This window comes from Pinus tabuliformis, chromosome 5_1 (assembly GCF_031772625.1).
Source record: "Pinus tabuliformis cultivar Carrire ecotype Pingquan chromosome 5_1, CPIR1, whole genome shotgun sequence".
NCBI classification, from domain to species: domain Eukaryota; kingdom Viridiplantae; phylum Streptophyta; class Pinopsida; order Pinales; family Pinaceae; genus Pinus; species Pinus tabuliformis.
In genome coordinates this window covers 640,561,132-640,633,220 of record NC_142305.1, presented here as the reverse complement: position 1 = coordinate 640,633,220, position 72,089 = coordinate 640,561,132, and the positions used below count along the sequence as shown (strand labels likewise).

Here is a 72,089-nt window from a genome sequence, read left to right as displayed (position 1 = left end):
TACTAGGGCATTGCGAGTTCCACTTCTATTGTAGTAATTGTCTCTTTGTGTCTATAAATATGTCATTTGTTGATGCGCCCATTCCGTCTCATCTTCCAATTGGTGGATTATATCCTTTTATATCTATTATCACTGGGATTGAAAGGGTTGGCGTGTGTCAACCTTCAATTGAGTGTAACTATTTCAAACTAGCTTTTGACAGGAATTTAGCCCTTCCAATCTGAGAGGGCTCTCTCAATATACTTAAAAATTTGACTATGATAAGCTCAAAAATACAGATGGCTAACTCTGTGTTTCGTGTGATTTTGTAGGTGAAAGAGTGTGAGGACAACCACCATTAGGCATGGAGTCAATTAAATAAAATCAATTACAAACAACATTGTTTTGTGGAAGCTGGGGAATTTTTTGGTTTACTAATGTGAATATGGATATTTATAGTAATCACAACAAATTGAAGGAAGTTGGAGCAATATAAAATTGAATTCCAAGTAATCAAATAAGCTATGAAAATTGATAACAACATAGAAGAATGATAGGATGGAACTGAAACCAAAAATGAATCTCAGGTTAAAACAGAGTATTACAATGAACTTTATTTTTATTAACTAAAAAGTATAAAAATGTGGTCTTCTCACATCATCGATCCCCCTTTCAAAGTCAAGAAACCACCCATATATAAAGTGAGATATTCTTTACAAAGTCTCCCAACTCGGCTAGATTCTATCAACAACTAACATATCTAATCCTATTTGACTAATAAAACATTGAGCCTTTATAGGGATATTTTTGTTTTATCATAGTTTGAATACTAATAGGAGTCACTTACACAAAACCTATCTAACTGTTACAATAAGTTAAGAAAACTGCTTAATGTGTTGGCACTGTATTTGTGGAAACTTAGAACATCTGGTCCTTTTGAATCCTGTTGTATTGTTTCTCAGTAAAACATGTTGAAAGTGTCTCACTACCCTCTTTTCTCTGCATTTTGTTTGATGACCATGTTGCTGGATATACATCGAAAAACACCCTCACTGTCCCACTGAGCAAAAGTGAAATGGATATTTTAATGTTCGTTGATCTGGGCTAATTCAATTTGGGCCATTGATCTGGGAATGTTGGTATCGCAATCGCAATTCAGGAGGGGACTTTTTTACTGTGTTTCATAGTGTTCACCGATTGTCCGAACGCGAAACTTTAATACAACATGTCACATAAATTATCACATCCGGAATGGTGGTTCACCGTATCGCTATTGCAAAGCAGAGGAGGGGCCTTTAACACTGATTTATGATGATTCCCCAATATGCTAGACTTGAAATTTCTAAAAACCATATTACATAACCTTTCTGGTCCATCGTAATCTAAATTCAAAAGGGAGTTCAACGGAGGAGGGAGTTATGTTTTATGCAATCCCTGATTGCGATATCATAATCGGTGGGAAGGAAATATTACGATCTACGGGGAGGAGGAAATATCGCAATCGGCACGAAGGTCTTTATCGCAATTGGTGGGCGGAGTGGTAATGGGACTTGGATATGACAATCGATGGAGAATTTTTCAATATGCGATATAGGCGGAGAACTTGCGATATGCGATATTGTTGGAGAACTTGCGATATCGCAATTGGCGAGGGAAGAACTTTATTGCAGTAGGCGAGAAACTTTTCGATACGCAATATTGCAATTGCAAAAGGAAAAGGGAGATGGGTAGATATGTATTGGAAAAGGGAAGGGCCGATAGCGATATGTTTTGCGGGTCCTGGGCCTTTAAAAGGAATGCGACATGATTTTATTAATTTTTTAAAGTATTTCATAAGAGAATGGGGAAACACGGCTAGAGTTGAAATCTTAATGCGGCTAGAGTTGGAAATGGGTAACTGAGGCTAGAGCTAAAACAAAAAGGAAGAGTGAAAGAAATGGGGTTTAGAGAATTTTTCCAAAACAATTTAAACTAGACTTGTTATTCCTCCTTAGATCTTCAAATGAAAAGCATAGTAACCTCTTTCAGAAAAACAACAGATAGATGCAAAGAGAAGTAGTGGAAAACCTTATCTAAAATGACTAATCAAACTAAAAATTATTTCTAGTAATTATCATGGATAACAATTGCTCAACAGGGATGTTGTGCTCCTGTGGTGCAACAGAGAACCAACAGACCAATTGCCTGACCATTGGGATGATCCCAATTTGAAGACTACATTCAAACCCACTCACCAAACTGAAAAGCAAACTGTAAACCAGTTGGAAATCAACTACTACTGCTGCAATATGATATCAAACTATTGTACAAACTGAAACTGACAACTAAAAATGTTTCCTAAAGATGAAGAAAAGGCTTGCCCAACAAGCTTATTTATGTACCAATAATCCTATTCTAATATTTGAAAATCCACCTACTTAATTTAAGCAATATGAAACCTCTAGTATAACTAGTCAAAGAGTTGATCGAACAACTATGATTCTTAGCTGTGCTTGAACAAAATCAATAGTGGATCATCTATTGGCAACTTATAATAAAAACTAAATCCATCAACTGAGCTTGTAAATGAAAGAAACTCCTCCTTCACTGATCCTTGGAATAGGCTTAACAAATGATCTTGATAATCATGAAAAATAACCTTTTCTTTATCAGTAACAACATGAGGACTAAATTCATTCATAACTAATGACCTTTGTTGTCCTAAGTCTTTAATTACAAGAATATCATTAAATAAAAACGAAACTATAGATTTGTCTTACCTTCTATGTAAATCAACAAAACCATCCATACATCCTTGAACATCTTCAAACATGAGATCCATATTGTGTGTATCAAAACTACTCTTTTTCTTATCAAACAAATTAGATATAACCTTTGGTAGTTTTTCTTGAGGAATGTCATCGATTCTGAACACTAAAAACTCTTATACAAACAACTTTATGCATATCATCCATGTCATTTTTATGATCCTCAAACAAAATAAGTAAAACCTATATATTCATCTCTTCATGTAACCTAGGTTTACCTAAAAGTTAACTTTCATGCACTTCAACCGAGACAACATCATTAATGGAAAATAGTTATTGTCTAGGTAGACAAATTTCATGACATGTTACCTCACTGTCTAGAATTTTCATGCATGTATTTTCAACAACTTGATTGTTAGGGGTTTCTTCTTGACATAAAATCTCATAAATGGAATGGGCTGAAAAAAAATTTGAATTATTTGGCTCATACCTTTGACTGCATATAGATTGACAGGACTACAAAACTTGATGGATTTCATGTAATATGAATTGACTATCAAATTGTTGATCCATTCCATCTTCAACTAAAGAAGAGATATCTGCTTGTTGGAAAACTTCTTGATCATCATGACAACTAGCTTGAGAAGAAAATTCATAAAGTGCCTCTAACATCTCCTCATCATCCATACATTCTACATCATCATCAATACTTTTCAGATATTGAATGAAACCTTTCAAAAAATTACAACAGTCTTGAGACAATGGTGATGAAGGATGAGACTTCCCATAATGTCCAAAAAACTATTCTATGGAAATATTTAAGATAACACAAGCTTCTTGATGGCAACCCTTCATACCATACTCTAGCTTTGTCTACTAGAGTAGCCATAAGCATCTTCATGAGACAATCCTCAAGAGACTCAACCCTCAATCTACATACATGTATATGGTATTTAACCAAATGTAGACCAGCATCATTTTCATTTTCATCTTTAAATATGGGAAGATGGGTTGACCAATCAACGTAAGGCATAGTATATATAAAACCATAGATATGAGACCTATCCATTGGAGCATACCTGACATTTATTCTTACAGTAGGACTCATATTGGAACTTCTTCAAGCTAGTGACCTTTAAGAAGTGTAGTCACCATGAAACTTCGATCTCCTAGATCTTTTGAAATTAGAGTTGCCAAGGTAATATCACAACCTTCAGAAAACTCTAATTTCCTATTACCCTTAGGAATCCAAATGAAGAGACTCAAATAAAAACTAGGAAAAGGACCTTTTCGGCTCCCGAAAAACGCACCAAAATTTTATCACTAGGTTGGAAAGGATTGGATTGTGTCAACCTTCAACCCAATGTAACTACTTCAAACCAAATTTTCGCTAGAAGTTAGCCCTCCCAATCTCAGAGGGCTTTCTCAATATACTTAAAAATTTGACTATGATAACGTCAAAAATAGAGATGGCTAACCTTGTGTTTCATGTTATTTCGTAGGTGAAAGAGTGTGTGGATAGCCACCATTGGGTATGGAGTCAATTAAAGAAAATCAATTACAAACAACATTGTTTTGTGGAATCTTAGGAGTTTTTTGGTTTACTAATGTGAATATAGACATTTAGAGTAATCACAAAAAATTGAAGGATGTTGGGGCAATATAACATTGAATTCCATGTAATGAAATAAGATATCGAAACTGATAACAACATAGAAGAATCATAGGATGGAACTGAAGCCAAAAATGAATCTCAGGTTAAAACATAGTATTGCATCAAACTGTATTTTTATTAACTGAAAAGTATAGAAAAGTGGCGTTCTCACATCATCGATGCCCATTTAAAAGTCAAGAAACCACCCATATATAGAGCAAGATCTTCTTTACAAAATCTGCCACATGGGCTAGATTCGATCGACAACTAAGACATCTAATCCTATTTGAATATTAAAACATTGAGCCTTTATAGGGATATTTATGTTTTACTCGAGTTTGAATATGAATAGGAGTCACTTACACATAACCTATCTAACTGTTACAATAAGTTAAGAAAATTTCTTGAAGTGTTGGCACTGTATTTGTGGAAACTTAGAACATCGGGCCCTTTCGAATCCTGCTGTGTTGTTTCTAGGTAAAACATGTTGAAAGTATCTCAATGTCCCCTGTGTCTCACTATCCTATTTTCTCTGCATTTTTTTTGATAACCATGCTAGTGGATATATGCCAAAAAACACCCTCACTGTCCCACTGAGTGGAAGTGAAATGGATATTTTAATGTTCGTTGATCTGGTCCGTTGATATGGGCTAATTCAATCTGGGTCGTTGATCTGGTCATGTTGGTATCACAATCGCATTTCAGGAGGGAGCCATTTCACCATGTTTTATGGTGTTCACCGACTGTCCGGATGTGAAACTTTAATACAACATGTCACATAAATTATCACATTCGGAAGGGTGGTTCACTGTATCGCTATTGCAAAGAAGAGGAGGGGCCTTTAACATTGATTTATGGTGATTTCCCAATATGCCGGACCTGAAATTTCTCAAAACCATACTACATAACCTTTCAGGTCGATTGCAATTGCAAGTCGAAAAGGAGTTCAAGGGAGGAGTGAGTTATCTTTTGTGCGATCCCCAATTGCGCTGTTGCAATCAGCGGGAAGTAATTATTGCGATCGGTGGGGAGGAGGAAATATCATGATCAGTGGGAAGGTCTTTATTGAAATCGGTGAGCGAAGTGGTAATGCGACTTGGATATGAAAATTGGCGGGGAATTTTGCGATATGCGATATTGGCAGAGAACTTGTGATATCATAATCAATGAGGGAATAACATTATTGCGTTATATGGAACACTTTTTGATATGTGATATTGCAATCAAAAAAGAAAAAGGGAGATGGGAAGATATGTATTGGAATAAGGAAGGGATGATAGAAAAAAAATTTGTGGGTCCCAGGCCTTTAAAATGATTGCGACATATTTTTATTAATGTTTTAAAGTATTTCAAAGGGGAATGGGGAAACATGGCTAGAGTTTAAATATTAATGCATCTAGAGTTGGAAATGGGTAACTATAGTTAGGGTTGAAAGACAAAAGATGAGTGAAAGAATTGGGTTTTAGAGAATTTCTCCAAAACAATTTAAACTAGACCTGTTCTTCCTCCTTAAATATTCAAATGCAAAGCACAGTAACCTCTTTTAGAAAAGCAATAGATAGATGCAAAGAGCAGTGGTTAAAAACCTTATCTAAAATGACTGATCAAAGTAAAAAATATTTCTAGGAGTTATCATAGATAACATTATCTACACTTACTCTATCGGGGAGATGATCTGCTAATGAAGGTCGATGAATTTTGCATACTAATCCAGTGGAGGGTAAAAACACCATTGACATTCATGAGCCATATTTGACTATCAGCCTAGGCGTTGAATTTTCACTATAAATGGTTGAAATAATGCCTCTCTGAGTATCTATTATCTGATCTTCACTTAGAGTGACAAACATTCTTGAAGACCAGTTAGCTCACCACTGGGGAGCGAGACCAAGAGTAGAGAATGTCGAATTAGACAATCTGCCTTGCATCACTCTTGAATTTTATGGAATTTCCTTAAACCCATTGCAGCACTGAGAGATGAATTTGAAAATTGTTGAGGATGAGACTATCAATTTTTGGTTTGTAGAAGTAAGAGAAATTGAGAAATCTTCTTCTTTCCTAATCCACATAGACCCATACATTTTCCAATTTCACAACGGCCTTGATCTAATTAAGCTCCAAGTATTTTCATTCATGCTCTACTGTGGGTGCGACCCAAGAGGAAACCAATTGTTAGTTGGTTAAATTTCTAATCTGAACTCAGAAAACATCTTGAAATTGCACCACCTGCTAGAAAAATCGATTAAATAATTGGAGAAAATCTCCTTATTAATCCTGATCTCAACATGCATAAATTTTGGTTGTAATTCAGTATATTCCAATGCTTTGAGAGATGATATAGACTTCAGTTCCACTAGTTTGCGCTTGAAGAAACTCATTCAAACTGGTACGAAGCTTGAGAGGAAATACGAAAATGGTTTGGACATCATTTGTGACACAGGATTTGAGATAATAAGTGTTGAACCTCTATTCATTAAGCCTTCCACTTCTAGTTATGGGACTTAGGAAGTAAGCCACCTAGACTATGTTAAAATTTTAAGCCAACATGATTGCTTCAGTGTCATGCGAGGAGAGTTATCACAATGGGGCTCCTTATTTGGTCTTCCCCTTATGCCAAGAATGCTTACAACTTGTTTCTTATGGTTAGAATCTTATATTATCCCAGAAATGTTTGGGCTCGCTTCTATGAACTCATGAGAAGAGGGGGAAGTAAATATTTGAATTAAGCTGATCATGGACTAACCATCCACTTAAGGGAGCTTTTGACCACATATTTCCCTTCTTCCAAATGGCATGCAATGTTGGATTGAAGATTTTCTACCTTATTTTGATTTCAAAGAATATGGTAGTAAGATTTGTTCAGGAATGTCTCGATGGTACCATATACTCTTCGGAGGAGGAGATAGATTTGATTGTTCTTAGGGAGGGAGCTTGTTTGGTGGAGTTTGATTATGGTTAGTGATTTCCCCATAATGGAAATGGAAGGAATGTCTTTCTCTTTGGCTAGATGAAGATCGATAAAAAAGGGCATGCATCTCGATAGGTTGTTTGATATTTGGTCTAGTTCCCCTATGAACTTTAATTCCATTTCTCCTCCGGGATTAACGAGAATCTCTCCCCCTCCTACCATCCCTCTTGTTATATTTACTAATTAATAAGGGGAAAAATACTATTTTGAAGATAAATATCAACTTTTAATTTGAGAACATTAATAAGAATATCTTCAAATATTCCTTGGAGGCTAAATCCCTGCAATCTACTTAATAACCTATTCCAAAATAAATACACTTGTACATAAATAATTTTGTATTTTGTTCCTTTATAATCAATTTAATTTTTTTAGTAGTTTATATACATCCAATAAAAAGGATTGTCACTAAGAGGTTGGAAACACTTATGGTTGGTGCATAAAAGGAATGACCACATACATGATTTTTGGGGTCAATACCTTGTATTGTGTCATGAAAGAGATTAAAGACAAAAGTTTATAATGAAAACCAAAATCTTAGGAAGATTGTCATGCTCGTTTTCATTTTTTAATTAAATATGTATTTGTCTAGGTATGATTGAATATAATTGTATTCATGCTAGCCTATCTCTATCTTAACTCATAATATACCAAGCGCCCATAGGAATGAAATCTCTTTTAACTATGTTTGCACCTTAAGACATTTTATACTTCTCGATGTTTAATAGAGACATATTTAAGGTGGATCTATGTTGGTTTAATTATTAACTATAAATATAATTATTTTATTTATTTTATTTTATTTTATGTTATTTTCTATGGTTTGACTGAGTCAAAATATTTTAATTAATAATTATAATCTATTTATTTTCATTTTTTTTGTCTAATTTGATCAAGTCAAAATGTTTATATTACATAACATAACATGAGAGGACATCATCTCTTCCATACTGGACTGGAGAGCCCCTCTTGAGGCAATCAATGAACATATGAATAACTTTTAACTGAATCAATACCTTTGTTATCTTAATTTAATGTATATTTATCTTCATATAATTTATTATAGGTGTATTGTTTTAATTGAGTTTTAATTAGGATGATAAAACACATATTTTTAAGTGGCATAGTCTAATTAATAGACGAGGTGTTTTTTCTCTGAATTTAGTAATGCAATTTTTAGCAAGATTCTGATTTTTATTGTTTAAATTATACTCTTTAATAGATAAGTGGATTCACCATCTTAAGAAACTCGGTCTATGCAAAGTAAACAACTCAAACTTATGATTTTAAAAATCTATACTAAATTTTGAACAAAATTGCTTTAAAAAAGCTCAAAAAAGTTCACGTATTAATTAGACTACACAATTTTTAGTTTTGCGGAATGGTGTACTCATATTATTTCAGAATGGATTTCAGATTTACAGAGAGATTCTTTATCAGAGATTGACTATCTTCGCATTTGAATACCTTGCGCATTTACATTGTCTACTGTGGTAGTAGTTATCTTTGAGCTTTCATCCGAAGTTCACAGGAAGTTCATGAGAGGTTCGCCAAAGGAACGAAGGGATGCCAAGGCCATTGTTAGGTGAGGAAGCCGTTGTTGAGGCTGTGAGAGCGTGAAAGTTTTGAGTAGGTTCGCACTGAGTTCACCACTGGTTCACCAGGAGTTGGCTATCAAAGATAATTGAAGAGACGCAGCAAGTAGCAAGCTTGTGATGGAAGCCCCTGCTTAAAATTGGTATCGGAGCCAACAACTTCTGGTTCTTAAGGTCAGTATTCTATACTTAAACTCATATAGAATGGATTCATTCCAGAAATCTATTTCATTCTGCGAATTAGAAGAGAGAGAATCCTTGGCTAAAGAGAATCCACTAAGAGATATGTTTTCTTCAAGTTCAAGTCGTGTCCTAAACCAAGCTGAACTTGAGTATGAAGAAATTCAGTCATCTGCCTGTTGGTAATTACCTGCCATAGCTCCCTCAGAATTCTATAATGATATATCTATGTTCCGTTTAAAGGCTATTACAAGAATTAGAATAAAAGCATCTGTCAGCCAAATCTAAGAAAACTCAGATGTGATCTAGACTATTCCCTTATTGAATCCTAAAGCTTTACAGGCAGAGGCCAAAAGATTAAACACAAAATATTTGCATTTAGGATGCATAAGAATAGGAATCAACCCTCTAATACATCAAGGGTTAAATAATTTTGTGTTAGCTATTTTTTGTGATCTTACACACAACAAGTATACAGATTCCTTGATTGGCAGAATTGTTGCTCCACTTTCACATGGACCAGTCTATTTTTACTGTTTTCCAAATTTCTCTATCTATGTTTTTGATGAAACCATTGACCAAATCCTTCAACTTCAATTTCAGACCACTGGCTTCAAGAATCAATATGCATCAGAAGAGAAATAATATCGCCATACAGACAAAATGTTGTTTCCGTCATACCAATACTCTTTGGCCAGCCATCGGCCATACTCCCAGTCGTGACTCCAAGTCAAGTGTTGTTATTATCACTAATGCTAAAAATCAGAAAATTGAGCATCAAACAATTTGATGGGAAGACTTGAATTTTCCTGAACACTGGATGGCACAAAATCCAAAGCCTTTGATTCTAAAAAGGATTACCTCAGCCGATATTAAAGAGAACCAATCTTCTGCAGTCTTATCCTTTCCCAGAAGATCCACTATTGATCGTCGAGGTATTGAAAAAGCCTGTAAAACTTCTAAATATTATAGAGATCCTTCTACTGTAGATACTGCATGTTCCAGTTCTCCCTCTTGTAAACACATTTCCCTTTTTGAATTTGCACAAATTGTAAATTTAGCCTCTTTAGAAGCCAAATGTCCAGAATTCCAAAACAATGTAAATTTGCTAATGCTTGCTGAAACTGCAATCCGTGCAAACCATAATCCCAGATCTGGCATAGCTCCTCCATCAACCTCTATAAATCCATGCCCAAATCCTAAATGTTCAGACATCCCTTTCCCTCATGAACAGGAGTCTGATCATGTCCTCATGATGCATGAGATAATTACTTTGGAAGGAGAAGACCCAAGATTGACTAAGATGATTAGTCTCATGAGACTAGCCAAGCCTAGATATGGTCTAGGTTATTTGGAGCAAGAAAATGGCCTTATACCAACATGTAGATTCAATCTAGTCCCAGAAGATTGTAAAAAGCCTACTGTAATGGAAATGCACAAATTCTTTTCTCTGATGGACAGATGTTTAAAGTCTGAAATAAATGCTAAATGGATGAAAGAAATGCTTAATTTGGATTTGTTCACTAATCCCCAAGCAGAAGAATTTGACAAGAATTATACACGCCAAGAGAAAAAAACAGTTAGCTAAAGATTGGAAGCATTTTATGGAAGTTAATAATTCATGGATATCCTTTTATTCTTGGAAGGATAATATTTCTCCAATAAATGTCTTAATTGGTTCATCATCAACCACTTCAGTCAACAAACATGCTTTGGACTACATTAGATGGAAGTAAAGTAGAAACTCCATCAACATTTCCCCCATTTAAAGGGATTATTATTGGAGAAAATCAGAATGCAGCTAAAGCCATCCCATTGGTACAAAAATATGAAAATGCTTTAGGCATTGATGGCAGAATACAAAAGGAAAGTGAGCAGTTAAATTGGACAAACACAACAATTAAAGGCCTAGAGATCAATATAGCAAAAGCAGCAGAAGTTAAAGAACAAATTGATACTGTTCAAGTATCAATAAATGAAGTAAATAAATGTTTAAATAATGTACAATATGATTATGTTGTTATTCACTCATACGCTAAAGAATCTTTGTCAAAAATAGAAGGAGTAGAAGATAAAATAGTCGACCACCTGGATTCAACTAAAAATCTTATAACTAGTTTGACAAATAAAGTAGAAAAGATGAATTTGTCAAAGACAGAAAAACTAGTTCTGAACTCCTTTCTTTTCAAAAGAAACATAAAGATGCAGGATCTTGTCAAGCCTGTCAATAGGTTCCCAACACTTTTTCCGAAAGAAGTAGCCACGTCTTCAGAATATGAGGCTACTGAGAAAATAACCATTGCATCCTTATTCAAGGATGAAGAAGAAGAGAAAAAAGAACAGAAAGATTCTGACACCTAGATCTTTCCTATTTACGAACCTCTCGAGCATAGGTTCAGTACATATCCAGTACCTGACCTTGAAGGAAAAGGTAAGCTCCCTGAAGCACATACCTTTTTTCCAGAATCTCAAAGAGAATGTAACATTGACAGCATGAGCATTGGTCAAATCAGACAGCTCATAGGCATGATGTACACTGAATACAAACTTATGTGTTTAAGCGGAAAAAGTGAGATTGATGCCTGCAGGACAATCGTACAGTGCTTTAAAGGCACACTTCTCAGGTGGTGGGAAACAGAGTCATCTCCAAAACTCATAGAAAAAATGGAAGAAGAAGTACTAAAAGATGAAAATGGAGATGTCATACAAAATCCAGATGAGACCACTATCAGTAATATGATAGGAGAATTGACATCAATGATCCTTGAGCACTGGTGCGGTAGTGAGACAAAAATTGCAAATAAGAATGAAGTCATTCTTATGAATTTAAAATTCCATAAGATGTCTCAATTTGAAGACTTCCACAGAGACTGGATGTAGCGAATTTATAAAGTTAAAGACTCAAAGCACTTGTTGTGGAAACAAGTTTATCTTGCATCACTTCCATTCAGGTTTGTAGACTATATCAGATTGCAAGAAGTATTTCAATTGCCATTTGAATCTTATACATGGGGAGAAATATATGCTCACATTACAAAGACCTCGGTAAGTCTTTGTACCAGCTCTAAAGTCAATAAATATTTGGAGAAACTCTCCAGACTCCTAGATAAGAAGTCCATTTTCAGTAAATATGGACATAGAGTAGATGATCCTTTGGTAAAAAGAAGAAATCAAAGAGGGAATACAAATAAAAATTCTACAAAGATCGCAGAAGATATCCAAAGGATAGAAGAAAATATTCCAAACAAGTTCGAGGTCAAACCTCCAGAGGTAAGAAAGGATATTATAAATATGTTCCTCGAACACATTATTATAATCCTTCTGATATTCATCTTCATACATCAAAACAAGAAAAATGGAATAGCCTTACATGTTGGCTATGCGGACAGACTGGACATAACTCCTCTAGATGTCCAGAAGGTGAAGATTCAAAGAAAAACAGAGGCAAGAAATCACAAGCCTTTGTTCAAAGAGGCAAACAAGTTAAGCAAGAAAGTAAGGGGCCAATGCAATGCATGAAGTGTGGCTCCCATACTCATAAAACAGAATGTTGTCCCAATGTTTTAATTAGAGAAATAGCTCAGCAACACCAGATGAAGAATCATCCTATGATTCTTTAAGTTCTTCTTCTGCAAAAGAAATGCAGGATCACATACAACCATGTTCAGATTCTGATACTTCATAATTCTTTTGTTCTGAATCTGAAGAATGTGCTTTCCATGTTCACTACGATTCTGATTCAGAATTCTCTTGTGAATTCAGCGAAGCAGAAGAAACTTCCCTGCTACCAAAAGAAAAAGTCTTAATGGCTGCAACTGAAGAAGATGAGATAAAGATTTTATCTCAGATTCGTGCCATGGAGGAAGGAGAGATGAAGAACCGCCTGACTGAAGCATTCATGGACCAACTCAAATCTAGAGCTTCAAGAGATTCAGGTAAGAAATCTTTGTTTATTGATGCCTCATTTGAAAGAAATACTAAATCATTTCAAAAGCACCAAGAGAAACCTGGCAGGGTGAGATCTCTCAATTTGGGAGAAGTGAGTTGTGAGATTCACAACATCAAGTTAGAAATTTCTACTATAAAGTCCGAGATTGCAGCATTGAAAAAAGGAAAACAGGTGACTGGTGAAGAAAAAGAAAGCAAGGAATATCAGCCCTGGGATACTACTTAACATAGCAGTAATAAACAAATTGAAGGTGCTGAAGGACTCAAAGATCCAAATTTTGGATTTAAAGAGATGAGGCTTATGACCATTTCTTATCAACAACATCATATCAAAGTAAGTGTTTGTATTCAAGGAGAAATGTTTGAATTGATTGCACTTCTTGATTAAGGAGCAGACATAAATATTCTCAACATCAAGATCATTCCAGTAAAATACTAGGTTGCTGCAGAAAGAAAGTTGGTAGGCTTAGGCAATAAAATGCTTAAATATGAAGTACCCAAAGCATCTTATGCTTTGAACACCACTGTATTAATTTAAAATTTGTAGTTGCAGATATTCTTGTTGATTACATTCTTGGAAATGTTTTCTTAGCAGCAATTGAACCTCATGGCTCCATAAGGCTAAAAAATGGAAAGGTTGGATATTTTATATCGATTCCTACATCGAAAGGAAAAAAAAAATCGAATTGCCATATATTTCAAATCATAGAATCTCCACAATGGTACAAACTGTGCAGAATCTAAATAAAGCTTAAGAAAGACTATCAAATCTAAAGGATCTGGAATCCACTCTCAAGATTGAAGAGCAACTCAAACATCCTCAGGTGAAAAGCAAGATTGAGGATTTGAGAAGGCAAATTGAAGAAGAATGTTGCTCAGAAGAGCCTAATGCATTTTGGCATAGGAAGCAACATACAGTTGAGCTCCCTTACAAAGAAGGTTATGCTGGTAAACCTTGTAAGAGCAGAGCAATTCCCATGAGTAAAGAATACAGAGATCTTTGCGAAAAAGAGATCAAGCATCTCCTTGACATAAAGCTTATCAGGGAATCAGACAGTCCCTGGAATTGTTATGGCTTCTATGTCAATAAGAGAGTTGAACAGATTAGAGGAATTCCAAGACTAGTAATAAATTTCAAACCTCTGAATTCAGTTCTCGCAGATGACACATATCCTATACCACACAAAGGTGATTTAATCAGAAGGATAGCAGGAGCCAAGATTTTCTCCAAATTTGACTTGAAGGCAGGATTTTGGCAAGTTGCCATTTCAGAAAAGGACAAATTCAAAACTGCTTTCAGCATACCAGCAGGCCACTATGAGTGGAACATGATGCCTTTTGGATTGAAGAATGCGCCATCCAAGTTCCAAAAGGTAATGGATAAGATTTTTAAGCCTTACTTTGATTGGCTTATTGTGTATATAGATGATGTGTTGATCTTTTCAAAAAGTATTCAAGATCATTTCAAACATGTAAATACATTCAAAAATTTGGTCAAGCACAATGGCCTAGTATTAAGCAAGAAAAATATAGAGGTTTTCCAGACTACTGTCAAATTTTTGGGACATGTAATCTCCAACGGACAGATCTCATTACAGAAGCATGCACTGGAGTTTGCAGATAAATTCCCTAATTTCATAACAGATAAAAATCAGTTGCAGAAATTTTTGGGATGTCTCAACTATGTCATTAACTTCTATCAAGATTGTGCAAGTGATAGAAGAATACTAAATAAAAGATTGAAGAAAAATGCTCCAGATTGGACAGAAGTCCATACTAAGGTAGTACAAAATATCAAGGCTAAGGTAAAAACACTACCAATTTTACATGTTGCTGATGATCTTGCATTTAAGATTGTGGAAACAGATGCGAGCAACATTGGATGGGGAGGCATCTTAAAGCAGAAGAATGGAGATACTGAGCAAATTGTCCAGTTTGCTTCAGGAGTGTGGAATCTAGCTAAGAAAAATTATTCCACAATAGAAAAAGAAGTGAAGGCAGCCTGGAATTGCATCAGTAAGTTTGAAGTATACCTCATTAATAAACCATTTTTGTTGAGGACTGCCGCATCAGCTTTACAAAAAGTCTTGACAAAAGATATCAAGAAGGCGGGAAAAGCAAAGTTTCCCAAATGGCAAGCATTCTTTGCCAACTTTGATTCCAAAGTTGAGCACATCAAGGGAAAAGAAAATGATATTAATATGCATTGATTACATCTATCAATATTAAAAAATAATCCGTTTAAATAATAAAATTATATGTATTATAAATATTTTGTAACATTAAATTCCTACCCTCCCATTGTTAATTATTAATTTTTAAATAATTATAATAACTATATTATATTATTACATTATTAATATCTCGAAATGCGGAGTTCTTTGATTCATGATTTTACACAAAATACAGTAAAATACAATAGAGATGCACTGACCAAATTCTAGTTTATAAAAATAAATGATAAAATATTTAAAATGAAGTTAGAGAGTAAAAACAAAAAAAACACCAACAAACCGAAAAGGAAGGAAAATATTCAATATAAAAAAATGAGAAGAATAGAAATAGTTAATAAAATTAATTATTTTATTTTTAATAAATAAATGAATAATTCAAAATAATTTAAATAAATGAATAAATAAAAATAAAAATAGGAAAAATAAAGGAAAGGGGTAAAAATTGTATGAAAAGGTCAAAGAATATTTCTAGGTTATAAAAGTATGGTTAAAGAATAATAAATAAGAATGGATCAAAACCACCCAGACATATAAATATATAAAATATCTAACAAAATTATAACTCTAGAAAGATGAGAAGGGAGGAAACCAAACTATAAATTTAATAATAATATCGAGGATATTATTAAAATAATATTTTTTATTATTAAAAATAATTAATATTATAAAAAAAAATATTTTATTATTATTAATAAATGGAAATAAGAGAAATAGTCATGAAGGAAAGAGGGAATAAATAATGTTAATTGAAACAAAAATATCTACAAAGAAAGGGATCAACCCAATCTCTTATCACCCTAGAAATAATAGGGTTACAAAATAAAGGGAAACAAAAATCAACAAAATGAAAGGGAATTAGAGAAGAAAGAAGCAAAGATAAAAGAGAAAACCTAGGAATAAAGGAAAGGGACCCAACAACTTCTTATCTTCCAACTATCATCCCTATTAAGGGTCATAAACTTTTTTTCAATCTTAATGACCTCCCTAAACTTACGGTGATAGAAAATATCAATCTTTGCAATCATCTCGGAATCCTCTATACAAATATGGTGCTTTGTTTTTTCAACATGTTCAACCAAAGTTGAGGAGTGATTCCTACCATGTTTTAAGTCAACGACATGTTCCTAAATCATTTGATTGATGCAACAATCTTCCCTTCCCTTTATTTTTTCCCATGCCCTTTATTTTTTCTTCTTTGGATTTTTATTTATTCATTTATTTATTATATATATATGAAACTATTTGTATTCTCCTTTTTTTCTATTCTATATTTTCCTTGCTTTTTTGTTTATTTGTTTTTTTTTTCAACTTTAATCATTTTTATGTTCTCTCTAATGTTCATTGAGAATACTTTTTTATTTACTTTTAGCAACTAGAATTTGGTCATTGCATCTCTACTGTATTTATATGGTATTTGGTTTGAGCTATCTACTTATGTCATATGATGAACCATCGTCAGTAGTTTGGAATGTGTCAACATAAAAACATTTATTTGATTTGTCCAGAAGATATTATAGATATATATATATATATATATATATATATATATATATATATAATTGTGTTGGTTATAGATAAATTGATATTATGTTGGAACATTAATGTACTATATTAATACATCACAAATTGATGTACTAAGTTTATTTATAAATGCATCCATTCATCAATATAATAATAATTATTAATATTTAAATTAATATTATTTGAATGAGAGATGATGATTATTATTCACTAAAACTTATATGTACTTGACTAAGAATAAGGTAAGAGATTAATGGGAATTATTTAACATTTTTTTTTTATGTTTGAAAAGAAGTGAGAGAGGCATTCCTATATCACAATAAAGGTTGGTAGTGTAACAATTATTTTGGAAATTACTTGGAATGTGAGTTGACACACAAAATCAAAGAGTAATTTTCAACCTCAGCCCTATGACACAAGTGACACACTTTTTCTTTCCATTGTAGAAATATAAATTTGGTTTTCTATATTAGGATTGATCACCTCTTTATAATATCTTAGTTCTCCTTTTCCCACTTACTCTTTATTGCTCGACAAATTCTCCTAAATTTGGGAGTAATAATATATTTAATATTATTATTATTTTGTATAATGATATCCTCCTTTATCCTCCAATGGGGTAGTCAAACCTACAAATCCTTATGCCATCACCACTTAAGCCAAAAGTGGGAGGTTTGGCTAGAGTTAGAGGCAGTTTTAAGGAACTTCTTGGTTTCTATCTTGTGTAACTTATTCCTATACATAAGATACCTAGTCATACCATGCTTTAAATAGTGGAAAGACTTCTTTTAATCAAGGAGATAAAGTTGGGAGTATCTCCCTTGGAATGTATACTCATAATTGTAGTGTATAATTTGATAATAAAGGAGAAATATCCATACCTTCTTTCATCATAATTTCAAAGTTGAGTTAGCAAAAAACCAATATTTTTGGAATTATTTATTCATATTATTCTTAATTTTTCGAAGTATTGGACATTGATTGTAATAGAAGATTCCAAACCTTGCCTATTATAAAATATCGGTATACTTTTATTATCACTTATAAGTCAATTTAAAGGTTATACAATAAAATTGTGGAATATTAAAGATAACGCAATAATGAAAAAAATCAAAGCAAAAGAGAATCTAGTATTTACAAATAGTAAAATGCACATGAAAAATCACCCAAATAAACTTGTGGTGAGTCACTCTAGTTGACCAAATTTGATGTTACCTTAACCTTGATATGGTCTTATGGCACATACCTTATTCGTTGAAGACCTTAGTTTTAGGATCTAGTTATTTTACTCTTATTACTAATGGATGTGATAGTAATTGTGATGTATTATTTTGATGTTATTCATGTTATGATGATATATTGATGGAATTGTTTGATTACAATGTGCAATTATACCAATGAACAACATTATGAGCATATATTACTAATGATTATTGAGTGTGGTAGGAGATCACCTAGATGCACATGCATGTGATGAGTCAATGACATTTGGTTTGATTGATTATATACTATTGACACTAGAATCAAAGTTATAATTAATATTTTCTTATGATTAGTAATGGAATGATAGTGGTTAGAGGAATAGGTCAGTTGCTTGACCAAACGACTCATAGATGGGTGATGGGGTTGTAAAGAAAAATAATTTTTTTTGGGAGAGGTGGGACCATCTCCCTGATTCCTCCTGCTAGTACTCCTACCATCACATGGGATGGAAGGTATTAAGATACCTTCACCTTGTGTTGATGGGAAAATTTTCCCTACCCGAACATTTAGGAGACCACCTAGTCAAAGCCCCAAAATATGGCTCTTTTCCATTTGGGATAGTGGTTCCAACTGGTTTTAATATGGTTTAATTACCTAAACAAAAATTGCTCCAACAGATGTAGACTTGGAAGATGTGAAAGGTATAAGGAATGAAAGGGAAAGGATTGATAATACTTGATGGAAAAAATAAATATAAATGCTAAACTTCAAAATATCATATATGATTAGCCCATGCACTAATTCTTATATGTGAAAAAGAGAAATGTAACTTATTACTGAAAATATCAATTTTCAACCTATTTCGTTAATTAAAGCGACATGAAGATAAATTAATTCAATTAAATAGTTAATTGAATTAATTCCATAAATCATTCACTTATAATTTCAATTATCTTATATTTATAATCAATAGACAACAATATATCAAAAGTGACAATACTACAATCAATTAAGCACAAGCATAAGTAATACAATATGATATTCTAATTATAAATTAAAAGAAAACAAAGTCGATAGAAGTATTAATTCTGCTTTACCCCTCTTATATGTGGAATCAAAAGGTGGTTTAGATCCTACATTAAAGAAATGGCATATCACAAAGGTGTAACAAATTTATCTTGCAAAATTTCAGAACTACTTAGCATGAGCTTGACCATCCTTTAAATAGTTTTTTAAAACAATGAGAGAACAACTACAAGGACAATATTCTTTCAACTAAAAAAAAAAAAAAACTAGGAGAAAATAGTTGCTAGTTACAATTTAAGATTGAAATGATAAATTTGGGGTAACCACTGTAGACGAGAAGCCAGTGGGTATTTTCCAACGCTAATGAACTTCTAGAAGAGGTGCCAGCTTAGGAAGAGAATAAAGCCTTATTTTCATTCAATAGTGGAATACTTGAGCTTGCTAATATGGTAGAAGTTCAGTTTCTTGTTCGATAAAAACCATGGTTACTTGGAGGTAAACATGATTATAAATTCTTAGGTTAATTCAAAATCAACCTTTGATAATTTCTCAACTCTTTTACCAAACACTATCCCATTTCTTTGCTAATTATATTTTAACATACCTGCCTCTAGAAGAATCTCCTCTTCATCACTACGTAACATCTTTGCTTCCTTAAGTGACTAGGTGATAGACTCGACAAATGGGTTAGAAATCATTTCAACATCATTCAACAGTATTTTAACCAAGCGTATCTTAAAATTTAAACTATGAACAACTATTGAATTTTTTATTTCATTAATACTAGGCAAGTTTAGATTGAATCTTTTAGGATCTTCTTTCCATTGCAAAATATCATTTAATTTAAGCTTAGATTCATCATATTGGATTTAAATATCAATAACTTCATCAAATAAAGAGTTAACTAACTTTTCTTGAGCATGTCTCATGTTTAACTCATTGCAGAGGAGATGATTTTAGTATTGAAGTTGTTCATCTAATTGATGAACTTCTTGCTTGAACTTGACAAGACCTAAATAACTTGCTTTAGTTTGGATAAATTTTTTCTGTAACTAGTTTATATTGTCATCTCTTTGCCTCATTGAAAGCTCATATTGACCTCTAACCAAGGTTACCTATGCTTGCAATTGTGTTTGAAACTGTGAAGACTCCTCTCTAGTTGTTTAATTATTTCATCCTTTTCTTTAATAAAATACCCGAATCATAATTATTTATCTACACTCGAAGATGCATAGAATCTTGTACATTGAGTTAATTCTTAAAGATATTCATTAGGAGCTATTGGTGTTCCTTTCCACACTACTTCCAACGAGGATGATTGTGAAGCAATTCCTATTGCCAGGGCATGTGTATCAACAACATTTATCTTCTTCCTACAGTTTCAAAATAGCCTTATGTTGAGGGCTATAAAATACTTCTATTGGTGCAATTTCCTCAATATTCAACTGAATTGCAATAGTAGGAAACACTATAATTGTCTACACACTAGGATGATAGCTAATAGGTGTTTTAGCAATACGCTTGGCTATGTAAGAGAAAAATTTGAGGAATTAGGACATACAACAACTGTCCAACAATAGTATAGTCATTTGTTTCAGGAATCGTTAGTTCTTTCGTTGGTTGATCTGGAACTAAAATAACTTCCACAAATGTATGCCAATCTTTAACAATATCATTAACCAATGGATTCTCTCAAGTAGTCTTCTCTTGAGAATCTAGTGAAGAAATTTGGATAGGGCTGGAAACATGTGGTGTAACTTGTTGTGTAGAAGAATTGACATATTTTTCTAATATAACGTCCCCTTACAGAAACCTAAGGAAATGTAAAGGAAGATTGGACCTTTTTCTATCCCTAAAAACTATGAAATATTAATAGTTTTCCAGATACAACTGATTAAATTTATTACAAACAAACAAATAAGAAGGAGCCCCACAAAATATTTCATCATAAGGATTAACTTCATGAACATACCTTTTGATCTTTGCATCATTACCTAAATTCTCAACCACCATGGAAGGATTGTGTGGCTTTGTAGGAATAGTAGCTAGCTTCAACATAGATGTAGCCTAGAGTTCCTTTTCATTATGAGTATAATTATGAAGGGTGAAGAAACCAATCTACAAGGGGAATTGGGGTGAGGGTTTCTTGGAGGATTTCTTCAACTTAATGGTTATCCCTATTCCAGTTGTTAGATGAGTTAATTCTCTACATAAAATCTTGTCTCGAGTTTACCATTATGTCCCAAAACCCTAATATAGGTAAAAACTTCCTCTATGAACAATCCTCGATTCTTAACAGATGATCCATAGCAGTTGAAGACATTATAGGAAGCCTAGAACTAAAAATGACTTGGTAAATGGAAATCATGACAAGGTGGAAAATGTGGTAAAATTGATTAAAATAATTCTCTTCCCACAAATTCTATGGTAAATTTGGATGGGAAGAGGGTTAGAAAGTGTCTATTTCCAACACATAGATTGATAGTCTAAATAAAAATAGATGGCATCCATGACATAAGAAGACATGTAGAAAGGTAGGTTGTGAGTGACTGTTTGTTTGCAGTGGAAATGAAGAATGTGCTTCACTAAATAGTCAGAAATATTTTGGGCCCGATTGAAAATAAAGTCTTTAGCGGTCTTGTGGATGAGAGGGACACAATCCTTAGGGAACTATGATATGTTTTTGTAAGCAAACAACTTACGTAACATGGTTGAAACCTAAAAAAAAAAGGAGGATATAAGTATTGAATAGACTAAAGACCAAATGAATCTTCCTTGTGTTTGTCTGGGTCGCTTCTCCAATATTTAATTAAGCTAGGAAGCTCTTTATCTTTTCCATTACACTCTTCTTTCATAAAAATTTCAACAAATTGAGAATTATATAGCAAGTCTGCCTTAGGAAAATTATGCATACCCTGTATATGTTGCAACTTGAAAGAACTAATGATTCTTCCCCATGAGGTGAGAAACAATCTTTCTAAAATATCTACATTCTCCACCACCTAGAAAATCATATATGTATATGGGAAAAGTATTTGACGAGAAAATTTTTTGTGTAAGTGGGATTTAGGAGTATCCCCATTCATTGCTTCAGACGTCTTATTACCAGTTGGTCTATAGTATCCACTGTCATTCTTTCAAAGTGTTTTGTAGGTTTCTCTTCCTCAAGAAGTTCATATATGGCATTCTAGGAAAAAAATTCAGAATCCCTTGTACATATCATATTGGAGAAAAGAAAGGTATCCGATAACTTCTCATCAATCATTTCTTTGAATGACTTAGTTGGTTGTTGTGGAGGTATTTTCATCTTTGTCTTCACCATTTTAAAATTGGTATAGATCTTTCTGCAATGATAAGTTGTAATAGAGAAAACCAGGATTAGAGGGTGTTTTACTGAGTAGATACGATAAAACCTGCAAACTTAATATAACTTAAATCAATCAAAAAAAGGATTAAAATCTCACATGTAGCAGTCAAAAGAGTGAAGATGTGGTAAGTACAAAAAATTAGTATAGGCACACATTCTAACTTTTCCACATTGCAATGCTAGATGCCCAATGTCACCACTTACATCATCATGCGAGATCAAGCCTAGAAGAAACAAATGTAGCATGCTTAGATAATTATTATGATGAATGGGTTTTGGGGTGTGGTGGAGAGGGAATATTCTTGTGCCAATGGGAGATTAAAATGATGCCTCGTGGATATGGTGAGCCATATTGGAAGAGGAGGCCCAGAAGGAGAAAAATATAAGCGCATGGTAAAGGAGGGGGGAATCATGGAGCAAGAGGATGTGGAAAGTAGAGGACTCAAGGTTCAATTGTAAAGAACAAGTGGGGCCTAAATCTAAGTGTGAGTATTACCTTTCATGACATTCATGTTTCCTGACTCTACCAAATAAATGATGTTCTATAACTTCCAAGGGAGGAGGGACCTGGAGGATGTGTAAAGAACGAGATGCATGGATAAATGAAAAGACTATGATCTATGTGCTAGAAAGGACCCACCTAATATATATTTATTAATGATGAGGTGTCCCGAAAGCTGATCTGAAGGGGGGAGAGAATGAAGAGTTCAGTAAGGATCTGGGAAAAGAGGATCAGGAAACGTGTCAAGCATTGAAGCAAAGTGTGTAAGGGTTTTATCATTAAGGCTTTAATAATGTGAATAAGCTCCAACACTTTGATTTATAGAAATTGAATTCGGTTGTGGTGGTTCTGGCCAAAGGCCTTATTATATATATTTTTAAATAATACATAGAATTAAACACTAGGATTAATATATTAATAAACATATAAAATTAAAGGTTTTTTATAAATAAATATTAAAGAAAATTCAATTCTAAGAAATTTAAAGGGTCCCCATTTTTAGATTATGATAATAATATAAAATGTGGTTTGTTGTTTTCCAAAACACCTTGAACCTCACAATGGCATGAGCGTGGACCCTGTATTGGGTCACTCATGAGGATTTACTAGGGAGAATGCATCAAGGTAGATTTTCCTTTATCCCCAACACCATTACTCTCACCATGGATGGCAGCATAGGAGATAACAGTGGTCTCCATTGTCATGCCCAATTTTCCCCTCATAGTCACATATGTGCGAAGGGAAAGCAATATGGCCCATTTGGAACTTCAAGAGGAAGTTCTTGAAGGGGACGAGTAATTTGTCACCCTTAGGATCAAGAAGAAAAAACTGAAAGAAAATTAAGGGTTGATGATCATGGAATAACGAGCACTAATTCACCTAACATAGTAAGTGAATTTCTAGAGTCAAATTAATTAAATCAGAAGCAAACCTTGGGAATAGGGAGAATATGAATAATTATAAAAAAATACCAAATGAGTAACTCTTCTCTCCTCATGTTTTACAGGCATTAAGTATATAATGTGTATTTAAAATAGCTCCAATAGTTGTAAGTTTTTCTAAGGGAAAGGGGACATAGATCTAAATTAGAAACATTAATCCAATGATAGTTTATCATCATTAAATAAAGAGAATTATCTATAAAGTTAGTTTCATGAAAAAACTCCATGTGGCAAGAGAGCAACACAAAGATCTCTTTCTAATATTTCAACTTGAGATAAACTAGGGAGTAGTTGAGGAACAAAATTTGATCATTACTAGTTGACTTTAGTAATGAACACAAATACGAATTATAAAAGGGAATCAAGGGACAACTAGGAGAGGAAATAGGGAATCATGTGTCACTGATTGACAATATAATTTTTAATAAGAAATTAAGTAAATATCTGTAAAAGGGACTTGGTGAGAGGATGCCACATGGGTAGGTTAATAGTCGAATTATTGGATTACCTGAAATATTTTTTTTTCATGAAGTGGCAGATATCATCTATGAAACCTTATATAAAAGTATCAAGTTATGAGATGGGGGACTCTCTCTTGGCCCTAATGTGAGAGGAATATCTACTAGAGAAATTTTGAGGTCGAAAATGGGCCTCCTAAAGAATATTATAAGAAAATAGTGGAAATAATAAAATAACATTATATTACATCATCATATTTTAGAGGGAAAAAATAAAAACTTATTTTTCAACTCATATTTTCAATTGTTAGAAATGTGTTTTCATTGACGGGAAAGGTGATCATGGTGGACACAACAATAGAAATGATGCAAGAAGAATGACTAACAATGAAAATAATAGCTAAATAAAGATAATAATGGCAAAGATACTTTCGAGCCATTTTTGGTACAAAATATCACCTCAAATGCATTTGGAACCCACTCAAATCGATGGAGATATAAAAAATCCTTCCAATGGTATGTGGTTGTTTGCAAATGGTCTCCTGGATTGAAATTTATTTCCAATCATTATTGAGGACCCCAAAGTCAAAGATGTAGAACTCATTTTCGTGGAGGACCTTTGAAGTATGTTCATTTTACGATATAACCAAACATGGAATAGTTATCGAAGGAAGAAACTCAACTAGAAGAAGCTTTCCTAGAAGAAAATTGCTAGCAAGAAAAACCTCAAAAGAAATGAAGGATTGCGTAAGTGATTGAAGCTAGGATTACATAAGCCTGACCTAGAAGAAAAACCCTAGAAGAAATGAAGGATCGTGTAGCTGATTTAAGTTGAGATGATGCAATCCTAACCCAAAGTAAAAAACATAGAAGAAACGAAGGATCGTGTAGGTGATGGAAGCTGGGGATCACGTCAGCATGACGTGGGAGTATTAAGAACATGTGGCATTCATTTTCGACGCTTTCAAGTATGCTAGTGGGAAAAATATGGGTGACAAATGTCACACTCTAAGGGAACCACATTGCATTGGTGACATCAACATGTCGACAACCCACAAGGACTCGCCCGAAAGGTTTCAAGTGGGAACAGGTAAAGATTTGTTTGAGCTGACTAGACATCAAACTATAAAAGTACCAGGAACATGTGGATTGACAACTCAGACCAGATGGCATTTAATTAGTCCACAAGTACATCGGGTTGACCCACCAAGACAAATCATCCTAGTCCCCAAACCCTAAACAAATTCAATGGAGGTCGGCGGAAGAAGCTCTGTGATGAAGAACTTTAGGGTAGAATGGTACACAACTAGTAGCAACCATTAATGGGAGAAAAAAAAGCTGAGATGAGGAGCACAAGAAACTTAACCATAGAAGAAAATGACAAGTCAAGACTAGGATCCTTGAAGGTTTGACCCCAGAAGGAAAAAAAAAGGCACAAACGAGTTATAGCCCGGATGACGAGTCCAGGAGACATAAAAGTTGTCGTTGTGTGAAATTCTCGTAGCACTCCAAAACATGGTTTTGGTACGTACTATGTGCTTTTGAAACCAACGGAATAGAGTTTGTAGTGTAAATAAGCCATCAAGGCTTATGGTGCAAAGGATTCGTATAGTTATTTGGCAACATTTTAGTGAAAGCCTTCAGGGTTTGGTGTGAATGATTCGACAACCATGGAGTTTGGCAGTTATGCCAAACTTAACAAGAGAGAACTAAAGCTCAAAACTAGGAATGGAAGATTTGGAAGTGGAAATGGCAAGCTAGTCAGTTGAAGAGACAAATTTTGGCTGTTCAGCTAAATATGGAGCTTGCCAGATTTAGAAAAGCTCCACTAAAACTTGTAAAAATTCCATAATGGAAAATTTAAGTAGTTAAGTTCAGTTTCTCGAGTAGATACAAGTGAAGAGCGGTATAAGACTTGGAGAACAGATTCAAAAGAATAAATTGAATATGACAAAGGAAAAAAATAAGAGATTCATGCAATGATCAAAGTGTAAGAGAAATAAATTTCATTAACCAAAATTACTGGTCAAAATTCATCAAAAACAAAATTGAGTTTTCAAGAGTATGTGTGTGCGTGTGTGAGAAATTTTGTTGTTGATATTGATAGATGTTTCTAGTGTGTGAGATGGACTATTTAGTGATGAGATATTGTTGAAGGTCTTTAATGAAAATATTGATTTATTTTGTAAAAAGAATGGCTTCAGGTTTTGAGTTCAAAAATAGATGAAATATGAACCATTGAGGAAGAGAATAACAGATTACAAATCAGTTATAGTACGTATTTTGTGTCTAAATATGGTTGTCAAGAACATTTAGTGAAAGCCTTCAGGCTTTGATGTGAATGATTCGACATCCTTCGAATTTGGCAGTTATGTCAAACTTAAGAGGAGAGCACTAAAGCACTAAACTAGGCATGAATGAGTTGGCAGTGGAAATGGAAAGATAATTACTTGAAGAGACAAATTTGGTAGTTAAACTAAATATGGAGCTCGTCAAATTTTGAAAAACTCAGCATAAACTTGTAAAATTCCAAAATGAAAAATTTAAGTAGTTAAGTTCAATTTCTCAAGCAGAAACAAGTGAAGAGCGGTAGAAGACTTGGGGAACAGATTCAGAAGACTCAATTGAATAGGATAAAGACAAAAAAAAATAAGAGATTCATGCAATGATGATCAAAGTGTAAGAGAACTAAATTTCATTAACCAAAATTATTATTCAACGTTCTTCAAAAACAAAATTGAGTTTTAATAACTATGTGTGTGCATGTGAGAAAGTTTGTTGGTGAGATTGATTAATGTTGCTGGTGTCTGAGATGGAATACCTAGCGATAAGAGATTTTTGAAGGTGAAGGAAAAGATTGATTTATTTTGTAAAAGGAATCACTTCGGGATTTGAGTCTTAAAATAGATGAAAGATGAATCATTGAGGAAAAGAATAACAAATCAGTTGCAACATGTATTGTGTGTCTAAATGTAGTTATCAAGAACATTGATTACTCCTAATGTAATAGATGGTCAATAATATATGTCAATGTAGTAAGTTATTAAATTTAATTGAATAATAAAAGTTTAGGTGAAAATTTTAATGTCATTAAATAAATTTAGACTTTGAGATGCAAAATTATATAGTTAATTTAATATAAAAAAAATTTATTGTTAAAGGTTGTGTTGAAATTTGATGGGCTTTTTTATGCCTCAATGGACTATCTGTATCTATTTTTTGCAAAGGTTGCTGGGCATTTTTATGCCTCAATCCAAACTTGATATGTATTGAAGATCTTTATATTTTCTTAATATAAATATATGATGGTTTTTTCTCTGAAAAAAAGGTTGTGTTGAAATTTAATTATAAATCAAATTTATTAAATAAATTAAAAATTTCATATTTACACTTATTTTATTTAATTTTTAAAAATAATTTTTATTTGATACATTTTAATTTATAAACTAATGTAAATATTTGAATCATATTTACCTCTTTTACTTTATGTTGTAAATGGATTCAACCCCAGAGTTAGAAGTGTTGCAATATATTTTAGTGGGTGCTACACAATATAAAATATGTTTTCAAAAAAATTGCAAATTGATATATGGTACGATATGAGGAGAATAACTTGGTTAAAATGAAAATTATTGTTTGCATTTTATAAATAAAAATGTGTGATTATTTAGGTTATTAAAAAAATTTAATTATATATCTAACTTCCAAGTCTAAAACTTGAATCCTTGTGAACTATCTTGCCACAATTGTTTTTCTTTCTCACATCAATGTTCACAAGCCATTTAATTTATATACCTGGGCTAGTTTTACATTTAAAGAATAAATTTATAAGAACTCTTTCTATACTTTTTCTATTAGGGGTAGAAGGGGATCTTATTGAATGTGAAGAAGGAGATTTTATTCTTTGCAAATAATCATATCATTAAGTTTAAAACAAAACTAGAGGATGAATCAAATAATACGATAAAGTCATGGTGCTATAACTAATATAGTTAATAACACATGAAAAAAAGAATTAACAATTCAAAATTCTTATATTGGCTTCTTATATTGGCATCAAATGAATAAAAGATGAACAATGATGTTATAATGTATTTTTTTATATTAGAAAAGGTCAAAGGCTTGAGAGTGTTTTTTAACCATCTTTCTTTTCATCATGAATACAAAGAAATAAATATGGAAGCTAATTGTTTATCCAAAATTGTAATTTTGAAGCAAGATGTTATTTGGGAGATAACATAAAATATTCATTCAGACATTTAAGAATATTATCACTCTATTAGTTATGAATCAATAATAAAAACAACATAATTGTAACAAAATTTTATTTTTAACAATTTTGATCATTTTATTTATTTATTTTTAAATAAAGTCATATCTCTTCGAAAAAAAATGTACAACCTTTAAATAGATAAATAAAATTTTTATTTTTAAATACTAAAAATCTAATGAAAATAAGAAAATATAGTTTTATTTTTTTTGGGCTTGATATCTAGAATATTTAAGGTGAAATGAGATGTAAAAAAATATAACTTTCTTTTTTTTTACGAACCTTTTTTATTTTAAATAATTATTTATTTTATTTCTTAAAACACGTTCATTTTATTTCAAAAAAACAGATCAAAATCTCCACTAAGAAAACTTACACATCCTATTTTTTTAAGTTAATACCTTAAATCTAGATATCATTTTTGGGATTCAACTGCGTTAAGTAAGTCATTCAAACATATGACCATTTCCATGAGAGGTAGTCGTAACTGACTAATTTCTCATGATTTTTGAATAGTTCACTTAGCACTCATTGCATCGGGTGATGCTCACAGGGGTGAAGAAGTGGGATTGAAACTAGTGAAATGTGGAGAACGAATCACATAGCATCAATCATCACTTCCGGGGCTTGCACCCGGTAACCAGGACTTCCCAGGAGGTCACCCATCCCAGAACTCCTCTGGGTCAAGCGCACTTAACTGTGGAGTTTTCCCCACAATCAAGCCCACTTAGCTTGCTACCCCATTTGCAAAACCTTAGCTTGCTCTTCCCTCTGTTCTTTGAGTCTTGGCAAATGGTTCCTTCACAATGCATGCTTTACATTTTTACAAACGATGTTCATACAATAGGGTTTTATCTATCTCTTGCCAAACTTTTAGTCATCTTTTCTGATTTCATACATTGTGCAATGTTTAATCACATTTCTCTGCTTCTCTTCCCTCCGTGCATGTTTTGAGGAGATAAAGTTTATGATGAGGATTGCTTATAGACTTTTAAGTCTAAATTTTAAGTTCATTTTTCAGACAGACTATATATAATGTGTAACTCATCCGATATTAAATACAAAATCTTGCCTTTTTTGGGTACTGAAAAAAGAAAAGAATAAAATTCTAACCTCTGGTAGAGGAAAAGAATATGTAAATAAAGTGCCGAATTACCTGTCTATCTGCTCAGGGACGAGAATCTACGTTGACCCCTGGTAGAGGAAAAAAATTAAGTAAATAAGGTGCCGAATGATCTGGTCAACTTCCTTTGACAGTGATACTGTACGAACCAATAAAAATTACAAAAGAACGAGATATGGTCAGGGATACCTCGCAATATTTCGAAGAAGGGAGAACATTTTTGCATGTTCTCCCATACATAAATGAGAAGGGAGTTTAGTGAATTGACAGCTCACGTGAATCAACCGAAGGAAACATTTCAATTCTCTAACACTTCATATGATGGCCTCTGCGAAGACAACAAAAGAGACGAGTTTAGTGAATTGACAGTTCAATCGAAGGAAACATTTCAATCCTCTAACACTTGATTTGATAAACTACGCTAAGACAAGAAAGGCAAAAGGAGAGTTTAATCGAGAACAACCCTTTAATATAAAAAATAAAATCCTAAAAATGGTTTTTTTTTTTTTGAGATTCTTAAAATAAACCTAACAAATATTTCAATCCTCTAACGCTTAATCTGATGGCCTATGCCAAAATAACAAAAACAAAAAGAGAATTTATTCCAGAAAAACACTTTAATATTTAAATATAAAAAAATTACTTTAAAACGTCTTTTATTTGTTTTTTTGAGATTTTTATAATAAACATAAAGATACAAATTTAAATATTTTTATAAATATTCATATCATAAATATCTTCATTAACTAACCAACTATATCAAAATTTTATTACATATAAAAATATTAACTATTTTGTAATTATTAAAATTTAATATGTAAAATAAAATGAAAAATATAAATATAAATGAATAAAAAAAATCTAAAGTATATATTACATATAAAAATATTAACTATTTCGTAATTATTAAAATTTAATATGTAAAATAAAATGAAAAATATAAATATAAATGAATAAAAAAAATCTAAAGTATATATTAAAAGTAAAAAAATAAATTTATATATAATAACAAAATCAAGTAAATAATATAATTTGTAATTTTTTTTTGTATATTAGTGTTATAAATATTTGAGAATAAGTATGAATATGTGGAAAATTATTAGCCTTATTCCATTGGATTTATATTGTGTGGACTGGAGAAATGATTAAGACCTTCAAGTTCAAGTTCAATTTCCATTAATGATATAATTAAGACCCTCCCAACCAAAGTTCAATTTTCATTAGGGATATGATGAGATTTGATGTGATGATTTTGACCCTATGATGTAATGGATTGAAATATGTATATTCCACACGGAAAAATTTAAATTTATGTGAGTAAATGACATATAACATATACAAGAAATTTTAAATTGAGATAATGTAAATAGATATATATATAAACATTACTTAGTGATGTCTCAAAGTTATATACATAGTACTAATTTTTTTTTTAACTAAAAAAAAGATTATTAGGCTAGATATAACTATTATTGTAAATACAACTATTTCATAAATATAACAAACTAGTAAATTAAATAAATAAATTTTTCACTAAACCACCCTAACTAAAATCCTCAACTCATAATACTAATTTTAATGAAAATCATTATTTAAAAATATTCCATTTTAATATATTATATTAATTTATTTTTATACGCATGTCATGATATATATCAGAATATATTAAATAAAAAACTAATTAAACTAAAAGTATTCATAAATTAATGAAAATTTCTATATATCCTAATATTAAATAAAAAACCTAATTAAACTACAAATATTCATGAACTAAGGAATGAGTTTATATTATTGCTAGATTATTTATACATCAGAGTATTAATTTATTATATTACAAATTCATAAAATAATTCATGATTTTATATTATTGCTAGATTACTTATACATGAGAGTATTAATTTATTGTATTACAAATTCATAAAATCTACATTAAAAAATAACGGTTGTAATTTTAAAATATTTATAAAAATAATATAAAATAGAATTATTATTAAAATAAATATAAAACATAAAACTACCCGTTATAATTAAAATAATATAAATTTATGGTGATCTTTATAATCTAGTTATCTTGAAAGAGTACATAAGAACATAAATGTAAAAAATATTTTCTGTATTCAAGCTTATGTGATCCATAATGAATTAAGCAAAGTTTTTTTTAGAAATTACATAAAGAGAAATTTTTGGCGGACGCATTTGAACCAAGAAGTGTTTGAACCAACAAGTATGGTTCATCATCAGACCAAATGAAGACGCAAACCATGGCAAATGTTTAAATAGAGAGCAATGTAAAGACATAATTTCAAGTAACGGCTATGTTTGAACAGTAATATTTAAATTATGATATTAATTTATTAATATATTAAGAACAAATATTATTCAGTAACCGCAATATTAAACAGCTAGTTTTTGAAAAATAATAGTTAAATTAATTTATTAAAACCAAATATTACGAGTTTTTAGAAAATAATATTTAAAATGTGATATTAATTTATTACTTTATTAAAATCAAATAATAATAAATAACCACTATATTAAACAACTAGTTTATTTCTCAAAAACTAGCCATTAATGAATATATGGGAAACAAAATATTAGATGTGATGGCACATTTTTGTTATGATCCCCTTATTAGGTTAATCAGTTATCTAAATAAAGTTTTAAGGTTAATCAGTTATCTAAATAAGGTTTTAAGGTTAGTTGATGGTTGAGATGAATTATGTAGAAGGAACCATTGAGAGTAATGATAGTCAAGAAAGTTGCACAAATCTTGAGAATTGTATAGAATTAACTAAAAAAACAACTATTTTTCATTATTCTCCAATATACTTATCATGAAAACGGAAATAAAATCTTTAAAATATGAACCAATAAAACTATGAAAAATTGATTTTTAGTTATATATATATATATATATATATATATATATATATATATATATATATATATATATATATATATATACTCAAATCTCATCTACTCAGTAGTGAAAAGCAAATTGATTTAGAGACTAATAACAAATTGATAAGAACTATTTATACAAGTTCAGGGTGACTATTGCAAATATTCATTTTGGGATCTTATTCTTTCCAAATATTCATTCCATTAATTTTAAAACACGATTGAGGAAGAGATCAAAGAATTATGTGGAATTGATGGCATAATAACCTATATTGTTGTTAGAAAATGAAAAATGAATTAATAATCTATAATTGCCAGATTGTTACGAAATGAATAACATATTAACAAATATGTCACAATTTATTTTCTTATTTTAGAAGAGACGGCTTTTCAGCCATCTCCATGTTCATCGTTAAGTATATAGAGAAAAAACACAGAAACAAATAATTTATATAAAATTGGAATTATGATGTAGAAATTGGAAAAACACAGAAACAAATAATTTATATAAAATTGGAATTATGATGTAGAAATTGGAATTATGATGTAGTGTGGTACTTCGATGATGCATGTTCATCATTAAGTATATAGAGAAAAAACACAGAAACAAATAATTTATATAAAATTGGAATTATGATGTAGAAATTGGAATTATGATGTAGTGTGGTACTTCGATGATGAAATAAAATAGAAATAAAGACATTTAAAAATATTATAAATCAATGTAAGGATTAAGAAATATTCTAATATCGAATTGCTTTTATTTTCCAATCAAAACTTATTCTCTCAAAATTTTGATTATATAGAAAAAAATTATATCTTATAAAAAAAATTATACATTTTTTATATGAATAATTTTAATTCATATTAAATTCATTTTTAATAATGAATAATTATGTAGTAAGATGTTCCTCTTTGAAATGAAATTCCTATATGCCACGTGTACAGTAGTGCAATGTTGATTTTGATGTGATGATTGAAATAACCTCTATCATCAGATTAAAATCAGGTATTTCCAGTTATAATTTGGTACCGTGACGAGATTAAAATTCAGTATTGTTAGTTATAATTGGGTACACTGATAAGCCATAGGAAAAAAGATGATACGGAGGTTCTTGCCCAGAGCATGGTAGCCTCTTCCTTGCCCAGGGCGTGGTAGCCTCTTCCTTGCATTTTTTCAACGGGCTACAGGAACACAACAAGAGTCCCCAGATCACAGGAAAACAACAAGAGCTCTCTTTAGCAAAACCCTCCTCCTCAAAAGAGTCTTCAACAATGCAAAGGTGAGAAATCTCTTCAGAGATGACTTATTGCTTTGGCTCACTATTTCCAATAATCCATCTTTTACAAAACTTAGAAATGAATTGTGTATGCAAATAGCCACACTTACAAAGATAAAATTAGATAGAATTGAGGGTCATGAATATTTATTTTTGGATGATGTTTGGAGAGATGGTTCCCAGTTGATGGGGGAATTGGTTTTGCTGCTGTTAACCCACCATGACAACTACAGACTTGTTGTAAGTTCAAGAAATCGCAGAGTCCTGTCAGAAATTAGAGTTGCAGAGACATCTGTAATAAGAATGGGGGATTTGGTAGGAGAAGACAACTAGCAGCTATTTTCTATTCATCCTTTTCCATATAACAATGGAAACCATTCAGCAAATATAGATGAGAAAACGACAAAGGTTGTGTGCGCCAACTGTGGAGGGCTTCCACTCGCTATTAAAGCTGTGGGGAGGGCAATGGCAGCCACAACTCATCCACAAGAGTGGGAATTTGCAGCCCACAGGTTTCCAATATCTGATAGCCACGAGCAGGTAGGCTCATCTCATCAATTGTATGATTGCCTACGGTTGAGTTACGATGCATTTGGCAATCACAACGTTAACTTGCAATTGTGCTTTCTCTATGCAGTTGCCACCTTTGCAGAAGACCAAATTATTCAGGTGGAATATCATGTGATCTCGTTGCAGCAATTAACTGCACAATTGCATTTTTTGGATTTGTTTACTAAACTAGATGAACTCCTGTCAAAAGTTTCAACTGTCATGACGTTTATGTTTAGATGAATGTTCTCAAGATTTGGCTCAAGGAAATTGATTTAAGTGATTTAACTCATTCTAGTCTTCTACTATTGCTGTAGATATATTATTATCCATTATTCAATACTCTCATTTTCTTACAATTATGGGTTGGGTTGTGAGGGTAGGATTTCTGTATTTATTAATTTCTCCGCATATCTGATGTTTTCTATGAGTTGGTTATTGTCATCAAGTTATTTTTTAGGCTGAATCTCAATTATAGTGTTCTAGATTTTCGGTGTTAAATTCCATCAACAATAATATAAAAAGCTATATGCCTTGTGCCAAATTTTGTTGTATTCCATGATAGCTATTTTGTATGGATAGGAGGATTGATATATGCCCAAATGTATAGCGCCCAAAATAAAGTTAGGTGGTGGGTTTATCATAAACACATTGCGGTGTAGGATGAAACATCATCCTCATGTCGTATTACAACTTTCTCGGTTCATAACAACAGACATTGATACAAAGACAAAGAAAAAATGCATAGGCACATATAGGTGCTAAATAAACAATATAAATGGTGTGGGATGTTTTAATTAACAAGACAGAAAAGATGCATGGTAAATAAACAATATAGATGGTGTGGTCTATTTTGATTAACAAAGACAGAAAAATGCATGGGCACATACAGGTGCTAAATAAACACTATAGATGGTGTGGTATGTTTTAATTAACAAGGAAATCAAATTATATGCATGCAGCATCCAAGCCTTTCTTTCTTACAACAAATACAGGAATGGTAATCTCAACTTTCAATTTTTCAACACAATCCACAAATTTTACTTTTATTTTTAAATATTTTTTTCCATACAGTTGCCTCTGTTTCCTTTAATTCGTTGGCTTGGTCATCCGTTGCACAATAGTTTCAAGCTTGTTTTCCATTCTGCATTTTTCCAAGAGTTATGGGCTCTTCTGCTCCCTCTTGCAATGTTGCCAAAGGATAGTGAAATTGTACCCAACTCTTTGGTCTTTTGGAGGGTTCAGCCCTATTTAACACTGGAAATTTCTAATAGGAAATTTCTCCTCTCTGGTGGAAATTTCTCCTCTCTGGCTTCTTCTCGATTCGTGAGGGGATGATGGGATAGCTCTTTTTTTTATTTTTTAATAGTCCTTATGCCACCTGCCTTGTGCATTATATAATACAACCCTCGATTCGTGAGGGGATGATGGGATAGCTCTATTTTTTATTTTTTAATATGTCTTATGCCAACTGCCTTGTGCATTATATAATACAACCCCATATATCAGTGGTTTACCCTTTTTTTCCACACGCAAAAAAAATAGTATCATTGCTATTCCATTAAAAAATAAAATGAGACAAACAACAGTTGTTAAAAAAACTTAACACATAAATCTTAATAGAAAGTAAGACATAAATTGCTAAAAAAAAAAACTTAACACATAAATTGTATTAACCGCCAAAACCCTCTGGAACTAACAATAGTATTTCCTTCTGTAAAAACTTACTGTGACTGCCCAAAGATACTATCCGTTGTTTATCTGCTTTGTAGAAACATGATGATTATATGCAAATTTCTTTTCCATTTTAGTTTTACATCAGCATAGATACTAATTGAAATCCACTGAAGATTGCATTTGCCCAGCTTGCAATCCAAATAACTTTGTAATGCCATATTTTTATGTGTACCTGTGTTGTCCATCTGGAATGAAGTTTCATTCGCTTGAATTGCATTTTCTCTAAATTCTTAAGTTGTGTTGGTATTTTCCAATAAAACATTATCCACTTAATTTACATTTGCTTGGATTGTATGGTTTTTTTTTCTTTATTTTTTTATAAAATTTTAATTATACTAAATTAAATCCACCATTATTTTCAGAATAGCATTGAATTATATCCACCGTTATTCTCATAAAAGCACTTGCAAGGAACCAGATGACGGCTGCATTTTTTTTTAATTTTCAGTATCAGTGTGAAGAAGAAGTATGCCAATCTCTCATTACGCTGACACCTGTAATTATTTATCTTTCTTAGTGGACTTCATTGTATAACTGAACTATTTAGATAAAGTTGTTATTAGTTTCATATAATTGTTCTTGCTTTGTATGTCAGTAATTTTGAATGTCTTGAATTTTTACCTATCAATATTTGGTTGGCAATTAACTTCCTAAGGTTTGACCCCTATATAAACAAAACGCTTTGGGCCCGGAGCAACAAAATGCATTCTCAATGAGTAAAATGTCTCTTTAGTAGTATTTTTTTCAAATTCAAATATCTATATCTAAACCTGAAACAAATTAAAAACCAAAATTTGTTTAGCTAAAAATTCTTTGTATCATATACTTGTTCTTCGATTGCGTATTAAATTTTTTAAATATTTTAAAAATTCAGTAACTTAAACTCTAAGGTTTGGCCTTTTAGCTTTAATAAAGTCTTTGTTTCAAATTCAATATGAAATAAATAAATAAATATATTAAAAATTCCAATTTTTTTTATCCAGCTCGAGAAGAATGATGTTATACTGGATTTTAAATATGATTGTGTATTAATTTATGTTGATATACGTGGAGTTTGTATACCAGCCCAAAATGAATGACATGACACACTGTATAGGTTATCACTAGCTGAAGTAGAATGGTGTATCGGTTTAGTTTAAAGTGTGATTTTAAAATTTAGTTGGTAAAATTATGATTTAAATTTTCATCATTTTTTTTTCAATTTAGTTTCCAGCAGCAACTATGCAATTTGTTATTTTAATAATTTTTCATATGATTCTATAGGTTAATGCCAGCTGAAGAAGAATGATCTATTGGTTTAATTTAAATTGTAATTTTAAAATTTAGTTGGTAAAATTGTCATTTAAATTTTCCTTATTTTTTATTTTCTTAATTTAGTTTCAAGCATCGATGCAATATGTTATTTTAATAATTTTTTACTAATTATTTTTTATTGTTGTAATTTCTTTTAAATATTTTTATTAATTCAAAATAAAATAAAAATAACTTCATTTTGAAACAAAATAATTTCAAATTAAAATAATAAAAATAAAATGTAAGGATATTTATTTATAATTTCAAACTAAAATAATAAAAAATAAAATTTAAGGATATTAATTTTATTAATTTTTGTTGGGCAATTAAGATAAACATGACTAGGTCAAATTACTGGTGGTTTTTGAGCTCTAGGTTTAGAACAATCCATATTCATATGGAATATATCTTATTTAAAGGGAGTGATTAATAGATCCATCTTAACTCCATTTCTACCAAGAGGGATGGGTTGTTTCGAGGGAATTTCAACCGGTTAAACCATTGGGTAATTCAGTTGGAATTGTAAGAATTGTAGGTTCAGTATGTTTTAAAGTTATAACAATTGTATTATTATTGTAGGTTCAGTATGTTTTAAATAGGTTCAGTTGGAATTGTAAGAATTGTAGGTTCAGTATGTTTTAAATTTATAAGAATTGTATTATTTGAATTTGGTTCAAAAGACCTTGGATCATATTTGTATGTCTGCTTTTATCGGGGAAGTGGAAATTGTAGGTTTCAAATTTGGTCTTGTTCGGATGACGTCAGATGGTATTTGTATACAGTTGTTGGTCTGAAATGTCTAAATTGTGTGTTTTTTATTTGGCTTCTCTGGTCTGGTTTAGATGACCATGGATTATATTTTTATCTCTCAGTTGACACAGGAAGTCCAATTTGAATTTAAAAAATAATCAGTGGAATAAGTTTGCATTTCTTTCATAATGTTTAATAGCCACTAGAAAATGAGGTTGTACATGTATTTGAGAAGGATTTTATCTCTTTCATAATATTCAAAAACTTGTATAAAATGAATGTAATTTCATAATATTCAAAAACTTGTATAAAATGAATGTAATTTTGTAGCCTGAGCTTATATTTCTTTCATAATGAAAAAATTACTGTGACTATATATTTTGAGTTTCCATTTTTCTTTTATAATATTTGTGTTTTGAGTTTGGATTTCATTGGTAGCGTTTTATACTTTGAAAAATGAGAATAATTTGGATTTTTTGTTTCCATTTCTTTCATAAGATTTAATTCTTGTGTCAAATGGTTTTTTTCCTCGGAGTGTATATATATATATAAAAGAGAACTTAAACATGTGTTTTATTTATTGTTTTCTAGAACAAAATGGATTAAAATAAATCAGCATGTTGGCCAAAAATGAATACAGAAGATGCTTTGTATGTGAAAGTGTTTTTTTGGATAAAGGTTCAAATGCGGGAGTTATTACCCTCACTAGTGAGCAGACAACTTATGAATAAGGAAAAATGGTCACATATTTTTGCTTCATCTTTTAGTTATTGGTTAAATTGAATTTATATTTATTTATATGTTTTAAAATTAAAATAGTAATCAAATATTTTTTTCTTAATTTTAATAAATATGACTAAACATTACCATAAATTTTTTCATATATTTATTTAATAACCGTTAATCATACAATCTTGCATCCTATTGAATAAAATAAATTAATAAATTTTAACGTTATTCGATCTTGCAACCCATTGAACAAAATAAACTAATAAATTTAAAGATAAAGATAATGACAATAAATTTAAACGTTACTTGATCTTGCGGTCCATTAAACAAAATAAATTAATAAATTTAAAAATAAAAATAAGGATAATAAATTTAAACGTTATTCTTTTAGTGAATACTCTTTTAATGAGCCCATTGAACAAAATAAACTAATAAATTTAAAGATAAAGAGAATGATAATAAATTTAAACGTTATTCTTTTAGTGAGTAGACTCTTTTAGTGAGTGGACATGGACTTGGTGGTTTTCTTACATGCTTTCTATGGGATGTTGTGTGTACATATTTTTGGACTTCCTAATGTTTTTTTACACATGTTATGTGTTTATGTGAAGCTCTATTAGTGGATGCCTCGATCCATTTAATTGATTTAGGTAGTGACCATTTATGTACACGGTTATGCTTTTTCGTTGTTTTAAAAAATTAATTTACCCATAATTTAATGCATAGCCATATTTTAGAAAATAATTTAACCCCATTTTATCATTATGTTGTTATATCATTATTATAACTTCATTATAACTTATATTATAATTTCATTGTAATATCATATAAATTTCTCGTACACCATTCTTATTATATATTAAATATCATAAAACGTTATTAATATCTAATGTTTATTTACTTAATATTATTCTTTTTGATAAATTATTATTCATCTCTTTATAAGAGAGCGCGCCAAATTCGATAGGTAATGTGTCATATGAGCGAAGTGAGTTGAAGAAATTGCTCTATGTATCTAGGTTACGTTTTCTATATATAGATTAAGACTGGCACAAGTTAAAGCTTTTTTCTTCTTTTTTTTGGGTAAGTATTTAATATTAATATTTATTTGTAAGTAGTTGATATATATATATATATATATATATATATATATATATATATATATATATATATATATATATATTAAAAGCAAGGTTTATTATAAAATAAATATCAAATTCATGTAATTGTTATTAAGATTTAGTAATTATTTAGTTTATGCTAAATATTTCTATAAACATTTTTATTGTAGGTTTGATGTTTTGCATTGTTATATAATTGTTATATTCCAATTATATAGTATGCATCTTATTCTAGAGAGAAGAGTGAAAAGGGAGAGAAGGGGAGGTAGACGGAGGGATGGAGGGACATAGAATTTGGGAGGTTGAGAGAGACAGAGAGATAGAGGAACATAGAGAAAAACCTAAAACCAGTGCTTATGTCTTAAAAAGCACTCCAAGAAGTACTTTTCATGAAGGGCACCATGGCAGACAAACAAAACTTGCAACGCTAGTGCTTTTATCTTCTCGAATGCAATGGGTATGCATTGGTGTCGATGAGTTGTATAAACAACACTATGCTTCAAATGTATAATGTATGGTTCTTATGTGTTTGAAAAATCCCTCGTGTTGTACCTTTTATAAAAGGAAATGGAGCAAGAAAGAGTTGTATAAACAACTCTATGCTTCAGATGTATAATGTATGGTTCTTATGTGTTTGAAAAATCCCTCGTGTTGTACCTTTTATAAAAGGAAATGGGGCAAGAAAAATAAATATTGTAGTACTAGTGTTGTTATGTAATCTAACCCACAGGTGCGTCAAAGGTAATGATGTACCGGTGCGTTGAAGGAGAATCACATTGATGCATGAAATGTATATCTTCCTAGTGTTTCTTTATTTTACAAATGAACCACGATACCATTTTTTGTTATTGTAAATATTGTTGTTGAAAAAATCATATTCAGAGTGGTGCGCATTAATATATGATGTTGAAGTATCCATTTCATGTTTTTTAGAAACATCTATCTATGATAGTGAAATTATTATGATATTTTAAATCCGTTATTTACCGAAAAATCTACATATATCTTATAACAATATTCATATAACTTAAATTTTGATTAGTGCATTTGTATATGATGTTTGTATTAATTTGTTATATCATGAGATTTCACATCTCTTCATTATAATATTTAATCATCCATATATTAATCAATGGTGTAACATTTTACAATGACATTGGACAATCTAATAGAATAAAATAAAATGTATTTTATTATATATGAATAAGAGACTCTTTGTCATACAAAATGGGATAGTTATTGGTAACCACGTGTCCTTCAATTGGGACACTATGTCCATTACATTAAACCAAATGACTGATTTTCACAAACAATTATTCCAAAAAAAAACGACAAGCATTGATATCTAAGTAGATCATCATTCTTCACTGGAATTGTTGTCACTTCTTGAGCTACGAATGTTGTTATCATTTCTTGAGCTATGAATGTTTTGTTTATTACATCGATTGTTTTCATTTTCTTCAAGTTCCATCTAAAAACATAAAAATAAAGTGTGACGAGTGTATCTACATTGGTGAGAATAATGAAAATTGAAATAAATAATATTCATCAGTGTAAATCGAAAAGAAATGTACCATAGCAAGAATTGAGTCCTCAATTTCACACATTTATTCAAAACCAAATCTCATTCCTTGTTTCAACAACTCTTTATTTCCTGCAAGTTTTATACCCCATAATAAATCATAGATTTAATATGAAGGATTTTTTTCTATTAATTATAAACTCAGAAAAGTAAAACAACATATATACTTACAAGTTCCATAATTAATTTTTAATATGATAACATATACTCACAAGCCATATTTAACCCAATGTCAATCAATTCTTCTAATGACTCTTCTTTTTTATGTTAGCACCTATTTGAATAAATTCAATGATGGTTTCTATAAAACAACTTAAAATATACAAAAATGAAACCTTAAGTTGTTATAAGTAAATATTAAAAATTACTCACAAACTTTGATATCAACCCATTTCTTCTTTGTCGTCTTGTTTTATGTGTTGAGTGAGTTCCATTTTGTTTTCTTTTCTACAAGAAAATACTTGAAAATTAATCTTTAATGCTAAAATATTTTTTATATGAATCTAATAGAAAAAATAAATGATTACACATAATTGAAGCACGTTGTTGTGGAGATGGCTCCTCCAGTGATGCAATTATGTCCATTTCTTTGACCATCTCTTTGTACATTTTTTAATTGAAGCATGTTGTTGTGAAGATGGGTCCTCCAGTGATACAATTATGTCCATTTCTTTGACCATCTCTTTGTACATTTTTTGGGCATTCTTACTAGCATGTTTCAGATATCAGCTCGTTGATCTTATGGGATTTTCATAATCTTCCTGGAAAAAAAAAATAAACTATTTTTATATTGATATATGAAAACTAAATATAAAAAAATTGATATTAAATAATAAACTATTTTTATATTGATATATGAAAACTAAATATAACAAAATTGATATTAATAAATGAATTCTTTATAGTAATAGATACATAAAGTTTAGAAGATATTTTTAATTAGGAATATTAATTATTGAATGATTCTTTTTTGTTTTTTGTTTTTTTTTATGTATTTGCTATCTTATTGACCATTGCTCTCGAAACGCTTCCTATAACTTAAATATAGCTTGGTTCTTGGAATCAATGAAATTATTTTTGTATTGTAAGTGGAAAGTGTGTCTATATGTTTGTTCCATTATATCCCTCATAGTTTTGTAAAAAAAATTCCCCATTTCATTAACTCCAGCATCACTTCAGATGAGCTAAGGACCAATTCATCATAGTTTACATGTTCTATAATTGTTTTTTCTTAGAATGACATTTTGTTTCTAAACATATTAAACATATGTGAATTAATATATTGCTTGAAACATGTTATGTAATATTCTTAAGTATATAATTAAAAAAAAAAAAAAAACTCATATTGAATAGCATTTTTCATTTGCTTGATTCATTCTTCTGCATTTTTTCTGCTAGAGTTTTAAGCTCTTATGCACTTACATAAAAAAAATCTTTATCGAGCCTCCATATTTTGTGGCTCTGCATGACAAAAACTAACAAATACATATGACGGAGGCTAATTCCTAAAATTGCAAATCTTAATTGATCAGTTTCATTTAAAAAGGTGTATGCTATTGATTTGAAAATAATTTTCAATGAACATAAGATTGGATCGGAATCACCAAACCATTACCGGAGTACCTTTTTATTTGTGGTACTACACACTACCGATATTATTCATAGTTAATCATGGACAACCATAGAATTTCTTTTCTGTTATATCTATGCATCTTATTTAAATTTTCCTATTCTTGTATCGTCATTGTTCCTCAATTTATGCCTTACGGTATTTCCTTTGCAACCTCTGATACAAATACTAATTATAAAATCTCATATTTATATTTTGGTAAATATTTGTTATTTTAATGTAATAACTCAAGATGCGTTTTCCATTTTCTAAGAAAATTTCTAATAAAATTTTGCACAGGATGGAGAGTATTACTCAGTCTAGGTTTGTGTACCACTAGGCTACGGAACAAGGGGAATTTTAGAAAACGACTCAAGAGCAAAATCAGGTAAAGTAGTGCAAATAATTCAAGCTTCATAGAGATAAAGTAGTGCAAATAATTCAAGCTTCATATACTGAGTGATACATGATAGCTAATATAGGTGGAGATAATTATGTTTTACACTACACAACAGACGGGCTTGTCAATAACCGGAAGATGCTCTTCGTCGGCAGCCGAGAGAAAGGTAATGCAATTATTGACTAATAACACAACAGCGGAGGCGGAGGCGGAGGCCAAGTGTAAGAAAACCTCCGAAAAGATTTTGACGCAGAAAAACAGAGAAGTTGATACGATCTAAGTTTGCCCACAGAAGGTGATGGTGTAATTAGCATCACTGCAAGTGAAAGTGCTGGTGGCGTCGTCGTAAGCGTAGCTATACGCTGTTGGGCAGGCGGCCTTGAAAACCTTCGAGTAATCGTTAGGAGGACACGTGTCAGCAGTGTTATGGCTGCCAGTACAGCAGTACTCTGGAAACTTGAACGCATCACACGCGCTCCTGCAGGCAATCACTTGCCCCTTATTGTCGGCGATGATAAGTGAGTTCGGGCAGCTGCTCAGAAGATCAGCGACGCATCCAGCCGCCCGGCAGTCTCCGGTGCCACCCTCCGCGGTGATGTTCAACGGGACGTTGTAGCCGTCGACGAGGCTCACATCGTAGAAATCCTTGTTGCCGCTACCATCGAGTGTGAACTCCGCCAGGGTAACCGGCGGCACCCCACCGGCGCCTTCGCACTTGAGGCCACGTCCACAGTCCCCAGTCGTGCAGGAGCCGGCGCCTGAGGCATTGAAGGCGCAACCTGTGCGGCCCCAGAAGCGGCCCGACCAGCCGACTGGTGCGTCCAGCGCTGGCGACGATTGGTTGGGAAGGAGGGCGAAGCCGCCGCCAGCGAGGGACGCCCCATTGGTTGCTGCCAGGATGCCCGGCCAGATCGTCTTGTTGCAGCTATTCACCAGTGTGAACGTCGTCCCGCTTACTCCAGTGCACCCTGCAACAACACAAACAACAAATATAAGATCCCAAACTTATCAGTCAGAGTTTACATACGACGAGAATGGCGGAATTTCTGACCGAGTATGAGTGCCATCATCATCAAGTGCGCTACGCTCGGCCCATCCATAGCCATGAATGAAGAAACCATCGGAGCAGAATTTATGTAATTATATCGTCCTATGATGAAAGCCAGACAGTGAATACTTATAACGGGGAGCGAAGCAGCACACTATTTATAGCCGAGTCCACCGAGGAAGTCCTCTGTCACAGCAGCACTGCATTATTGGATGGTTGGGCGGACGAGGTCAACGATATTCGTGGAACCGTTAAATTTTGGTAAAGATCTTGATGGGATGGCGAAGAAAAGTTTTGAAATATATTATTAGCTGGTCATCATAGATCTTAAGTTGCCGATTATAAATTTTAATGAGTGTTTTAAATTGATCATCATAAATTTTAATTTGCCAATTATGAGTTTTAATTAGTGTTTTAAATTACAATGACCCGTAGAAAAATTATAGTGTTATTCGTTAATTATTTATCGTTAACATATATTTTATAAACAATTTACTTTACCTTCAATAATTATCAAATTTTAAAAATATTCTTTATTCATCCGTTACTAAAGTTTATGGCGTTCCCTCCATTATCTCCGACATAAAAACTTTTATCATTTATGAATGAAATTTTCACTGATGAAATTAATTATGGTCACAGTTGCAATTTAACTTGAATGCTTGGACTTTGATATATTTTCAAGGTGCTACAACTTTCTAAATTAAATTAATGAGTTATTGTATTTTTTTCCTTTGATGTTATGGTATGGTTATTACTTTGATGTTACTTATTATATATTATTATTATTTTTAAATAAAAAAAATTGTGTATTGTGTTTTTTTAATTTTTTTTTATGTTATTTATTATATATTATTATTAGTTTATATAGTATTTTTTAAGTATTGTGTTTTTCCAAATTTCCAAAATTTAAGATGGGTATGATTAACTATCAATTCGAAAAGATTATGTATGACATTTTGATATATGACAATATCAATTTAGAATTTAGAAAAAGTGTTTTTTATAAATATTTTGGAATGAATATTTCTTACAAGTTCAAATATAATTATAGAATGACAAAAAATCAAAAGAGAGTGGAAATATTATTATAAATTTGATAAAAAGATTAAAAGGGAGTGGAAAGATTATTATAAATTTGTCAATTATTAGGCCATTGAAGAAGATAAAATATAAAGTAATTTATAGCTTATAATCTCACAATCAAGTAAAATACACCTTATTCTATCCTGGTGATCTAAACTAGTTGAGCGCATGGCTATAATAAAAGGAAAAAATGTGGTGTGATAAGAAGCTAGAGGGGAAAATGAAATTAAGATACCATAAAACAGTGATTAACCCAAATATTGAAAACAAAAAATATCTTTCTATCTTAGTATGGATAAGAAAATAAGCATTGTTAAAGTAAAAACAAATTCTCTTGGGCACCATAATGACAATGAGATTTACTCAATTCCCAAAACCCCTTAAAAAAAAGAGTGTAACTTTCCAAAAAGATTGAAAACGAAAATTTATATTTTAGATTTCCCATCACAATCATATACTTCCAAAAATATTGAAGATGAGAAGTCCTAGATTGCCCATTACAATCATGTATTCAGAATACATTTAAATTTCAAAATATTAACTAAAATATCAATCTTTTTGTCCTTTTAACTCAACAAAATTAAAGTGAATTTAAAACACTTTTATTAATATTATTTTTTTTTTCCAATTTTTTTGTCGGTTGGTTTGATTAAAATAATTTAAGCTTTGAATTTGATCACTAATTAAACTGGCCCGACAATATTAATCATTATATTAAATTATAATATTTTAAGAATAATTCACTTAAAATAACATACTCATACCATATTTTGGTCACAGCCTATGAATGAAATATCTTTATTATTAAATAAAGATAATCCTTTTTATTAAATAAAGATAATCCTTGTTATTACACTTTTGAATCTACTTGGGCTGAGGATTTAGAAGCAGCCATAGCACGTGGCCTACGTCTTCAAATACATGGTCAGATTCTAGTGGAGTATTCATGTACAGTAGCCCGAGGGATACGCCGAACCCATAGCTTGTGGTCAGTGGAGGTGCGCAGGCCAACTGGTCTCTTCGAAAGACATTGCAACTGCGGTCCGTGAAGAACGATTCGATTGGTCTCTCCTTTGGAACTACTTCTGACAAGATTATACTATTTATTTTCTCAAAATAGTCAGATTTTAATTATTTTTATCCTGATGTTGAAGTATTCATCAATAAAATAAAAACAAATCCCCCGGAAAGTAAGTATTCATCATTATCTTTCACCATGTTTTATATATGGACATAAAAAACTCCCAATTAATAAACTAATGTAACCACCCAGTTTTTAATCATGCTTGTTAATTAATAACCCAAACGTAAAATCTGTCCAGTAGATTAGCCTTCCTAGTGGATCCAGTTGAAACTGACATTTAAGTAGTTGTTTATCATATTGATTCTGTTGGTCCAGTCAATGTAAGTTTCTGGAGTCAAATATAGACAGAAGGAGGAGCACACCCAGACCCAAGTCCTTTTTTTGGCTTTTTTTTTGTAATTCATTTATTAATGAGAAAGGTGGCTGACTATTTTCCTCAGTCTACGTGTAGTCTAACAAGGTGGAGGAGTTATCCAGAAAGTTATAGAAACTCCCGTCATATTTAGAGAAAATCTGGTAAAGATTTTGTAAATCTAAGTTATAGTTGTTAAACTTCAAAATTTTAAGTGTCTGGGGGCGGGTTCCTAGATCGAGGAAGAGAACAAGCAGCAGCCGCAGTACACCTAATTACATCAATCCCTTTCAGACTAGATTCTTTTGACTCGTTAGGAGGAGCCACCTACTTCCCTATTCTCTCCATACCCCGCCTACTATTGCTACTCACCTACTTACAGCCATCAGGGTCAGATATTTCGCTGGCTATAGTGCTGAATCTATTTCCATCATCAAAAACACAATTAAAACACTGCCTTTACAATTTTTTTGAAATTTATTTACCGAAATTCCGGCGATTTTTGACAATCCAAACAATTCTTCAGCCTCATTAGACGACTCCCTTTATATATAATGTTGTGGTCTTTTTTGGTTTTGGATTTCAGTACCCCATGAGGATAGTGTTAGCCAGAGACGACCGAGCCGATAGCTGGGTTTCTCAACCTCTTAATGATGCTGCTCATTTTTTCCAGCCGCTCCCTCTACGCATTCTCCCTAGTTTGAGAGTGCAAATAGAAATTCTATCTCTGAGTGATGGGAACCTTACAAATCATTTCCCTCCCGCGTAACTTCGACACAACAATATCATCAACAACAGAAGCAATAGCAAAAGCAGTTGGATGACTTGCTGAATTAATTATTTCACTCGTTCAAATCACATGAATGGCTGAATTAATGGTTTCACTCGTTCAAATCAAATTTAATGTATTAATGGTTGAATTGAATTAAAATGAAATGTCTTATCTTTGAATTGTTCACCTCAATTGGACTGAATTTGGTAATTATGATGGAAAGCGTTAATTTGCAAGTTTATACAAGTTTTACAATAAAAGATGTTCTTATTTTATCATTTAATTTTCTTTATTTTTATAAATAGTTTTTATAACTACAAGATTTAATACACAAGGTTTATTTATTGGATACACTAATGTAAATCTATTTAAAAAAACTCTTATTTTTATCATCTATTTTTTTTTTCATAAATAATTCTCATAACCACAAAATTTAACACACAAGGTTTATTTATTGGATACTCTAATGTAAATCTATTTTACGATATTTTTATTTTTATCATCTATTTTTATTTTTTTTCATAAATAACTTTCATAATCGCAAAATTTAACACACAAGGTTTATTTATTGGATACACTAAGTAAATCCATCTTAATTTAGATTTATCCATCTTAATTTAGATTTATCAAGTGCTAATATGGATCAAATCTTCTGAAGTGCAAACTTCTTAATAGATTCCTCTGGGTACTTGATAGATCTTTGTTAAGATGAATCTATTTTTTCTCCATATATGTATATACATATGCATGAAATTCATGGGAATAGGATGAATTACATATCTATTTTTTGAATAACATACCAATAATACACAAACAAATTCCATGTTGAACATAGAATAAACTAGACATGCCTTTCATATACCAATAATACACAAACAAATTCCATGTTGAACATAGAATAAACTACACATGTCTTTCATATATATATATGAAAGAGATTACACATCTTTGGAGCAACCAACTACTAACATATTCTAGAGATATGTACTAGTTAAAGTCCATTTTGAGCAATACACCAATACAATTAATTGTGAAATTGTAATTTTTCGTTGTTTAAATTGCATTTTTGAAATGCGTAGATGTCTTGAAACTATGCTTAGGCACTTATAATATACCTCCAAATTTACATACTAAATTTTTTTATTACTTCTTATTAATCCAATGTTGGAATAATGTCATTGGTAATTGTAGCAAAATTTGATTTTTAATCCAAATTTCTACTGATATAGATAATATCCCATGTATACATTTCTAAGTGTGATTTTGATTAATAACATGAAAAAATACTCTTATTATCATCATTCATTTTATTTCTATATATAAATGAAAAGATTAAAACTCTAACCCTTAACTTTAGACTCCAAAAAAATTAATCAAATCTTATTTATATCCATCACATAGATGCTTCATTTATCTTGAAAATAAATTATGTTTAAATATTATGAGAGCACTGCCTTGTTTAACCTTGTGACTACTTCAACTCAAGACATATTTACCACTAATAATAATTATGCTTTACCTTGTGAATACTTGAACTCAAGACATATTTACCACTAATAATAATTATGCTTTATATTTACCATACAATATGATTTGAATCCCTTCCATAGTGAAAAGATTTTACTATGCCCGTGATTATTTTTATAAAGATGTGGACTATCAAGATTAAATTCCATGTGAATCAAACCAACAACATTTTGGCCTAAAGTCAAGCATGCTACCATTATGACCCCCTTGGGATGTCACATTTGGAATCCTTGACAGCTAGGACCTGGGTTACATGTCCCACCTGCAACTCAACTCTCTGACCCATCGATGTGACAGGATCACAGATGGACGACTTAGATGGAATATGGCGTATGGATGACATCTTTGGATGAAACTCCTTGCTCGTTTGATTGAATACCCTCCCACACTTGTCATTTGACATATGTGTTTACTGTTTGCAGGCAAAGACATTTTTGGCGACAAGTTAAGGTTTGAGCATTGTTATTCAACTTCCTTCCTAGTGTTTATTTTGATAGAGAATATAGTTTTCATTCCACCTAGTAAACACGCTTCAAAGTTTGTCTTGATTAATTTATGTTGCCAAGGGTTTCTACAAGATTGTTATTTTACATGAAATGCTCCAAATCCGAAACAAGTTACTCTGAGAGGAATAAATGAATTTCAAATACTAATGGCAAATCTAAACATTGATTCGTTTGTTGTTCAATTCAACGATCAATGACGCCACCTTTCCTTTGTTAATTTACAATCAACAAGATTAGTCTCATGCTCATGAAGAGGCCACCCTTATGGTATGAAATTTACCACCTGTATAGGTCCTACGGTGCTTACCCTTTGATAGACCTTTCATTATTGAAATTACCATATCTCAAGGTGTGTGTGGTACGGCCAGTCTTGCTTGTCGGTATGACGAGATGGGGTAGGCCCCCTTCCCCTTCCTTCCCATGCTGTGCAGTGGCGTCTCCCATGCCGCTGTATGCGATTACTTATTGGTACGTGAGATGGGTAATGATGAATCAGTTGTAACGTGTTTCGTAAGATGGGTCAGTTATTAAGCTTATCGTTCTATATGTTTTCATACAAAAATGGGCTAAGCACTTTTCAGGTGCACCGTAAGTAAATGATAATGTATTAATTTGAGAACGTTTCCCTTATTTCTATATTGTAGCGTTATTAGGTATAGCTATAGTTTGAGGACTGTATCTAGGTCTAGGAAGAGTTCTGGGGCTATGGTTTCGTTGAAGGTCAAGAGGGATCTGTAAGGCAGCTCTAGCAAATGAAAACCTCTTTTATTGGGGAAACTTCCTTATTGGGACTACCTCCTGTCGATCGGTGACCTCCTTTTTCCAAAACATCCAAGAAGGCTAGGACTACCTGTGATTATTATCGGCAACCTGCTATTTGCTATAGAAAATTCCACACGATGTCTGGGGGGATTTGTAGATTTTTTATGAGCCTTTCGATAACAACCTTTTCGGTAAAAATTTGTTGTAGCGTGGGTTTTGTTGGTATTTTAGAGGACATAACAAAAATAGGCTGTTATCCATCGTTATCATAAGTTTATTAACTTTTGTTATATATATATATATATATATATATATATATATATAATATAAATATGCATTTGACTTTTAGATATAAGCGGGTTTTTCTTGTGGTATCATCTTAGGGTTTCCATCAAAGTTAACCCAAAGGTTTTTTTGGTTGGAATAACTTTAAGGGTTTTGATGGAAGGCACGATGAGGGTTTCTTACACGATTCCTCGGAGGGTTTCGACAAAAGGCTCACCTATTGAATTAATTCCGTATTGGTTTAGCATAAGAGCTTGTTGTGGATGGAGATAATTTTTACGAGGTATTGTACCACCTCTTTTATGTTTTACTATTTTTTATTTCTTCAATTAATTAGCTTTGTTTTGGGTAGTTGTTAATTTATTTGCAGAGCAAATGGTTTTATACGTATGAACTCCTTTTCTCATTTTAGGGTTATGGCTTCAAATAAGAATCAGTTTCTTAATTATGCATATGATTTTAATAAGCCATTCAAAGCCATTACTGGTTTCACATCATCAAGGTAAATTTGTTGTCAAATTTCTTAGTTCAAGAATTTGTTTTATAGATTAAGTATTTGGTATGGATAGTAACATAATTTTATATGATTTCTTTATAATAAGTTTGTGCTCCAAACCCCAACTCAGATTTTTCCTCAACATGGTACATTAGATTTACTTCTCCAAGTAAAAATCCCCTTAAAATCACATTTCTTGCACTAGGATTTAAATGATATGGAGGATGGTGCCAATGAATGATAGCCATGGCTACCCTTTTACAACTTTATTGCTTAGGGTTTCTTCATACTCAATTTGAAGTTATGTTGTTAGTTTTAAAGACTCAGTCTTAACTCATTACTTTTCCTTTTGAACAATTTATTCAATATGATTCCAAAGTATGCATGTAGGAAAACTCATTTTGGAGATATTCGTACACCATTATTTTGTACACATTTTATGTGATTAGCTTTCCTAAAGGTGAAATTTATGCATGTTTAATATAAATATTTTAAGAAACTAATTTGAATACACTATTCTGTATGTATGCATTTAGTCTTTTATAATTTTTTTATTTACAACTATTTCAACAATTTTCTTCAGATAGAATATGTATGGTTATTTATTTTTATTGGTTCAATACATATTTATTTTAAAAATAGATACTCCCTTAATCCCACATTGTCTTAATGTACATCAATAATTCCTCACTTAAGAATTTAGCTGCAGTCAAGCTCTAAATTATTCTTAGTAGAGTCTATGTGGAAAGGGTAGTTGTAGGGTAACTATGCAAATAGGTTTTATAACTACTTACTGAGATTCTTTTATTTAACCAAGTGGTTATGCATGCACTTAGAAGTTAATACAAACATTATCCCTCTATACTAGCTTACAAGCTTGCTAAACCTACATACATATTTGTATTTGACTATATGGTAGCCTGCAATAAATTCATCAGCAAAATTCCTATCATTTCTTCGCATTCCATGATACCAAGCAAATGAGCAATAGTTGTTAAAAAACACTATCATATCTAGAATTTATTGACATACATTGTTCATTTAGGAATTTCTATCCTCTTATATAGAAAATATTCATACCTATATTTGTTCTCTTATATATATATATATATATATATATATATATATATATATATATATATATATATATATATGCATATTCCTGAGAATTACTATATCATACTACATGCTTAGCTATATTTTTCCTTTACCTGTTCACTAAGTACTCAGTATCATTGTTCATTCTTAGTGCAAACAACCACATGTTAAATGTTACTAGTAAATACATAGTTCAAAACCAAACATTCTTGATAATAGACCAACTACAATAATCCTTTTACTTATCTGAACACTTGGAAATATAGTAGGAACCAACACATTCATCCCAACAAACAAATTGCAACCACAACAATTCCCCAGAGCCTCAAGCTTCTATGTTATTGGTATTTTTTCCTCTCTTGTTAGAATTTTTCCTCCTCGCCACATAGACTCTAGCCACCTCTGCTTTTCAATTTCTAGTCTTTTTTTTTTGTACCTAGGGTTTTTATAGGATCATATCTTACTTAGCATCTAACATTGCATTTATCTCTAACTATGCTCTTATTGACCACCTAGCATAACATTCATCTCTAGTTATGTTGTCTCTTGGTGGTGATCATTCCTCCTAGAATAATGGGGAACCATGGAGGGTTATAACCATGACATTTTCCACCTTTACTTCTCTACTTTGTGGGACTCCAACCACTTAAACAATTACTTAAGAACTGAGCAACTTGACTATTCATGTGTTGAATCCCATAATATTTCTAAATAAAAGCAACATTTTATTTATAATTGCACATAAATATTTACACTTTTCATTCAAATGTTCAAATTGAGGCTTTCCTCCTCACCATTGTTTCTAACATAAGTAATTATAAATGAACATAAAGCCATAAAGTCTTACCAAAATAATTGCAACATGGATATTACAACACTATACTAAACGTTTTAGCCATAACTAATTTTTTTAAAATAGTTTTTGCAACATGGATATTACAACACTATACTAAACATTTTAGCCATAACTAATTTTTTTTCAATTGTTTTGTACATAATATATACATAGTTGATGCCTATAGGGCATATAATAGAGGGTGAAATGGTTAATTTTTAAGGAACTTCGTGACGTGAAGGTCACCAGTTCGAAAATCCATAGGAAAATGTGATACCCCTAGTGCAGTTTCGTTTACAAACGTGATTATTCTATATTTAATTTTAAATATTGTTTGACTGTTTGGAAGTGGGGTTTATGATGAATAAATATTTTATTCCTTTTGGGAATATTATGGGACATGACATGTGAGTGACGTGGGCTTCCTTGTTGTCCAATAATTTGTTAATTTTCTAAGTCCAAATGGTGGAACTTCTTAAATTATCCTTCCTAAAATTCTCCCAAAATTCTTAGGAGAAAGATTTCCACAAGGGAAACAACATAATTAGTCATAAATATTAATTTGTGTGCTAATATAATATTATCTAGAGATAAATGTTGATTTGGGTAAAAGATAAGCATAAGAACATGGGGAGAGAAATGCATGATTATGAAGGAAAAATATTAAGATAAGCCTAGCTGTAGACAAATGCTAAGTTGGAAAAAAGGAAAAAGATGTTTCCTATCTTGCAAAAAAAATAGAAGACCAAACAAAAAGGCAGGAAGACCTTAAAAAGCAAGATGTTGCTAAAAATATGCTAGGAAGAGAATTAATAAATACAACTGAGTGAAAATACTTTAGAAAACATTAGTTGTGCAAAAACCAAGGGGGAAGCAAGGATCCTAATCTTAGGGGAGTTGATGGTAGTGTAACCCATTGGTTGGGAGGAGCGTACCTTTCCCCATATCATTTCGAAAGAATATTATACTATTTAGATAAGTGAATGTTGGTGTCATAGTGTTATTATTATTGATTTTTTTGGTATGAAAAGAGATGAAATCAAATATTCAGTTTCATACAGTAGCTTATCAATATAAATATTTTAGTTTCATTACAAAGAGGCATGCACTAACCAGTGAGTTTTTCTATAGTATCAAGAGGAAAAAACTATAAAGATGATTTAGTTTTGACTACTCGAATTAATAACATGCAATAAGATGAAGTAGAATTTATTTAGTGAATTCTAACCTCTATTATTGTACGCAAAAAAATTAAGGAATAGCGCTAAGTAATGTGTAGATAGTTATATATGTATCTTGATGAAAAATATATAGGACCCTATTATACTTGTAGTATTTACATGGTAATCAGTATGAACATGATGTACATAGTGTAAGCTACAAGCATTAAAATAATAAGAGTACACTCAAATAGGGGTTTATTTTAGCACAAACAAATAATAGAACTTAATGTGTTGCAAATAACTCAACCTCATATATAAGCACTATAAGTTAAATTAAAAAAAAATAACAGCTTGAAAAGTAAAGATACCCTCAAGGCCCATGATTACAAGTGTATATATTACTATTTAATAATCACCCTTATGTGGAAGATGTGGTGTCTAGGCAGATTAAGATTGAGTTACTCTATATAGCGACCCCATAGTTAATAAATAAAAGCTAGGATCTATACAGAATATGAAGAGAACAATTGGTGCATAAATATAGTTGAGTAAGGTAAAGATGAATGCATCAAGAGATAAATGAGAGAACTTAACATAGTCTTAGAAGGTAAATGCATTCTAACTTATATATATATATATATATATATATATATATATATATATATATATATATATATATATATATATATATATGGGTAGAAAAAAAAATAACAAGATTGGACATGGTCAAGACAATAATTATGCATATTATTTACAAAGCTATTAATCGGAAATAACTATATTGCTTAATAATTAAATAGAAACAAGAGTGTATAATTGATGCAGGAGCATATGGCTGACAGCGCAAAGACAAAAGAAAAGTTGACATGGTTTCTGAAGAGGACAGAGAAAACAGTTCGCTGGATGGATAGTATATCTGTTTTTATTTTATTTTACTTTTTTTAAATTAAAGTTGCCTAAGAATAATGTAATGACTTTTAATTAGGAGCAGTAGTAATTAGTTAGAGTCGTTGTTTCCAGACAGTTACATTACTGTTGTAAAAGCATGAAAAGAAAGTGTGCTAGCCAACTATGAAAAAGTTCCACATAAGAAACAACTGATGTAACCAACAAAACAAACCAACAGCAGTTAAAAAAACCATTTGAAAACAGTGCTATTAAAGGAGGGAAACAAGCCCATTACAGGGTTCGAATGTGTAAGAAAAGAAACAGAGAGAGAAATATAATTATTATTCGGTGCACACACAATCCTACAGCGTCCTCAATGGTTGTGTAACTTTTGTTAAAATTTTATTATGTGAATACTGTCTATGTACTGCTACAGGTTCTAGACCAGGAGAAGAAGATAGACAAGTTGGACGACAAGTAACAACACGAATCAATATAACCAGATAATTAAAAGATCTTGTAACAGGTATGTGAAATTACGAACGCAAGACCAATCTATTCCATTATTAAATTCATTTGGTTACAAAAATATAACCGCCCAAGTTCATCGTACATTTACATACTGTTCAAAGTAGAAGACTGAACTTAGTTCATAGTCGTGGGTAATCAACACTAAAAGCAAACAGAAGCCAATTCCTGTAGGACCCAATTCATAGCCAACGTCGTGCCCAACGACCAAAGAGTTAAGTACAGTACGAGAGCAGCCTAAGGCTAGCAAAGAAAGTTCAGCCCAATAAAATTGAAACACCTATACAAGCAAGCTACTAGACGAACAGAGAAGCCACCCGTGTTTGCTCGAATAGCTGAGAGCTCAAACACCAAAACCCTTGAGCGGTTTCACCTGCAAGAGAACGACCAAAAGTGGTTAGGCTCCCAGAAACAATGCCAACAAAGCGAAAAGGAATGGAAAAGAACGAGAAACGAACCACAGTGTCATAGTACCTGTTCGGCGAACCATAGCCACGATTCTACCACGAAGTGACCCTCCTGCTCACGAAGTAGCCGAGAAATAAGATACAGGTAAAAGAAAATTGCAAATATCTGGCATAGAACAGATACTTACCGGACGAGTTGGCAGAGAACCCAACGGAGAATGCCGCTACAGAAATGCTGAAGTCTGTGGAGAAGCTGAACCAGTACTGAAAGAAATACCACCAAGAATTACACAGCTATCACATAACTTAAACCCTCATAAAACTCAGACAGCGACGCATGGAGGCGGAGGCCCACTGAAGCAGAGCAACTGTAACCGCTCACGAGATACAGACCAACACACAGAGGCGGGGACCCATTAAAGTAAAAACCCCAATTCACAGTAACAACCAACATGCAAGCCGAAGGATAGAGTTATACAAAACTTACCAGAGTTTAAATAAATCGCCGGAAGAACAGAAGCATTCCAGGTCGAGACCCAAACGGCCGAGGCTAAGAAGGCAAGTAGGAGCACATAACCAGTAAACCAGGTAGACGAGCCTCAGAAAACTACAATGAAAACCACAGAAGCTGCAAGGGAACGCCGAGAGCTCGTAGAGCAAATGATCGGGAGAAAAAACGAGAACCAAATGAGCGCGAAGGAGTAAAACCCCAAACCAAGGCGGGTTCGTAGAATCCCGAGCAGGGACAGATGTTCATCAGGCAAGCAACCAGGTACAATCACTGTAACCCTAATCAATACAGCACATATTAAAAATCAACCAACGCATATATCTGAAATCCCTTTTATTATTATATTCATTGCTGGTACATAACATTATCAGCGCATTGACGATGGGACCACGTGGGCTGGCCCCATCAAATGGTATCAGAGCAGAAATTTAAGGAAACAGAGGAAGATGGAAGTACAAAGACGAGGACGTGGAAGAGGTGCACGTAGAGTAGCAGACGAGGGCTTGAGAGAACAGTTGAGAATCCTTACTGCTCGCTTGGAAGCAGTACAGGCAGGTAGGTGAGGAGACCCAAAACTTGGGGATGATAGTGAAGAAGAGGCAGCAACTGCTACAGATGGGTCAGAGGAAGAAGCCCCGGAGTTAAGACTGATGAGTTCGGTACTGTTAGCTAGCAGCAAACCCAAACCTGAGATCCATAACTATGATGGCAGTCTGTTCGTAGATGTTTTGCTCGATTGGGTAAGTGAGTTAGATAAGTATTTTGAAAATGAAGAGATCAGTGAGGAAAAAAGAGTTAGATTTGCTGCGACTAAGTTAAAAGGACACACCGCCTTATGGTGGGATAGTGTCCAAGCAGACAGGAGAAGAATGAACAAGATACCAATAAGAAAGTGGCCAAGGATGGTGGCAAAACTGAAGGGCAAAATTTTGCCTAAAGACTACCAGGTTGAACTTTATCGACGAGTGCAGAATTTAAGGCAGAAAGGTATGACTGTGAAGGAGTACACAGAGGAGTTTTATCGTGTAAATTTACGTGCTGGTTATATGGATGATACTCCAGAAAAAATAGCGAGGTACGTGAATGGCTTGAGACTGGAAATACTAGACGAGATCAGTATTCTCTCTCCACGAAATATAGAAGAGGCCTTTCAGAGTGCTGTAAAGGCTGAAGAAAAAATTAACAGGAAACAGAATAATAGGAGAGGGCGAGGAAATGGCAGAGGACGAGGACAGTCCTACGGCAGAGGGAGAACTGCCACTAACAGCGAAGAAGGCAGTAGTTCCAGAGCTTCAGGGATAGCAGAGAAGGGAGATAGCACCAGAGGAGGTCGGCCATATCAGCGGGGAAGAGGAAATGGTCGCGGAAGGGGGACTAATGTCCAGTGCTACATGTGCCATAAATGGGGGCACAGATCCTTCGAATGCCCGGAAGCTGAGCACGCTGCCCAGAGGGGAGAATTTGTTGCGCAGCCTGAGGAAGCTGAAGCACAACCTCGAGAGATAGAAAACGTGGCAGAAACAGGAGAGGCTTTAGTTTTGAACAAAGTATTTTTGAAGCCAACCAAGGAGATGGCTGAACAGACCCAGTGAAAGGCGTTGTTTCGAACAATTTGCAAATCACACAGAAAGTGTTGTAAATTGATCATAGACAGTGGAAGTACAAAAAATTTAGTTGCCACCGAAATGGTGGAAAAGCTGGGATTGAAACGGCTTAAGCATCCCACACCTTACAAGGTGTCGTGGCTACAGAAAGGCCACAAACTATTAGTTGATGAACAGTGCGAGGTTGAATTTCACATTGGCAAATACCAAGACACAGTGGTCTACGATATTATGCCAATGGACGTATGCCATATAGTGCTAGGGAGACCGTGGCAGTATGATCGGAAGGTGACGCACGATGGGAAGATGAATTGTTATAAATTTGTGAAAGATGGGATCAAACATACGCTTGTACCCATCAAAGAGGAGGATTCAGCAGAACCAAGTGGAACAAAAGCATTGTTAATGGGAGGAAAACAGTTTGAGAAGCAGATTGAGGAAAATGAGGTCAATTATGCGATTGTAAGGAGGACAAAAACGATGTTGCTAAACACAGAAAAGTCGGAATTGCCGGTAGAGATTCAGGAGCTGTTGAAAGAATTTAAAGACATTGTAGTTGACGATCTACCAGATAATTTGCCTCCCAAGAGGAGCATCAGCCATCATATCTATTTTATACCTGGAGCAAGCTTACTGAACAAGGCAGCGTATAGAATGAGTCTGAAAGACAACGAAGAGATTCGTAAACAAGTGCAGGAGTTGCTGGATAAGGGACTGATCAGAGAAAGTTTGAGCCCTTGTGCGGTACCAACAGTACTCGCACCTAAGAAGGGTGGAGAATGGCGAATGTGTACAGATTCGCGAGCTATTAATAAAATCACTATTCGGTATAGATTTCCCTTACCCAGAATGGATGACATGATGGATTGTCTTAGCGGGGCAGCTTATTTCACGAAGATTGATATGAAGAGTGGTTATCATCAGATTAGGATTAGAGAAGGAGATGAGTGGAAGACAACTTTCAAGACCAATGAAGGGCTGTACGAATGGCTGGTCATGCCATTTGGATTAAGAAACGCTCCTAGTACTTTTATGAGATTGATGAATGAGATGTTAAAGGAATTTATTGGAAAGTTCGTGATAGTTTACCCTGATGATATCTTAATTTTCAGCAGAACGAAAGGAGAACATCTTCAACATGTTCGAAGGGTGTTAGAGAAGTTACAACAGAACAAACTGCTAATAAACTTAAAGAAATGCACTTTCCTGCAGAAGGAGCTGGTCTATCTGTGGTTTGTAGTTACAGAAAATGAATTGAAAATGGACCCAGAAAAGATTGCATCAATCATAAATTGGCCGTCACCGAAGAGCTTATTTGAGGTACGTAGTTTTCACGGACTGACAAGTTTTTATCGAAAATTTATTAGGAATTTCAGTGAAATCTACGCGCCAATGCTAGAGACCATCAAAAAGGCCAGTCAACCTTTTTGTTGGACCAGGGCGGCAGAAGACAGTTTTCAGCTTTTGAAGCGGAAGATTATGGAGAGGCCAATCTTGAGGCTGCCCGATTTTAATAAACTCTTTCAGGTTCGGTGTGACGCAAGTGGAACAGCTATTGGCGCTGTGCTCAGTCAGGAAGACAAACCAGTGGCATTCTTTAGTGAAAAATTAAATGAGAGCCGGCAGAAATACTCCTCGTATGACAAGGAATTTTATGTCGTGGTCCAAGATTTAAAACATTGGAGGCACTACCTACTGGGCAATGAGTTCGTATTATTTTCTGATAATTCGGCAGTACAATATGTAATGCAACAACACAAGTTAAACCATAAGCACGCCAAATGGGTAGAATACTTGCAGAGTTTCACTTTCGTGTTAAAACACATAAGTGGGCAAGCCAATAAAGTGGCAGATGCCTTGAGCAGAAGAGCTTTGCTCTTACAGGAAAGTAGCATACAGGTGATGGGATTCGAACATATGAAGGAATTGTACCAAACCGACACAGATTTCAAAGAAGCTTTTGAAGCCTGCCAAAATCCCGTGTTGAGGAATGCAAGCCCATGGTTAGACTATAATTTGCAAGAAGGATTATTGTTAAGAGGTGGGCAATTATATATCCCGGACTGTTCGATGAGGGAAAATATTGTATGGGAGAAGCATAGTGGTGGAATAGCGGGACATTTTGGCATCAAAAAAACTTTGGAGCAACTCGGACATTTTTATTATTGGCCCAAAATGAGCAGGGATGTACAAAGATATGTGAACAGGTGTTAAGTCTGCCAACTGGCGAAAGGACACAGTCAAAATACTGGACTTTACACACCACTACCTGTGCCAAGCAGACCATGGGACTCAGTCAGCATTGACTTTGTCTTAGGACTGCCTAGAGCGCAGCGGGGATATGATTCAGTAATGGTGGTGGTAGATAGATTTTCAAAAATGGCTCATTTTATTCCTTGCCGGAAAACTAGTGATGCCACGTATGTGGCTCACCCGTTTTTCACGGAGGTTGTTAGACTACATGGCCTACCTAGATTTATCATTTCAGACAGGGATGTAAAATTCACAGGACACTTTTGGCGCACCCTGTGGAAAAAGTTGGGCACGCAATTGAATTTCAGTTCTGCGTATCATCCGTAGACAGATGGACAAACCGAAGTGGTGAACAGGAGCTTGGGGAATTTATTACGGAGTTTAACTGGAGAAAATTCACGGTTATGGGATCGTGCTCTCGCTCAGGCATAATTCGCTTATAACGATTCGCCCAATCGTAGCACTGGACACAGCCCATTCCATATTTTGTACAACATGCATCCTCAGGGAATACATGAACTGCGAGATTTGGGAAAGTTCGAACGGAGAAGCGCGGATGGGGAAGACTTTGCCGAAGCAATGAGCGAATTTCATGAAAGGGTCAAATTAAGATTGCAGGACAGCATACGGAAGTATAAGCAACAAACAGATTCAAAGCGAAGAGAAGTGCAATTTAATGTTGGAGATGAGGTTCTCGCACACCTGCGCAAGGAACGGTTTCCTAAGGGCACGTATAATAAACTAAAATATAAGAAAATTGGTCCATGCAAGATCTTACGTGAATTTTCAGCCAACGCTTACGAAATTCAGCTGCCACCTGATATAGGCATATCACCTATTTTTAATGTGGCGGATCTGTTCCCATATAATGCCCAAGCAGAGGATGACAGTGTGGTACGGCCAGAACGGGACACCCAAATTGGAGACAGTTCTTGGAAGAAGCATTTGCCTTCGGCTCAGTCCCATGAGATTGAAGGGATCCTCAGTACCCAAGTAGCCAAGAAGACACGTAGGAAAGAATATCTACAATATCTCGTCAAGTGGAGAGACCGTCCAACGGAGGACAACTCCTGGCTCGACGCGGCACAGATACAGAAGGCTAGCTATTCGGTGGAGGAACTCATGGAATGGAGCCATGATTTTCTTTTACCCCGGGAGCCTGATGCAGGAGCATCTAGCTGACAGGGCAAAGACAGAAGCAAAGTTGACATGGTTTCTGAAGAGGACGGAGAAAACAGTTCGCTGGATGGATAGTATATCTATTTTTATTTTATTTTACTTTTTTTTAATTAAAGTTGCCTAAGAATAATGTAATGACTTTTAATTAGGAGCAATAGTAATTAGTTAGAGTCGTTGTTTCCAGACAGTTACATTACTGTTGTAAAAGCATGAAAAGAAAGTGTGCTAGCCAACTATGAAAAAGTTCCACATAAGAAACAACTGATGTAACCAACAAAACAAACCAACAACAGTTAAAAAAACCGTTTGAAAACAGTGCTATTAAAGGAGGGAAACAGGCCCATTACAGGGTTCGATTGTGTAAGAAAAGAAACAGAGAGAGAAATATAATTATTATTCAGTGCACACACAATCCTACAGCGTCCTCAATGGTTGTGTAACTTTTGTTAAAATTTTATTATGTGAATACTGTCGATGTACTGCTACAGGTTCTGGACCAGGAGAAGAAGATAGACAAGTTGGACGACAAGTAACAACACGAATCAATATAACCAGATAATTAAAAGACCTCGTAATAGGTATGTGAAATTACGAACGCAAGACCAATCTATTCCATTATTAAATTCATATGGTTACAAAAATACAGTCGCCCAAATTCATCATACATTTACATACTGTCCAAAGTAGAAGACTGAACTCAGTTCACAGTCGTGGGTAATCAACACTAAAAGCAAACAAAAGCCAATTCCCGTAGGACCCAATTCATAGACAACGTCGTGCCCAACGACCAGAGAGTTAAGTATAGACAGAGAGCAGCCTAAGGCCAGTAAAGAAAGTTCAGCCCAGTAAAATCGAAACACCTATACAAGCAAGCTACCAGACGAACAGAGAAGCTACCCGTGTTTGCTCGAATAGCTGAGAGCTCAAACACCGAAACCCTCGAGCGGTTTCACCTGCAAGAGAATGACCAAAAGTGGTTAGGCTCCAAGAAACAATACCAACAAAGCGAAAAGGAATGGAAAAGAACGAGAAACGAACCATAGTGTCATAGTACCTATCCGGCGAACCATAGCCACGATTCTACCATGAAGTGACCCTCCTGCTCACGAAGGAGCCGAGACATAAGATACAGGTAAAAGAAAATTGCAAATATCTGGCATAGAACAGAGAATTACTGGACGAGTTGGCAGAGAACCCAACGGAGAACGCCACTATAGAACTACCGAAGTCTGTGGAGAAGCTGAACCAGTACTGAAAGAAATACCACCAAGAATTACATAGTTATCACATAACTTAAACCCTCATAAAACACAAACAACGACACATGGAAGCGGAGGCCCACTGAAGCAGAGCAACTGTAACCGCTCACGAGACACAGACAACAACGCATAGAGGCGGTGACCCATTAAAGTAAAAACCCCAATTCACAGTAACAGCCAACATGCAAGCCGAAGGATAGAGTTATACAAAACTTACCAGAGTTTTAATAAATCGTCGGAAGAACAGAAGCATTCCAGGTCGAGGCCCAAACGCCCGAGGCCGAGAAGACAACCAGGAGCACATAACCAGTAAACCAGGCAGACGAGCCTCAGAAAACTACAACAAAAACCACAGAAGCTGCAAGGGAACGCCGAGAGCTCGCAAAGAAATGACCGGGAGAAACAACGAGAACCAAATGAACATGAAGGAGTAAAACCCCAAACCAAGGCGGGTTCATAGAATCCCGAGGAGGGACAGATGTTCATCAGGCAAGCAACCAGGGTACAATCACCATAACCCTAATCAATACAACACAGATTAAAAGTCAACCAACACATATATCCGAAATCCCTTTTATTATTATCTTCATTGCTGGTACATAACATTATCAGCACATTGACGGTGGGACCATGTGGGTTGGCCCCATCAATAATATACACAAGCTATTTAACCTAAAATATGTATCGTTACATAAATGATGGAAATTGAATTTCAAAGTGTCTTTAAAAATATGAGTAGCTAGAAGCATACACATAAGTGTAAGAAAAACATATGGTACTTCAAGAAACAATAACCTAAATTATTAGAATTACATAATTCATGTTTGTGCATGAAATAGCATGTTCAATTACTCAGAGACAAGCAGATGGTAGTTGGAAATATCAATATCAACTGTGTCGATATACAAGTGCCTGTACCAATAATCTATTGTTACGATAATATCATACAAGTGCCTGTACCAATAATCTAGTGTTACGATAATATCATACATGGAGAAGGAAGTATTGATTACAAGGAAAAAATTTAAGTAGGAGTTGAAATGAAAAACTGTCATAAAAATTTGACAAAGGTAATTTTGTTAGAACTTTATAGCAGGTCGTTTATAAAATGAGAAAGTTCGTAAGTGAGTATACCTGAAGGTTAGTCAGGGTTTGTATTTGCAAGGGATATGTAGTAGAAATCGATTGGGTTAAAACCTTTGAAATATACAACAAACGTCCCTAGAAATTTAGAATTAGCATATGAGAAGTATATGACTATGTAATGGGAAGTACTTGTTAAATTTCTTGATCTTGATACTGGGTAACTATTGGCTATGTGTAGAAAACCTAAGAAATACTAGAAGCTTGCCAAAGACACTCTTTTGGAACTATGAAAGGTATCTTCTAATTCCTAAAAGGACTTTTGTTAAGTCGTAGATCCAAACCCTGGGAAAGGGTAATCCAACTCACTATGTTAAAGATAAAACAATTTGTAAGTGGGGTACAAAATACGGCAAGAATAACTATGACAAAATTGTGTAAGAATACCTTCTGAACAAAGTCGTGATAGACCTCGTCACTAAGGAGGAATGCACCAATCAAGAAAGAGAAGAAAACCATTTTATGGAGTGGAAACCTAATATAAAAATGTGAAATTATTTCTACCTAAGTAGTAGACTACAAGTCATATGTGGGCTTAATCCATTGTCAATGCACGTTTTTGGAGCCTACATTCTCCAAGAAATGTGTTAGGCAAAAGGTTTGGAAGTACCATAAAAATTAAAAAATTCCCAAAGGGAAATCGAAAAATTAAAAATACTGAGACTCTAAATTAAAGAAACCATAACAATTGGGTAGTAGACAAAACTATAAGACAATTCAAGGTTACCTATAGAATAAACACAAGAGAAACTGCGTTGTACAAGGATTGAAAGGTAAAGTTCCAAGTAGACTAAAGTTTCAAAGCAATCGTATTCACCACAAGAAAAACAAACCATAATCATCCACAATCATAATTCCAAATGATGAAGGTGGGAGGAGATTTAATTTAGGCAAATTGCACAAGGGTTCTCTTAGGAATCTCTCTACAGATATCTGACATGACAATAGTAAGAAACTTTATCCTCTGGTCTAACAAGGTGATAGGTGTTAAAAGAATGTGTTAAAATAACACAACCACTTACCTATATATGTGCTCCCAAGGAGTACTGAAAGCCTATGAAAAGGTGAGAAGAGTGTAATGCATATAATTTGGTGTTGTAAAAAGATCCAAATACATAAGGTCAACACCCTTGCCATAACTATAGAAAGATTGAATTCCAAACAATCAGGGTAAATGAGTTGATAAGGGAAGAGATACCCTATCAAAGAAACATGAAAAACTTATCCACCATTGGATTTTTGAAGGAAATCAGGACCACACTTATTTGACACTTTACGTGGGCAAAGACGGATGGACGCTAAGGAAAAGGTGACATATTCAAGTTTACATGGTTCATTACCACATGGATAAGGCGAAGTAATGTCGATCTTAAGGTAAACTCCCAAGTGTAATTTTGTGGGTTAAAAATATGCTCATAAGCTTTCATATTAAGCGACCTTGGGTCTAAGATGCATATATGCTAGGGAAATAACTCCCATCACCTACAGTGCAAGAGGAAACAAAGAATGCACGTAGGGGTGTTCAGATGACAATCCCCCCTTAATTACTTCTGAGCTTAAATTCCTCCATAAGTATGATTGTTGCCACTAGCCTAGGTAAAACAAGGCATTGAAATCAAATTTTGTTCACATAAGGAGGGAATTTGTTAGCCATGAGCTATCAATATGAAGTAATCATAAGTATTCAGGCATTAAAATTAAAAGAGATAGTTGAATGATACATACAATTGTGATAGTAATCCAACAAGACTGGTGATAATGTAGGTTAAAGCAAGACTAAGCCAAACATAAGGTGTCACACCATGGTAGTGAGCATGAAATTTCTTTAATGGTGACATTAGGAGATTAAAAAAGGATGAGAATGGAATAACCATTATAAATACAAGGTAAGCATTAAAATGACTAGGTGATAGAAGTGGTAGAATAGAGAATGAAATTAAGTAGGTGATAGAAGTGGAAGAACAAAGAATGAAAGTAAGTGATAGCATGCTAATAAACTTCATCAATACACTGAGCCACATGAAAATGTTTAGGAAATTTTTTTTTGAATGTGGTATGTTACAACAAAAATCCATCCATGTTAAGTGTTGGTGTGGCCTAGGATGGGTGTGGTCCCTAGGTGATTATGACAGCTTAGATACCCTTGATTCATGGTTTTTCAAGGAAAAGGTTAAGAATGCATACATTTCAGGGCGCACACAACTTAGTAAACAAAAAAATATATACATAGTTGATACAAAAATATTTTACTTTACATTGACACTGAAATATTTTATTTCTGTCCCACTCAAATTAATTTTTTTTTATAATATTAATATATCTTTAATTATATTTCTGTGTATATTTTTAAATATATGTGGTTGTGTACTTTTAAATTTGTGTGTGTGTGCGGGGGGGCCAGGTGATGATTATGTTTAACATGCACCAACACCAATATGGTCTATCAGACCTTAATAAAATAAGAGATTAGTTTAGATTTTTTGATATTTTATTTCTATAAGAAAAAATAAAGGAGAAAATCATACCTAGATCACTATACTTTTGTTTACTTAACACGTCAAGAAGGTTGGTAGTTTTTGGTTGTAGTATATGTTATTAATAATACAACACCATCATTTGAATCTGGTGTATCATATGCTTCAAGGAGTGGCAGAATATGTGCCACAAGAAGACTCCAGAGACCCGCAAAACCAAACCCTATCATATTCTACAAGTTGTCCATAACACTTTCAGGTTCCTACAAACAAAAACATCTCAATCTCTTGTTCTAGTACTGCAACCCTAATGACATTTCTTAGAACCTAACTACTAGTAACTTGGGAATTTTAACTCTCGCTCTTGACCGGGCTCAGAGACTTTTATGTGAAGCCCATATCAATTGTCTAGATGAAAAGGGAGTAAAAAACCCAAATGATCCTCACACCTCGAAGCAAAAGAGTAAGTATAAAACCTACTCCTAGATCCCTATTTGGATGAGAAACTTCTATGCAAAGTATATCTTAGTTGTACATGGGAGAGATGAAAATAGCTCTCGTTGTACCATAATACAAAAGGATTGGAATCACAATAAATTTCTTTTTGCTAAGTAAATGCATAAAAATCACGTAATAAATCCAAATGGAAAACAAATCCAACATAAAACCCTTGTAGACTCCTAATGATAGTCACTCTCTGTTAACCATATATGCTTCATACAAAAATAAGGCTCTAAACTTGCTTCAACCAATAGTAGTGTGCTAACTTATGCAACCCAAATACTTCATAGAAAATGAAATGTACCTGTTCAAATCTAAAACTTCATATTCATTTGGAAAACCCGTGTATGTGTTTTCAATCATAAAAATGGAATCCAATCGAAATTTAGTAGAAATACTAATTCTGGTAAATGTATTGATTTTCGCAAATCCAAAATGGGAAAGAATACAAGAATGGACTCTTGAATACACACCCTACAATCACAAGAGCCTAAAACGTGTTTCAATTCATATCACTTATGAAAGCTACAAGACATTAAATTTAGGTTATGTTCCTTTCTGAAATAATCATGTACACTAATCCTTTCAGACATATATTCATATGAAGGATAAGGCAACACAAATATATAAGTGTTCAGATAGAAAACTAGACATACAATAAGAGGCTAGAACTAGCAAAAATGGTTGTGGGACAAAATATGGTAGCCACTATCAAGATTCAATATTTTGGGTACTCTAGAGGTTATTGATGGTTTTGAATATATTTCTGTCATCAAAAGAATGATTTAAACACTCCCACAATCAAATTTCTTGAAGAATTGTTCTTGATTCTAGCAAAACAATTGCCTAGAAATTCTTGCCTCTTTAGACAATACAATTCTTGTTATTATGTTTTTCATGTAGATGATATCAAATTATTTGTGTAGAGGCCACCATTCTAAAGAAAATATAGTATTTTATATATGGAAAATTAGTTATACACAATGCCACATTTTTTAGTAAAATAAGTGTTTGTATATTTATTTATTGATAAATTTAATGAGTGTTAGGATGTTGGGTTGATGCAATTTTATGTGGTGGGGTTATCATTATTATTGTTGTTGTTATGGTTTCCAGTAAAGAGTTCTTTTATTTTTTTTTACAAGTAATTAAGAATTTTCTCAATTTTTTTTCAACTTAAATAGAATTATAAAATCGAGAAAATGATTAATGGAGGGTAGAAATATTATTATAGACTTGTAGAGTATTAGGGTGGATCCATATCTAGTCATTGAAAAAATAAAAAATAAAAAATAATTCATAGTGTATATTCTCAAAGCTAAAGAAAAAACACATTATTCTATCCTCTTGATCGAAGCTAGTTCAGAACATGGCTATGACTTAAGGGAAAAAATGTGGTGTGATAAAGAGCTAGAGAGGAAAATGAAATCAATATATTATAAAGAAGTGATTAACCCAAATATTAAAAATCAAAAATATCTTTCTATTTTAATTAGTACCAATAAGAAAATAAACATTGTTAAAGTAAAAAATAATTGTCATAAACACCATAGAAAAAATAAACTTGGTGAATTCCCAAAACCCTTCATAAAAAAGTTTGGCTTTTAATTCAAAACCCTTCATACCAAAAAGATTAAAGGTGAAAAGTTCTATTTTAGATTGAGCATCATAATCATAACCACATTTTATATTGCCTATCATAAACACATTCAAATTGTTTTTTTTTGTTAGTTATTAACTTTTAATCTCATGGCCAATTAACTTATCCCTAAACTTTATTAATAAAAAAAGTATTAATCATTATATTAAATTAATAATATTTTAAAAAGAATTCACTAATTACATTTTCTATAAATTAAATTAAAAATTAACCTAACAAATAAAATTATATTAAAATAACGAACTCATACCATATTTTGGTCACCTCCAATTAATGAAATATCTTTATTATTAAATAAAAGTCAACCTTTTCATTACAGTTTTGAGTCTCCTTAACACATCCAACAAAATAAGTAAACATGATGAGAAGATATATAGAGATCTTAGTTTTTTCTAATTTATTTGAAAATTTATATATAATTAAAATTTTATCCCATTTTTTTCCCTACTAAATAATTTTGTACCCAAGTTTTATTATTCAATTAATTTTAACTAATTAGTTTTATTATACAATTAAATTTAAGTAATAAATTTAATTACAAAAGGAAACGAGGTACCTGAAAGCCATATTAAGAGACACAATACGTGTTACAACCAGAAATTTTTAAACAATAAATAAAGAAATCTTCTCATAATCTTTGCTTTTCTATACAATTTTATTTCTGCTCGTCGATGGTTTAAACACGCTAAATCAGAATCAGCCGAGGAAAATAAAAGTGATCCGGGTACAAAGTTAAAAACTAGGTTTAAGCTCTGTAAAGTGCAAGAGAGTTTGACGCATTTCAATTCAACATGGTTTAAAATCATATAGTATTAAGTTAATTGCAGATTTAAAAATATTTTAAACTTCACGAAGAAGAGTAAGATAATTTTTTAAAATTCGCTCATATACCTCAAATTTTGTGATATGGAATAACACCATACAACGATTTATGATTATGCCGACAGTGGAGTGTTGGTTTCACATTTTTTTAAATTGATATTAATGATGACACAATTATATATACATTGGAGAAGTTCATGGATAACTTTCTGCAGCTTATGGTTACTATGGCGCGAGACCAGGCATTGGGCTGACGATTACGACCATAGCACGTGACCTACGTCTTCAAATACATAGTCAGCTTCCAGTGGAGCTGTCATGTACAGTTGCCCGAGGGGTGCGGCCAACCCATAGCATGTGGCCAGTGGAGGTTTTTAATGGAGTTGTCTACAGTGCAGACCAACTGGTCTCTTCGAAGGACAGTGCAACTGCTGCCTCTGAAGAACGATTCGACTGGTCTCTCCCTTTGGGACCACTTCTTCTGGGTGTACTGTCGAGAAGCAGCGGGCTTCTGCCTTCGCTGGCTCTGAGTCTTGGCCCAGAGTAGAGGGGAATTGGAGGTTCAACAGGTGTAAAAAAGCATTCATTTTGGTTCGGTCGATAGCAAACATAAGAGAACGTATTCATTTTGGTTCGGTCTATAGAAAATACAAGGTGGCTCTCCTAATCAAAACGATAGGTGAAAACAACACTGATATTTCTTTGAGTGTAGTCTCTCCCTTGGTAACTATGTTAATTATGCTCAATTCCGTAATTGATAAGCAGTGAAATCATAGTTACCGAGTGTGTAATTGATAAGCATTGAAATCATAATTACCAAGTCTGAATAAGAACTCTAACTCTATTGGATAAAATGGGAAAATTATCCATATACATTTTAGAATTACAAAATGTTAGCTATATGGTGTTGGCATTGATGTCAATCTAGGATTTCTACCTAAGGAGTTACCATGAAGTTAATTGTGTTGACATTGATGTCATCAAGTTTACAGGATTTGTTATGATTATCAAAAGCTTGATTTTATGTTAATGAAATGTTATGTGTGTAGAGGTTCTTCGGTGTTGGAAAAGGATTGAAGACAAATGGCAGAGTTATGGAGAGATTCTTCCCTACATTAGAGCATTTTCTTTAGGATGATTTAACTAGCACAGAGCGATGATTGCAACATCTACACTGGGAGCCCAACAACGTCTACACTCGGAGCCCATACTATCCATGTGATGATCATCTTTGGGAGCTAGTTCAATCCCTACGATGATGCTTGTAAGAAAAAAAATTTGATTTCTAAGTGCACATAATTTAGCATGAGCATTTCCTAGAGTATTTGCCAAAGGTTTTTCATGGTACAAGGTTCACTTGAGTTAGAATTCATTTTAAAAGATGATCAAGTCAAGGATAATTTTCTCATTGAATGAAGTTAGTGTTAGTGTTAGATCAAGTCAAGATGCAAAATACTAGAGCATGAACATGAGTGTTTGTCTTTTTATATCTATGAGATTTTATTGTTTAATTAGTTAAAATAATTTATTTATAGGAGAAAGATTTGTGAAAGATGGGTTGGTGAGAGGAGGAACATAGCTGTAGAAGATTGCTGAAGGAGATCAATTTCATTCAAAGTTTTGTGTGCATGCCTCAGCAAATGTGTTATGCAGGTTTATGAAGCAACTTGATTGAGGAGATTACTAATACCTTGGAGATTGGATGTTAGCATGTTTTCTATGGCATATTTGTATTGCTAACATGGTATATGCATAGAACTTGATTGAGGAGATTATTGCTACCTTGTAGATTGGATGTTAGCATGTTTTCTATGGCACATTTGTATTGCTAACATCGTGTATGCATAGAATAATAGTTGACCAAATTATGTTCTATTATTGCAGAAATTTTATATGACTATAGTATTGTAGTTTGTCTTCTATGACTACTATTATTGAGATATGGATGAGTTTTGTGATCAAATTTGTTATATGACTATAGTATTGTAGTTTGTCTTCTATGACTACTATTATTGAGATATGGATGAGTTTTGTAATCAAATTTGTTATTTTTATCATTTGATTCTCTTTCTTTTCATAAGCAACTTTCATAATAACAAAATTTAACACAATAGATTCCTCTGGGTGCTTGAGAGACCTTGGTTAAGATGGGTCTATGTATTTTCCATATATATATATA

The 72,089-nt window shown here is 32.8% G+C and overlaps 1 pseudogene; it reads right to left on the bottom strand.

The window, feature by feature from the left end:
- Positions 1-43,943: 43,943 nt before the first annotated feature.
- LOC149166613 (pathogenesis-related thaumatin-like protein 3.5 pseudogene) lies at positions 43,944-50,486 on the bottom strand (annotated as a pseudogene).
- Between the last annotated feature and the right edge of the window lie 21,603 nt (positions 50,487-72,089).